Here is a 72,089-nt window from a genome sequence, read left to right as displayed (position 1 = left end):
TAACCAACGGATAGCAGGATGCAGAAGGCGAGGAGGCAAAATAAAAGACCTAACTTGCGTTTATGTAGCAACTTCCACAGCCTGTAGAATAAATCAAACATTAAGCTCGGAGACCTCTTTCAGACCAACACGAAAGATTGCACTGGCACTATTTCGAAGAAGAGTAAGGAGGTTATCCTCAGCACCCACTCCCCAGCCATTATTTCCCCCTCAATCCACATCACAAGGAAAACAAATTATCATATTGCCGTGGGATCTTGCTGTGCATAAATTAAATGCTCTGTTTCCTACGCAACAGTAAGAAGTCTCACAACACCGGGTTAAAGTCCAACAGGATTATTTGGAATCACGAGCTTTCGGAGCGCTACTCCTTCCTCAGTCGATATGCGCGATCTTCTTGGAGATCCTCTCCACTTTGAGCCAGCGGTTTGCGGTGTCGGTGGTAGCCATGATATGGAGATGCCAGCGTTGGACTGGGGTGGGCACAGTAAGAAGTCTCACAACACCAGGTTAAAGTCCAACAGGTTTCTTTGGAATCACGAGCTTTCGGAGCGCTGCTCCTTCATCAGGTGGGTGGGATCTGCTTTGGTACGTTACAAATGGCGCTTTGAAAGTACTTTATTGGATGTAAAGTGCTTTGGGATGTCCTGAGGTAGTGAACAATTGGATAAATGTAAGTCTTTCCTTTTTGTTCTTTATCAGGGAATTCCTGAGTGTTGCACACCCAATTAGGACCTTGGCTGATTCTTCCACTTCCCTCGCAACCTTTCCCAGCACGGACTGTGACGATGCCTTGAGGTTAATCGAAAAGTCCGGTTTGGGCTGACTAATTGAAGACCTAGAGCAGGTCACAAAAATAATCCAGCATTTCCCTTCTCCCACTGTTTACTAATCAATGACTGATCTAATAAAAGTGCAAAACATCAAAAAGAACTCCACCTGCCCAGCCTCTTCCCAAATCATGAATAAAGGGGAGAAGGTGGCGTAGTGACAATGTTATTGCACGAGTAATCCAGACACTCTGTGGATGTGGCACAGTGGTTAGCACTGCTGCCTCACAGTGCCAGGGAGCCGGGTTCAATTCCGGCCTCAGGTCACTGTCTGTGTGGAGTTTGCACATTCTCCCCGTGTCTGCGTGGCTTTCCTCCGGGTGCTCCGGTTTCCTCCCACAGTCCAAAGATGTGCAGGTTATGTTGATTGGCCGTGCTAAATTGACCTTAGTGTCAGGGGGATTAGCAGGGTAAATATGTGGGGTTATGGGAATGGGGCCTGGGTGGGACTGTGGTTGGTACAGGCTTGATGGGCCAAATGGCCTCTTTCTGCACTGTAGGGATTCTATGATTCAACTCCCACTACTGCAGCCCCTGGAATTAAAGATAAGATCTGGAATTGAAAGCTCGTCTCAGGGCTAGTGACCTTGAGGCTATCATCGATTGTCGTAAAACCCCATCTGCTTCACTAGGGAAGGAAATCTACTGTCCTTACCTGGTCTGGTCTACATGTGGCTGCAGATCCACAGCAATGTGGTTGATGCTTCACTGTCCACTGAAATGGCTCAGCTAGCCACTCAAGGAACAGGCAGCAAAATGCCGGCTTTGTCAGTTCTGGCCACATCCCATGAAAGAATAAAAAAATCCAATGATTCCTTTTCCGCCCAAAAATCTTTTCAAAATAGAATCATATTTTCACAACCTTCTGAAGGAGAGAATGCCAAAGGTTCCCAACACTCTGAGTGAACAAAGAACAAAGAACAATACAGCACAGGAACAGGCCCTTCGGCCCTCCAATCCCGCGCCACTCCCTGGTCCAAACTAGACCATTCTTTTGTATCCCTCCATTCCCACTCCGTTCATGTGGCTATCTAGATAAGTCTTAAACGTTCCCAGTGTGTCCGCCTCCACCACCTTACCTGGCAACGCATTCCAAGCCCCCACCACCCTCTGTGTAAAATGTGTCCTTCTGATATCTGTGTTAAACTTCCCCCCCTTCAACTTGAACCTATGACCCCTCGTGAACGTCACCACCGACCCGGGGAAAAGCTTCCCACCGTTCACCCTATCTATGCCTTTCATAATTTTATACACCTCTATTAAGTCTCCCCTCATCCTCCGTCTTTCCAGGGAGAACAACGCCAGTTTACCCAATCTCTCCTCATAACTAAGCCCCTCCATACCAGGCAACATCCTGGTAAACCTCCTCTGTACTCTCTCCAAAGCCTCCACGTCCTTCTGGTAGTGTGGCGACCAGAACTGGATGCGGCCGAACCAACGTTCTATACATCTGCAACATCAGACCCCAACTTTTATACTCTATGCCCCGTCCTATAAAGGCAAGCATGCCATATGCCTTCTTCACCACCTTCTCCACCTGTGACGTCACCTTCAAGGATCTGTGGACTTGCACACCCAGGTCCCTCTGCATATCTACACCCTTTATGGTTCTGCCATTTATCGTATAGCTCCTCCCTACATTATTTCTACCAAAATGCATCACTTCGCATTTATCAGGATTGAACTCCATCTGCCATTTCTTCGCCCAAATTTCCAGCCTATCTATATCCTTCTGTAGCCTCTGACAATGCTCCTCACTATCTGCAAGTCCTGCCAATTTTGTGTCATCCGCAAACTTACTGATCACCCCAGTTACACCTTCTTCCAGATCGTTTATATAAGTGAAGACATTTCTGCTCATTACAGTGTTAAGTGGCTGACTACATATCCTAAGACTGTACTCCCTAGTTCCGGACTCTCCAGCCAGGAGAATCTGGCTGAGGTTCAGTGGAAACTTGGCCTGTTAATGGCAATTGGTTTTTCCGGGCACAAGTTGGGAGAAAGTCTGAATCCTTCCAGTCCTTTCAATAGAGACATCATTGACCTCATCTGAGAGTTTAACTGGCTACGGTAGTGAGGACACGGCCAGTGTCAGCCACATCTAGTCACATCATATACCCATAAAACTGATTGGGAGATGATTAAAGAGCACCATGGAAAATGGGCACTGCACATTCACAAAATGGGCTCCGGAGTGTCAGGTGACTTCTTTCTGTGGGTTTCTGTGCAGATACAGACAGACATGTTTGAACATAGCTCTGCAAAGTTACTTAACATGCAGATGACCTTCCCAGCTGCTAATTGACTGCCCCTCAATGGAAGAGATTTAGAAATTACTCTGGCTGCTGGACTTGCCAGCCCCATGAAGATTGAATTTCAAATAAAGATATTTCAGGAGGCTAATCATAGCTGGAATGTTGATGGGATATCATTAATTCCCTCATTGTGTGTCAATTACATAAGACATCAACCCATCCTGTAGATGATAGAAACATTAATACTGGCATCACATGACTGAAACTGGCTGGAGATAGTCAATACCTTATTAATACACAAGGGTAGCCTGGTAGATTAGTCTGGGATATTAAAAGGAAGTCATGTCTTACCCAGCACAAGATAGGACCCTGGCTCAAAAGCTACCTTAGACAGAGAACTGGTGCCTGGTATGGAGGACATTAGCTCTGAGGAGAGCTTGCAGAAACTTGGTTTGTTCTCACTGGAGCGACGGAGGTTGAGGGGAGACCTGATAGAAGTCTACAAGATTATGAGAGGCATGGACAGAGTGGATAGTCAGAAGCTTTTTCCCAGGGTGGAAGAGTCAATTACTAGGGACATAGGTTTAAGGTGTGAGGGGCAAGGAATAAAGGAGATGTACTAGACAAGTTTTTTTACAGAGTGTGGTGGGTGCCTGGAACTTGCTGCCGTGGGAGGTAGTGGAAGCAGATATGATAGTGAGTTTTAAAGGGCGTCTGTCCACAACAAGATGTATTTCAGAGGAGTGTTCTAACTCCTTTAGTGCTATGACCTTGAAGAACATTCTTTCTTGAAAGTTTAAATCAAAAAGGCAGATAAACATTTATCCCTAACAACAACAAAATGTAAATGCGACAACATTCACTCCTCAGACATACTAGATACACACACACACAAGAAAAAGATTATTCCTAAAGATGTAACATGCACATAAGTTACTTCAAGGGAAAAATATGTCACTTCTAATCAGCCCAAAAAATGGTAGGTAAAAGGTTGCAGGTCTGGAGGATCCCCCTTGATGTTCTGAAGAAAAATGAAAGTTGGAAGTTTCTGGTGATGAATTCTCACTGGTTCACCCCAATCAACAGCAAGCTTGTGGGTTTACAATCAAAGTTGGTCGAGCCCCTTTAAGGGAGAACAATGTTCTGACGGGTAAAATGAGTAAGCACCAGTTCTCAGGGCGGCACGGTAGCACAGTGGTTAGCACTGCTGCTTCACAGCTCCAGCGTCCTGGGTTCGATTCCCAGCTCGGGTCACTGTCTGTGTGGAGTTTGCACATTCTCCTCGTGTCTGCGTGGGTTTCCTCCGGGTGCTCCGGTTTCCTCCCACAGTCCAAAGATGTGCGGGTTAGGTTGATTGGCCAGGTTAAAAATTGCCCCTCAGAGTTCTGAGATGCGTAGGTTAGAGGGATTAGCGGGTAAATATGTGGGGGTAGGGCCTGGGTGGGATTGTGGTCGGTGCAGACTCGATGGGCCGAATGGCCTCCTTCTGCACTGTAGGGTTTCTATGGTTTCTAGGTAGCTTTTGAGCCAGGCTCCTATCTTGTGCTGGGTAAGACATGATTAGCCTCCTGAAATGTCTTTATTTGAAATTCAATCCTGTTAAATCTTCTCTGTACCCTCTTCAAAGCCTCCACATCCTTCTGGTAGTGTGGCGACCAGAATTAAACACTATATTCCAAGTGTGGCCAGGTGGGGAAAAGGGTGAAATATTATCCCACATCTCTCTCTATTCGTAACAAGTTTGTTGATGTTAGGTTTGGTAAGTATCACTGCCTATCCTCTCAAGCAGATGTAAAGGATACCAAGGCCTGCCGCGAGGACAGAAACCCACGTCCAAAGTCGATGGACTTTTTGCTGGTCCGTCAAATTCTCCGTTCCACCCACAACGATCCCAATGGTGGTCGGTACCAGAAATGTCTGCCCAATGAATGGGAAACAAAGCATTTGTGGATGCTGAACATTCTGAGATTCATACAGGAAGGTTTGGCTGGAAAAACCTTAAAACCACCAGAGGTGGGTAACCCCTGGTTGGAATGCACCTTTCAATTTTGATTGATGCGTTCTGCAAACTGTAGCGTTTTAGATTTACCGGTTCTTTGACTATTGATGGGACAAGATCGAGCACTGAGAGTCTGCTCCTAAAAAGAATGTCCTTGGTTCTGGTCACTTTGTGGGCAAAACGAAATGCCAAGAATATACACAACTGGTTGCCAATGTTGGCTGGATTTATTCCAGAAGCACTCCACCTCCTGATCCCATCCTGCTCCCAAGTGCCTCCAATTGGCCACCCAACGTGCCCAACATCTTCTCACACCGAATGGGAAAACAAACAGACGCTTCATTTCCTGACTGGGCAGTTCCTGACTATCGGTCAAATTTCTCCTTCCCCATCATTAAAACTTCAAAAGCTAATCAACGAAAGTGTTTAAATATATTTTCCTGAATACCCCGAGGAATGTGCTCGGGTTCCAACAGTGTCCTGGAGATTCATCTTCCCGGAAAGCTCCGGGACAAACCTGGGGGGGTGGGGGTTGGCAATCCTAACAACAAGGAAGGCTTACCCTCTTGGCAAAGGTGGGCCTCAACTTGCCCCGTGCATCCTCGGTTCTTTTGTTGCGGGAGCGGATTTATTTTGGCAATGTTTTTGTGTTTGGGATTGTTTTGGGATTTTAGAGTGCTGCTCCTGGCTCAAAGCCAGGGTAGCGCAAGTTACTTTTAATGGGAGTGCAGCTCAGGGAACTTGACAGAAAGCTGCATTAATCTTCTGGGAAAATGGAACTTGCATGCGGTACAGATGTTTTGGAAACAGAAAATTCGCTTTTTCCCACATACCCATCATAAAATAGAATTGGAGACTGCTTAAAGAAAAAATGAAATACATAATTCGCATAGACGGCCCTTCCCTGGAGTGTGGAAGGATTAGGGGTGATTGAATCGAGGTATTTAAAATGATTAAAGAAATTGATAAGGTAGGGAGAGAGATTTCCTCCAGTGCGGAAGGGTAGAGCAAGGGGGCATGATATTAAAATGAGAATTAGCCCACTCAAGGGTGCTGTCAGGAAACACTTCATTCTTTACAAAAAGGGTAGTGAAAATCTGGACTTCCCTCCTCCAATGTTAAAGCTCGGGGGGGAGGGGGGGGGGGGGAGCGGGGGTGCTGGGGGTCCATGGTTCTTAGAATGTAACCGGTGGCAACTTTGTATCGGATGTAATGTGACCAACGGTAACAAGCTGTAAGAGTCAGCTGACCTAGTAATCCATGGAACCAATTACAGAATGATGTGATGGTCAGCTGACCAGTTGAGTCACTATAAGTAAGAACCTGTTGGGAATTGTGGGGAGCTTGGATTGCTCCAGGGCGAGGCCCCAAGTTTGGAGTAATGATGTTTCTTTATTAAAACCCTTTCTTTGATTTATAAGTTGGAGTATGTTTTGTTATATTTTTATCGTCTGCATTTGAAGAGTTCCTTCTGGAGAAACATTGGTCAATTGAAAACCTCAAAGGAAATTGGTAGATTTTGATTAGACACCGGTATTAAAATGAAATGTAACCGAGGCAGGTAGATGGACTTAAGATGGAGAAGGTGGTGAAGAAGGCATATGGTATGCTTGCCTTTATAGGACGGGGTATAGAGTATAAAAGCTGGAGTCTGATGATGCAGCTGTATAGAACGCTGGTTAGGCCACATTTGGAGTACTGTGTCCAGTTCTGGTCGCCGCACTACCAGAAGGACATGGAGGCGTTAGAGAGAGTGCAGAGAAGGTTTACCAGGATGTTGCCTGGTATGGAGGGTCTTAGCTATGAGGAGAGATTGGGTAAACTGGGGTTGTTCTCCCTGGAAAGACGGAGAATGAGGGGAGATCTAATAGAGGTGTACAAGATTATGAAGGGTATAGATAGGGTGAACAGTGGGAAGCTTTTTCCCAGGTCGGAGGTGACGATCACGAGGGGTCACGGGCTCAAGGTGAGAGGGGCGAAGTACAACTCAGATATCAGAGGGACGTTTTTTATACAGAGGGTGGTGGAGGCCTGAAATGCGCTGCCAAGTAGGGTGGTGGAGGCAGGCACGCTGACATCGTTTAAGACTTACCTGGATAGTCACATGAGCAGCCTGGGAATGGAGGGATACAAACGATTGGTCTAGTTGGACCAAGGAGCGGCACAGGCTTGGAGGGCCGAAGGGCCTGTTTCCTGTGCTGTACTGTTCTTTATTCTTTGTTCTTTGTAAGACACAGCTCACTTAGGATCTAGTTGAATAGTGGGACAGACTTAGACCATAAGACCGTAAGATATAGGAGCAGAATTGGGCCATTTGGCCCATCGAGTCTGCTCCGCCATTCAATCATGGCTGACATGTTTCTCAACCCCATTGTCCCGTCTTTTCCCTGTAACCTTTGATTCCCCTTACCAATCAAGAACCTATCTGTCTATGTCTTAAATACACTCAATGACTGGGCCTCCGCAGCCTTCTGTGGCAATGAGTTCCACAGATTCACCACCCTCTGGCTGAAGAAATTCCTCCTCATCTCGGTTCTAAAGGGTCGTCCCTTTACTCTGAGGTTGTGCCCTCGGATCCGAGTCTCTCCCACTAATGAAAACAGCTTCCCCACATCCACCCTATCCAGGCCTTTCAGTATTCTGTAAGTTTCAATGAGATCCTCCCTCATCCTTTTAAACCCCATTGAGTACAGACCCAGAGTCCTCAGATGCTCCTCTTACGTCATGCTTTTCATTCCCGGGATTGTTCTCGTGAACGTCCTCTGGATCCTTGATGGGCTGAATTCCCTCCTGTTCCAATGTGATGATGGCATTTGAAACGTGTTACACTTTGGATCATGAAAGACTCCAAATAAATGGAAGCCTTTTGTGGAGATGAGATGATAATTCCTTTATTTTTAATATCCCACAGTAAAATTCCAAGTGTCATGTGCTGATCAAATGGTGATCATAATTCTTCCAGACACGTGCGGGGGGGGAACACTTGACACAAGTGTCAAAGTAGCTGCTGTTGTTTGCTGTCGGTCTCCAGTGATGCTGCAGCTCATTGAACAGCAGATCCAATATTAAAAGAGGAGATGCAATATATGGAGGTCACCTTGACCTCAAATCCTTCCTATTGCCAGGTGATGTGAGGAGTGTGGTCCCCATGGAGGGAATTTTTAAAAAGTCCCTTCTCTTTCTCTCGGAATTAACCCATGGGATGTGGTTGTTTCCTGGGGTAATGTGTTGTATCGGCATTGGTTATTATCTAATTCCTGAACATGTCAGTTCTGAGAGTTGACAAGCTATTCAAATGCAGCAGGTCATGGAATGATACAGGCCAGAAGGAGGCCACTCGGCCCACGGTGCCAATGCTGGCTTTTTAAAAGAGTTATCCAATTAATCCCGCTCACCTTCTCTTTCCCCATAACTCTGCAATTCTTTTCCCTTCAAGCACCTATCTGATTTGCTTTGAGAATTGCGATTGAATTTGCTTCCAACATGTTCCCGGGCAGTGCATTCTGGATCACAACAACCTTGTGTTAAAAAAAAGCCAACTCTAGTTCTCCCGCCAATCATTTTAAATCTTATCAGCACTGGGCCTTTTCCTGTCCCAGTCTAGTGTCCGTGCATGCAAACTTCCACCTGGGTTTTATTGGAAACTACAGGCGGGATATTCCTGCCGTGTATTCTAAGCCCGGAAATGCCCGCCCAAAGTCAACGGACCTTTAAATGGTCTGATGAATTTTCTGTCCCGCCCGCTCTGATTCCCACAGTGGGCAGGCAGGAAAATTCTGCCATACATCTCATCCTGGGGGTGCAACAATCATTTGTCGAATCCCCATGACTACCTGACTGAGATCAACTGTGGCACCATTGATTAGGAATTAAATCTGGAACCATTGAGGTCTAGAAGGTCGAGCTCTACCCGATGAGCTGCTGAGGGAATGACAGAGGGAACCACAGTAAGAAAGTTGGATGCTGTCTCCAAATCTGAGAGTGGCCCTTTGGCCAACACTTTCACTGGCACAGGACACAAGAAAAAATACTTTTCCGTGACAGATAACACTTCCCCAACTTCTTTCGATTCCTCTCTAACAATCTCTCCATTCTTAAGTTTTGATTCGTTCAAGGCATTTTAGTCAAGGCCAACACTTGCTGCCCATCCTTAACTGCCCTTGAGACAGTGGTGGTGAACTGACTCCCTAAACCGCTGCAGTCCATGTGGTGTAGGTACACCCATACTGCTGTTAGGGAAGGACTTCCAGGATTTTGACCTAGCAAGAGTGAAGGAATGGCGATATATTTCCAAGTCAGGATGGTGAGTGACTTGGAGGGGGAACTTGCAGGTGGTGGTGTTCCAGTGCAGATTCTTTTCATACAGTATAATGTGGACCCATGTGAGGTTATCCAATTCGGTAACAATAATAGGAAGGCAGATTATTATTTGAATGGGTGTAAATTGAGAGAGGTGGATACTGAATGAGACCTTGGTGTCCTCGTGCATCAGTCGCTGAAAGTAAGCGTGCAGTTACAGCAGGCAACAAAGAAGGCAAATGGTATGTTGGCCTTCATAGCAAGAGGATTTGAGTATCGGAATAGAGATGTTTTGCTGCAATTGTATAGGGCATTGGTGAGGCCACACCTGGAGTATTGTGTACAGTTTTGGTTTCCCTATCTAAGGAAAGATGTTCTTGCTATAGAGGGAGCGCAGCAAAGGTTTACCAGGCTGATTCCTGGGATGGTAGGACTGTCGTATGAGGAGAATCAGTTAGGGTTATATTCATTGGAGTTTAGAAGAGTGAGAGGGGATCTCACAAAAACTTATAAAATTCTAACAGGATTAGACAGAGAAGATTCAGAAAGAATGTTCCCGATGGTGGGGGAGTCCAGAACTAGTGGTCATTGTTTGAGGATAAGGGGTAAACCTCTTAGAACTGAAGGGAGGAGAAACCCTTTCACTCAGAGAGTGGTGAATGTGTGGAATTCACTACCACAGAATGTAGTTGAGGCCAAAATGTTGTGTGATTTCAAGAAGAAATTAGATAAAGCTCTTGGGGGCTAAAGGGATATGGGGGGAAGAGGGGATCAGAATATTGATTTTGATGATCAGCCGTGATCAAAATGAATGGTGGAGCACATTCAAAGGCCTGAACAGCCTACTCCTGCTTCCTTTTTCTATGTTTCCATGTCTAGTAATCTATCTATTTCTTTCTGAAATACATTCAGTGGCTTACCTCCACATCTTTCTGTGGTAGAGAATTCCACAGGTTCACCACACTCTGAATAAAGAAATTTCTCCTCATCTAGGTCCTAGCCTGCCTCCTGAGACTGTGTCCCCCCTGGTCCTAGCCCGCCTCCTGAGACTGTGTCCCCCCTGGTTCTAGCCCGCCTCCTGAGACTGTGTCCCCCCTGGTTCTAGCCCGCCTCCTGAGACTGTGTCCCCCCTGGTCCTACACCCCCTTGCCAGCCAGGGGAAACAATGTCTCTGCATCCGGTCTGTCCAGCCCTGTCAGAATTTGAAATGCTTCAATGAGATCCCCTCTCATTCTTCTAACATGTCAAACCAACCACATTGATGTGGACCTGGAGTCACGTAGAGCGGACTGGGTAAGGAGAGTGGGCCTCTCTCCTCTCCTGAAATGGGGATCAGTTAACCAATGAACCAGACGGGTTTTTAATGTCAGTCTGGTACCATGGCTACCTGTTGATATTCTAGATTTATTTAGCAAATTGGTCATGTTGGGATTTCAACTATGTCTCTGAATCATCAGCCGTGTGGTAATTATGTTGAATTATGCAGCAATTTTTCAGAAGGTCCTTAGAACTCAGTCTCTTGTTGTATTAGTTTGACGAAGGGACTGGATGTTCAAGAACAGCCACATAAAACCCTTCCTTAATGAAATTCCCTGGAACCCACTTCCTTTCAGCTGCGTCCATAGATCTTTCCTGCCACTTTTCCGAGCAAAATTAAGTAATAACGAATTCTCTTTTCCCTTATTTATTTTCCCCCAGCAATCCACAAAAATGTGATGTGTTACGAGAGAACGACTGCACTTCCATTTTAGAGTCCAGTAGGAAACTAAAGGGAGTGTGGGGGTGGGACGCACAGGGAGAATGAGAGGAAGAATAATTCTGGGGAAGTGTAAATTGAGTCCACCTCTTCCATTATAGGCTTTAAACCCATGGTGTTTTCTCACACAGCACTTAATGAATCTGTTCCCTTTCACACCCGTGATCTATTTCTCTCTCAATTTATCTGGAGGTTAAAAGCCGTCTCTGTTTCGACATTGCTCAAATATTGGGGGCCCCTGAGCTGTGCACGGTGTAATGAACATACATCCCCTTGATAGGGTATCAACTGAAACAATCAGCAATGTTCCCACCAGCTATTCGATTGCTGTTTGGTTATCTTAGCAAAGGGGCTCACCCAATGACCTGGCCAATATTTATCCCTCAGCAAACATTATTAAAAAAATAACCCAGGTCATCATATTTGTGGCAGTCTGCTGTATTCAAATTGCCAGCTGCGTTTCCTACATTACATCGGAACATAGGAATTAGGAGCAGAAGTCGGCAAATTCAGCCCTTCGAGTCTGCTCCGCCATTGAATCAGATCATGGCTGATCTCTCCCTGGTCTCAAATCCACCTCCCCACCTGTTCCCCATATCCCTTTAACCCAACCTTTAAAATCAGAAACCTATCTATCTCCTTCTTGAAACCACTTAATGATTCAGACTCCACTGCGCTATGGGGCAGCGAGTTCCACAAATTCACCACCCTCCGCGAGAAGTAGTTCCTCCTTTTCTCAGCTTTAAATCTACCGCCTCTCAGCCTATACCTGTGACCTCTTGTTCTAGATTGCCCCACAAGGGGAAACATTTGATCTACATTTACTCTATCAATCCCTTTAGTATTTTATATACCTCGATCAGATCCCCCCTCATCCTTCTAAACTCCAGCGAGTTTAAGCCCCAACTGCCCAATCTCTCCTCATATGGCACGGTAGCACAGTGGTTAGCCCTGCTGCGTCACAGGGTCCCGGGTTCGATTCCCGGCTCGGGTCACTGTCTGTGTGGAGTTTGCACATTCTCCTCGTGTCTGCGTGGGTTTTCTCCGGGTGCTCCGGTTTCCTCCCACAGTCCAAAGATGTGCGGGTTAGGTTGATTGGCCAGGTTAAAAATTGCCCCGTAGAGTCCTGAGATGCGTAGGGCAGCGGGGGAAGTCCGGAACTAAGGGTCATAGTTTGAGGATAAGGGGCAAACCATTCAGAACTGTGGTGAGGAGAAATGTCTTCACCCAGAGAGTGGTGAATGTGTGGAATTCACTCCCACAGAAAGTAGTTGAGGCCAAAACGTTGTCTGATTTCAAGAAGAAATTAGATGTCGCTCTTGGGGCTAAAGGGATCAAGGGACATGGGGGAAAGGGGGGAGATCAGGATATTGAATTCGATAATCAGCCATGATTGTGATGAATGGTGGAGCAGGCTCGAAGGGCCGAATGGCTTCCTCCTGCTTCTAGTTTCTCTGTTTCTATGTTATGAGTCTCTGTTGAAGCCAGCCTTCATCGCCCACACTGAGCTGCCCTTGAGGAAGTGCTGGTGAAGAACACAATGCTGTTCTTAAGGAAGGGGATTCGGGAGATGAAGGAGGGGATGATGTGTGACCGGGAGGGAATCTCCGAGACAATGATGTTCCAAGTGGCAGAAATGGGAGCTGGGTATCCAACAGTACTGATAGGATTTGGGAAGAAAGGTGATATATCCACATCGACATTGCAGTGAGCTTGCCATTCCTGGAAAATAAATAAACAGATCAAATATTTCACTCTCGCCCAAGGTTTAAGAAGTTGGCGGAATGGATTGACCTGCTGTCTGTCGAAGCTGCCAGATTAACAGTTAAGTTAAGTTTATTTATTTATTAGTGTCACAAGTAGGCTTACATTAACACTGCAATGAAGTTACTGTGAAAATCCCCTAGTCGCCACACTCCGGCGCCTGTTCGGGTACACTGAGGGAGAATTTAGCACGGCCAATGCACCCTAACCAGCATGTCTTTCGGACTGTGGGAGGAAACGGAGCGCCCGGAGGAAACCCATGCAGACACGGGGAGAACATGCAGACTCCGCACAGACAGCGACCTAAGCCGGTAAATGCTCAACAGGGCTGGCAACATCTGGGTGACAAATTCTGGTTTCCAGCACCCATCAATGGGTTCAAACAAAATCTCTGTTTTTGTTTGAACCCATTGATTTCAGTGGGGCAGCACGGTGGCACAGTGGTTAGCACTGCTGCCTCACAGCACCAGGGATCCACACAGGGACTGTCCTCAATGCCAGGGGGGCAGTGAATCATAGAATCAGAGAATCCCTAAGGTACAGAAGGAGTCTGCACCGCCTCTCTGATAGAGTATCTTACCCAGACCCTCTCCTGCCGCCCTATTCCCGTTACGCCAAACATTTACCATGGCCAATACACCCAACTTGGAACACTAAGGGACAACTTAGCATGGCGAATCCACCTAACCTGCATATCTTTGGACTGTGGGAGGAAACTGGAGCATAGAATCATAGAATTATAGATTCACTATATTGCAGAAGAAGGTCATTGGACCCATCGAGCCTGCAACAACAACAATCCCACCCAGGCCCTATCCCTGTAATCCCATGTATTTGCTCTGCTAATTTCCTTGACACTAAGGACAATTTAAGAACATAAGAACTAGGAGCAGGAGTAGGCCTTCTGGCCCCTCGAGCCTGCTCCGCCATTCAATAAGATCATGGCTGATCTTTTCGTGGACTCAGCTCCACTTACCCGCCCGCTCACCATAACCCTTAATTCCTTTACTGTTCAAAAATTTATCTATCCTTGCCTTAAAAACATTCAATGAGGTAGCCTCAACTGCTTCACTGGGCAGGGAATTCTACAGATGGAATGGCCAGTCAACTTAATCCGCACATCTTTGAAGTGTAAGATGAAACCAGAGCAGCCGGAGGAAACCCACGCAGACACGGGGAGAATGTGCAAACTGCATAGACAGTCACCCAAGCCCAGAATTGAACCCGGGACCCTGGCGCTGTGAGGCAGCAGTGCTAACCTCTAAGCCATCATGCCGCCCCAAAAGGAATTCCAAAAGGAATTGGATATAGACTCTACTTGAAGAAGAAAAATTTGCAGGCTCTGAGGAAAGAGTGGAGGACTGGGAATAATTAGAGAGTTCTTTCAAAGATCAGGAACACTAAGGGACAATTTAGCATGGCGAATCCACCTAACCTGCACATCTTTGGACTGTGGGAGGAAACTGGAGCATAGCATCATAGAATTATAGAAACATTATATTGCACAGGTCTCCTATAGTTCGATGAGTTGAACAACACAGAAAAGGTAAGTGTGCAGCAAACTAAACTGTGACAGGACATCAAGAGGAATACAAACCCCAACCAGGTAAAGATGAATATAAGACACTATCAGAAGAAATACAATCAACAGCAGAGTTGGGAATCCAAGAATAATGTCAGAGACAGTGTAAGGTGTGCTGAGGTCCAGAGCTGTAGGGTTGCTCAGGGAGGATCTTCCTCAATTTCAATGTAGTCACCTTGCATGTTGGTGCTAAAGTTGATGAACTTATTTGATGCCCCGAGAGAGGTGATTAAAACATTTTCATTTTGATCCTGTGCTCCAGGGTGAACATTTCTGAACAATAGACAGGAAAGATCCCACGGCATGAACTAATGACCCCATGACCGTGAACCTTGACTCCTTGAGTCTTCAGGGTCACAAAGAAGAACAGGTCCATGCCAACACATGCAACCACATAAAGAAAAGCCCTAAAGTAAACACAAGGGAGAGAGATATTTAAATCCTTTATTCTCCTTTTGAAGTTTGGCAAAGAGGTTTGGTACAATTGTGCTTTCTACAGTTGTGTGTTCAAATCCTGTTTTCTTTATAAAGAATAAAATAGTATGGAAAATTCCAGAAACTGTGTACATCTTGTAACACTGTGGAGTGTACAATAAAAACAGAGTGCAAGTACAAACTGATGCAGCAGAATATACATTTTTGCTTTATATACAAAATTACTTTTTCTAAAACTAACTATAATGCCAGCTATGTGAGTTATATAAATAGAAAAGAAGAGAGAGAGAGAGGAGGGTAGCAGAGGGGGAGAGACAATGAGAGAGTGGAGGACAGCAGGGAGAGGAAGTGAGATGAGAGAGAGTGGGATAGCAGAGAGAGAGAACAGGAGAGATAGAGGGATAGCAAAGAAAGAGGGGATAGCAGAGAGAGAGAGAGAGAACAGAGAGAGATGGCAATCACAGAGAGAGAGAATACAAGTTGGGGAGGGGATGGAAGAGCGAGAGAGCAGGAGAGATAGAGGGATAACAGAGAGAGAGAGAGAACAGAGAGAGATGGCAACTAAAGAGCGAGAGAACAGGCAAGAGAGAGGGGATAGCAGAGAAAGAACAGGAGAGATAGAGGGATAGCAAAGAGAGTGGGAGAAAACAGAAAGAAGGATATCAACAAGAGGGAGAGAGGAAATAGGAAATGGAGAGGGGAGATAGCAGAGAAAGAACATGGGAGAGAGAGAGGACAGGAAAGAGTGAGGAGGGTAACACTGGGAGAGTCAGAGAATGAGGAATGGAGAGAGGGAATAGTAGAAAAAGAGGGAATGGGAGAGAGAGAGGAGGATATCAGAATGAGTGAGAAATGACAGAGAGAGAAGCTAATGGCAGCATCTGAATCAGACTCAGAAATCTAGGTTGAATGTTCCATTACTTTTGACCATATATTTTAAATAGTTTTTGAGCTTATAATCTATAAAATGATTTGTGGTCATCACATACGACAGAAGATAGGACAATGTCCTTTAATGCAGGTTCTGTGAAGATTGCTGTTAGTGCTTTCAGAGAATGTTGACCCTGGGTTGAAATTGCTCACTCAGCATTTTTATTCCAGTTGCTGTGTTTTTTCCTGGAGTTTGCAGTGTGACAAGTTATGAATATTAATTTCATAAACATTGTTCCTGATGGTGAAAGGGGAAGTAACTCACATTACTGCCCTCCCTCCAGCCCTCAAACAAGTACTCTCACCACCTCCTCTCCCCGTAAGGGGTAGACCAGCCCTCAGATATCACCATGTGTTCCACTTTTCACTGGGTTGTAAGTTTCAGGATTGTATCAGAAATATCCAATGTTTCCAGTCTGCGCTGCAGCCGGAACTTGCTCCCTGGGCAGTGGAACCTCAGTCTACTGTACGTGATGTTCCCGGGTGCTAACTGCTGTCAGTCAGGCTTTTAAAAGTCACCACGGTGTCCATTAGTCTTGTTATGTAGGCCTGAACTTGGTCACATGCACCCATTCTAACCCCCTGCCACTTCTGCCTTTTGGATGAGATGTTAAACCAAGGCCTGTCTACCCCGGTTCTATTTTGAAGGAGAGTTTTTAATAGAATCCCTACAGTGCAGAAGGAGGCCATTTGGCCCATCAAGTCTGCACCGATTCTCTGACAGAGCATTGTACCCAGGCCCTCTCCCCCGCCCTATCCTGCAACCCCATATATTTACCATGGCTAATCCATTCAACCTACACATCTTTGGACACTAAGGGGCAATTTATCATGGCCAATCCACTTAACCTGCACATCTTTGGACTGTGGCCCGGAAGAAATCCATGCAGACACGGGGAGAATGTGCAAACTCCACACAGTCATCCAAGGCTGGAATCGAACCCAGGTCCCTGGAGGCGTGAGGCAGCAGTGCTAACCACTGTGCCACCGTGCCGCCAAGTTTTTTCAACTTCAAGCCCAACCTACTCATGGCTGATCTGATTGTGACTTTGATTCCACTTTCCTTGTCTGGCCCCCAGTCACCCTTGATCCCTTTGTTGATTAGAAATCTTTCTATCTCAGGCTGGAATCGGTTCGATGACCCAGCCTCTCTGAGAAAGGGAATTCCATAGTCTAAGCGCCCTCTGAAAGGAAAAATTCCTCCTCATTCCCAACTTAAATGGGACCAACTCCTAGTGAAAGAAAATAAGGTACACTTTGCCATGCAGAAACATAGGGCCAGGGATGGGGCTGTCCGCACTGTGGGAGTAGAGGGGTTATCCGGGGTGGGGGTGGGGGGGGGGGGAGAGAGGGGGGTCCCGGACTATGGGAGTGGACCATGAGGAGGGAGAGTGCAATGCTTATGCATGTAAATCAAGGCACTCCTGAAACCATGTCATCAGAGGCAGTGTCCGAAGCAATGGTTTGAAAATATGGACTAACAGCACCTCAGCATCGAACAACTTCGGGACACGGGACAACCATCTCAATTATGGGAGGGTCCCACAAAGTACAGGATGGCTGGTCACCCTGAATGGGAGATGCCTGATTGTGAAAGTAGGCTCCCTGGTTCTAGGTGACCTCGCAAGGGGGAAACATCTTCTCATCATCCGCACTGTCAAGCCCCCTCAGAATCTCATGTTCCAATGAAGTCAACTCCCAATCTTTTCAACTTCAAGCCCAACCTTCAACCTTTCTTCATAGGACAAATCCTTCTTCTCAGGAAACATCTGTTTTGCCCGGATCTGGTGGGCTGCAGTTTTAAACAGTCAGGGAAGCCGGGCAGGTAATCTGTTTAATAAAAATGTGTATGGTGTTTATGATCCTCATGGGCCAGGAGTGCCTGTCATTGCACCCTGCTGAAATATTCAATTGTTCTGCCTTTGATTAAGTCAGTCTGGTAACTGATCCATGCTCACTGTGCTCGATTAGTTAAGGCTGGGTGTGGACTTGGAGCAAAGTAAGCAGAAGCTCGGAGAAGCTGAGCTGTGAGCATGGTGCAGAGATATTTTAAAACTATGGCACACTTAGAAGCTCGAGTCATCCCTGTGTTGTTGTGAGATATTTAAAATACACAATATCCTGAGAAAACCTTCCGCCTCTCCTGCCTCAGACCTCTCTCACTCCCCACTTAGGCAAACCCTCCCCCCCCCTCTCCCCCCCCCCCCCACCCCTCCCCGATACACTTATTTTATGCCAGGGACAATTTCCTTGCATCCCCTGAAGCAACTGAGTGGGTAAAGGGGCTATGAGGGATATCAGGTTGCAATTAGGAGAGTTGCTATTAGAGACTGCTGTCGTGGACAGGGAAGACATTAGGGGGCAGATATTGCTGAGTCACGGACAGCCAGTGTGAGGTAAGCAGGGGATGAGGCCAACAAGTGGTTGGGACGCCACTTGTCTCGCCGGAATCATCAGCATCCTGACAACAACTTGCATTTATATCGTCCCCTTCAATCCAGTAAAACATCCGAAGGTGCTTCACAGGGGCAAAGTTGGACTGAAAATTGACACTGAACCAAAGGAGGAGACATTTGGACAGATGACCAAACACTTGGTCCCAGAGGTAGGTTTTCAGGAGCATTTGAAGGGAGAGGTAGAGAGGTGGCAGTGAGGTTTAGCGAGGGAAATTCCAGAGCTTCGGGCAGAGATGACTGAAGGCACGGCTATAAAGTGGGTGAGGAATGCACAAGAGGCGAGAAGCAGGGGAGTGCAGAGATCTCAGAGGGTTATCATCATAGAATCCCTACAGTGCAGAAGGAGGCCATTCAGCCCATTGAGTCTGCACCAACCACAATCCCACCCAGGCCCTATCCCTATAGGTCCACGTATATTTACCCCAGCTAGTCCTCCTGACACTAAGGGGCAATTTTTAGCATGGCCAATCAACCTAACCCACACATCTTTGGACTGTGGGAGGAAACCGGAGCACCCGGAGGAAACCCACGCAGACACGGGGAGAATGTGCAAACTCCACACAGACAGTGACCCAAGCCGGGAATCGAACCCAGGGTCCCTGGTGCTGTGAGGCAGCAGTGCTAACCACTGTGCCACTGTGCCGCCCTGTGTTCCAGGGTTAGGGAGAGGTGGGATCCCGGCGGGATTTGAACATAAGGATCAGGATTTTAACAATGAGGCATTGATGGACCAGGATGAGGTCAGAGAGTACGAGTTATATCTTTTGTAACTCAACCACAACACGTGACACACTGAATCTAATCAAATCTGTACTTATAAAAATAATGTTGGAAATGAAGTTTAAAGTAAAAATCATTGCAGATCTCCCAGAACTGGTTTTGCAGTGAGATCGAGAAGCCAATGGTACGAACAGTTAAAATACTGGCAATTCCCACTAGAGGGCAGAGTAACTCTAAAAGCCAGGTAGGTTTCTGATGCAGCAGAGTTCCTGTGGAATAAGGAAGTGATTCTCACAAACCAGCTTTCCAGCGCAGGGTGAGCTACTCTGGGACAGGTAGCCAGGCATCAGGGAACTAACATCAACCTGTCCCAATTGCTAACCAGCAAGTAGGACCTGCACTCAGCTGTGATGCCCCCTCAGGTCAAATAGTTTACCTCGATTCACTGCACCGGGGGGAGGGGTCAAGGTGTGAAGGATGGACACTTGGATGAGATTCTGTTTTACAATGTGACTGTTCTATTCCAGTCAGCAAATTCAGGAAGTGTTTAAGGTGATTAATTGAATAGAGGGGTATACAGAGAGAAACTATTTGCTCTCATTGGAGCGGGGAGTACAGAGCGAGGGAGTTTAACCCGGTAATTAGAGGTTGCTTGTTGAGGTGTGATGTCAGGATCCACCTGTTCACACAATGGGCAGTGGCAATGTGAAACTCTCTGCCCTCATCCACCACCCCCCCCCCCACCCCCAACCCTCCGCGCCCCCAAAACCTGACGTTGATCGATTTTGGGTGGGATTTTCCAGCCGATCATGCCCCCAAGACTGGAAATTTCCATCCAAGGTCAATGGACCTCCTTTGCACGGTCCGCCGAAGTTTCCGTCCCGCCCGTTACGATTCCCAGAACGGGACGGGAAAATTCCACCCTTTGTTTTGACAAGGAACCAAGGAAGGTAGGTGGAGTTAAGATACAATCAGTCCTGATCGAAGTGGATGGTGGGACAGGTTTGAGGGGTTGAATGTCCACCTCCCGATCCTACGAGGGGAGAAAATTGGAGGGAGGCGGAGAGAACAATGATTATATAGTTCACACCCATCAAATTAGCCCAGGGGAGATTAGTGAGAGGCTCAACAGAGTGAAACAGATACTGAGAACCAGATTACCAAATGTCCTGGTGAAGAAAGAGTAAATGATCATGTATCCTCCCCCCGCCCCCCCCTCCCCTCCCTCCCCACCGCCCCGCAAAATCTCCCGTGGGCGTAAGATGAGGCAAAGAGCACAACAGCAGCCTGACACAGACCTTGTGACCAAAGGAAGACTACTTTAATGCTTTGTCCGCAGATGCTTGCTCCACCCCCTGCGAGGTCCCTGATTTCCATTGTTAAGTAACACTGCAGTCAATCCCTGCATTCTCTTGTTAAAGATATAATAAACTAGACGAGGGAGGAAAGCCATGCATCATCGAATTATTGCTGGAATACAGCATAGTGCCTTATTTACAATATCGACATTCACTCAATTCTCCAAACTGTCTTTTCTCAAGTGACCCATGCACTGCAACAAGTACAACAAAATAGTTTAAAACCCTTAACCGTGCTTAAAAAAAGAATAGTTCAGAGCTGTCAGGAATTCAGCACAAACTCCCAGCCCTCTCAGTGATGTTCGCGCCTCATAAATATGTGACATGAATAAATAAATAATTAAATACATAAATAGTTAAATACATAAATAGTTAAATACATAAATAGCTGCGTAAACTTAAAAAAAAACATTTTTTTTCTTCAAAGTGGCAAGCGCTTTGGCAACACAAGGGTTAACAATCCATGGCTCATAGGTGATTGGCTCAATAAATTGAAAGGGGCACCATTTCATGGCAAGAAGACTTGGTTGGCACATTCGCAGTGCAGTGTGGGTGACGTTAAAACACACACACAATCAATCATTTCGGTCTGACTTCAGCACGGAAATTATATAAGGGTTTACACCTTCAGAAATATTGTTCCATGGAAAAAAAAAGTACCCCTTTAGTATTAACAATAATAATAAATAATCATAACAATACTTTACAATGCTCAAATACAGTAGAATCCAGTTATAGTGATTGATTCGGCCAACGGAGAATGAACTCGCGTTTCTATAGCACCTTTCACACTCCCCTCCCGCCACCCCTCGCCCCCCCCCTCCCACCCGCTCCCCCATTACGCCCCAACCCCCCAGGACATCCCAAAATGTTTCACAGCCAATGACTTACTTTCAAAGTGTGGTCAATGTTGGCAAGGCAGTGCAGATGACCGTCAGTCTGCAATGCCAAAGTTATCCCCAGTTGGTCACTTTGTCTGTGGTCGAGCATAGAGTCAGTTCCGTGTGGTTACTGTAAACTCAGCTGCTCCACCAAAGAGGGGGGTCTAAAATTCGGAACGCAGCTGCACAAGTTATATTCATCTTGACGGTAAGAATTGTACAAGTAATTCAAGAAAGCCGATCCAATTACCAGCTGCGTGACAGGAAAGCTGAATCAAAAGGGCAGCACGGTGGCACAGTGGTTAGCACTGACACCTCACGGCGCCAGGGACCCGGGTTCAATTCTGGCCTCGGGTCACTGTCTGTGCGGAGTTTGCACGTTCTCCCGGTGTCTGTGCGGGTTTCCTCCTGCAGTCCGAAGATGTGCAGGTTGGGCGGATTGGCCGTGATAAATTGCCCCTTAGTGTCAGGGGGACTAGAAGGGTAAATACGTGGGGTTACGGGAATAGGGCCAGGTTGAGATAGAGCCTGTGGTCGGTGCAGACTTGATGGGCTGAATGGCCTTCTTCTGCACTGTAGGGATTCTATGATTCTAAAATACCAGAAAACGTAGGATACATGTTCAAATAATGAAGGAAATTAGATAGATTAGTGGGGGGTTCTGCATTTTGGTAAGAGGAATAAGACCACAAACTCCTTATATCAAAGTCTACACGGGGTCATGGGATTTAGAGGTTACTGAACACATTACTGAAAGTAGGGATACAAGTTCAGAAGGCCATAAATACTTCAAACAAAGCACTGGAGTTCATTTGTAAAGGAATAGAATTAAAAAGCAGGGATAGTTTGTTAAATTTGCATAGAACCCTTGGGTAGACTAGATTTGACGCACTGTGCGCAGCTCTGATCTCCAGGTTATGAAAAGTTTAAAGTTTATTTATTGGTGTCACAAGCAGGCTTACATTAACCCTGCAATGAAGTTACTGTGAAAATCCCCCAGTCGCCACACTCCGGTGCCTGTTCGGGTTACACTGAGGGAGAATTTTAACACGGCCTCGAAAGATGAATCAATAAGAGTAATACTGATGTGGTTTGATAAATTATGATTAGAGAAGGCTGGTATGGATATAAACGCTGCTTACACCAGCTGGGCTAAATGGCTTTCTTCTGTAACCCAAAAGAGAAAACGCTGGAAAATCTCAGCAGGTCTGGGCAGCATCTGTAAGGAGAGAAAAGAGCTGACGTTTCGAGTCCAGATGACCCTTTGTCAAAACTTTCTTCAAGGCTTTCTTCTGTGTTGCAAATTCTATGTTGAGATGAATATAACTTGCAGCAATAATGTCTTTACTTCTATTCCATACCTGTTGCTGACTAATCAACCGCTTAAGTTGCTAGTTAGCTTTGGGTAGCACAGGATTCCAGCACCAACTGCTAAGGTTGTATGCGTGTAGGAGACTCCATTCACTTTTGGCAGCCAATCTACATGGTCACTGTAGATAGATTCTACTGTAGATCAATTCAATGAAATGGCACGAAGTGTTACTTTATCTGTTGAGAAAAAAAATGGTCAGCCTTAACACTCACTGCTGGCTGACGGGCCCAGTCCTGGGAACACACTTGGAAATGTTGCATTGTCTTCGGATCAATGAAAAAAAAGTTTACCCTTTTGAAAAAGTCGAGTACAATTCAGTCGCCGTGGAAGATGCAATAAATATATCCCGTCCAGTAGCAAAGAGCAGCATAAAAAATACAGAGGTCATCTTTGCGTGTTTGTGCCTGTGTGTGTGTATGTGTGTGCATGCATCCGTAAGCACGTGTTGTTGGCATGTTCTGGAAGAGTGACTATACCTGTGCGTGCATATGTATCCATGTCTGTATGTGCGGTTGTATGTGTGGGTGCATACATGCCTTATTTGTAAATGTGCATGTATCTGCATGCGCATGCATATGTCTGCATGTTCATGCTCAGGTGCATGGTCGCACTTGTTGTTGGCGTGTTCTGGGAGACTGACCATACCTGCGTGTGGCATACATGTCCCTGTGCACGCACATGCCTTTTTGTACAGGACTATGTACAGAGGGGTGCGCCACAGTCAGCAATGATCCCAGTGCTTTTGTTTCAATTCTTCTTTCTTCCATTGTTGGTTGAAGTATAGAAAGAGCAATCCAAAAAAAAATTTGTTCCTGGTGCATGACAAAAATATAATCTTCATGTCATGTCAACAGTTCTGAAGTGGTTGCAGTTTTCTCTTTTCTTTTCCAAAAAAAGAGCAAATCCAGCATATATTTATTTTTATTAAAAAAAACAAGTTTTTAAGTAATCTCAAGAAGTATTGCTTTGAGGTGGAGAGAAGTTTTTTTTTCTCCCCCTCCCTTTAGGAGGTTTGCATTCGTCTGTCTCTCTTTTATCTCTCAGGACTCCCCCTCCTGGGGGCCCTTGAAGCAGGCAGACTCATAGTGCTTGTTCAGGTAGGACTTCAGGGCGAAAGTCTTGTTGCACCGCTTGCATCGGAAATGCTTGAAGGCAGAGTGTGTCTGCATGTGTGCTCGTAGGTTGGAGCGGTCAGCGAAGGCCTTCCCGCAGTGGGCGCAGCCAAAGGGCTTCTCTCCTGTGTGCGAGCGCAGGTGACCCTGCAGCAGCCAGGGGCGGCTGAAAGCCTTGCCGCAGGTGCCGCACTTGTGCTTGAGGTCGTGGGTGAGGACATGCATGGCGAGGGCTGGCATGGAGACGTAGACCTTGGCGCAGGTCGGGCACTTGCGGGCCAGCTGGCTGTCCAGGCTGCGGTGGGTCTGCTTGTGGCGGCTCAGGTTGGACGAGGTGGCGTACGTCTTGCCGCACTCCCCGCAGCGGTGGCGTTGGGCAGCCTGGCGGCCGCCGCTGCCGCTCCTCCTCGACCGGCCATCCGTGATGAAGAAGGCATCCATGCTGTAGCCCTCGCTGACCGCTGCCTCGCCGCTGAAGTAGCCGCTGGCCAGCCCCGATTGCGGGCTGTCGGGCCCCAGCCCCTCTGGCTCCCCATAGACCTCGCCGACTTTGGTATAGACAGGCTGGGGGGTTGTCAGACTCTCCCCTCCGCTTTCATACACCACGGGGCTGATGTAACTGTGAATGTAACCTAGAGACAGATAGGCAACAATATCGATTAATTCACACAGGAATAATACTGCTGGAAATAACCATGATGTGGAAAAGCTTTCGGAGCGCTGCTCCTTCCTCAGGTGAGTCATTGCCCCTCACCTGATGAAGGGGCAGTGCTCCGAAAGCTCATGCTATCAAATAAACCTGTTGGACTTTAACCTGGTGTTGTGAGACTTCTTACTGTGCTGGAAATAACAACAGGAAATGCTAGAGATACCCAACAAGTCTGACAACACCTGTGGAGAGTGACACAAAGTTAATGGGTGAAACTCTCTGGCCATTCACACCAGCAGGATTCTCCAGTCCCGCTGCAGTGAACAGAGAATGAGTGAATGGAGCGGAACAGTGGTTAGCACTGCTGCCTCACAGCACCAGGGACTTGGGTTCGATTCCCGGGTTGGTCACTGTCTGTGTGGAGTCCGCATGTTCTCCCGTGTCTGCACAGGTTTCATCCGGGTGCTCCGGTTTTCTCCCACAGTCCGAAAGACGTGCTGGTTAGGGTGCACTGGCCATGCTAAATTCTCCCTCAGTGTAACCGAACAGGCGCCGGAGTGTGGCGACGAGGGGATTTTCACAGCATCTTAATTTCAGTGTTAACGTAAGCCTACTTGTGACACTAATAAATAAACTAAACTTTACTTTAGATTTGGCTGAGCACCAAATTTTCCATCCTCTCTGGCAGCGCCAGCAGGAGCGTGAATGGCCAGAGAATTCCATCCATATTTCAGGTCAATGATCTTTCATCATAGACTTCCAACAGTCTCTCCAAAAGGACATCTTACTCAAGCCCTGTCCCGCACCCTATCCCTGTAAGCCCACACATTTACCATGGCTAATCCACCTAACCTACACATCTAGGGGCAATTTAGCACGGCCAATCCACCTAACCTGCACATATTTGGACTGTGGTAGGAAACCGGAGCACCCGGAGGAAACCCACGCAGACACGGGGAGAACGTGCAGACTCCACACAGCCCAAGCTGGAATTGAACCCAGCTGCCTGGCGCTGTGAGGCAGCAGTGCTGACCACTGTGCCACTCAGTACTTCAAAACTGGGAGAAAGTAGAAATGTAAATGCCGGGTATGGAGGGCCTTAGCTATGAGGAGAGATTGGGTAAACTGGGCTTGTTCTCCCTGGAAAGACGGAGAATGAGGGGAGACCTAATCGAGGTGTACAAAATTATGAAGGGTATAGATAGGGCGAACAGTGGGAAGCTTTTCCCCGGGTCGGAGGTGACGATCACGAGGGGTCACGGGCTCAAGGTGAGAGGGGCGAGGTATAACTCAGATATCAGAGGGACGTTTTTTACACAGAGGGTGGTGGGGGTCTGGAATGCGCTGCCAAGTAGGGAGGGGAGGGGGGACAGAGTGAAGGACAAAAGGGAAGATCTTTGATAAAGTGGCGGGTTGGTGAAATTAAATGATAAAAGGGTTCATGATGCGAGGCGATTGGAATTGGCAATGAGGCTAATAAAGAGACAAAAAATGTACCTAGACGAGGTGTGAATGGCCACCTCCCATTGGCCATTCTGTCATTCACGCCTCCTTGAGACACATTCATCTCAGTTTTGGTGAAAGGTCACGAAAATATAAACTCGGCAGATACTGCCTGAGCTGCGGAACATTAGCTTATTTTTAATATTTCACTCATTCACACTGAAACAGACTTAATGACTTGCATTTCTATAGCTGCACAGGACCTCCCAGTGGGCCTCGAAACCAATGAAACATTTCTCAACTGTTGTAATGTAGGAAAGTCAGCAGCCATTTTTGGGCACAGCAATCTCCCACCACAGCAATGTGCTAATCACTAGATAGTTCTTTTGTGGCGTGATTGAGGGATAAACATGGGCTCCCCCTGCTCTCCTCCAAAGTAATGCCCTGGGATCTTATACATCGAGTAAAAGTTTTAACAACACCAGGTTAAAGTCCAACAGGTTTATTTGGTAGCAAATGCCATTAGCTTTCGGAGCGCTGCCCCTTCGTCAGATGGAGTGGATATCATCTTATACATCCCCCAGAGAAGGCATACTGCACTCCTTCAGAACTGCACTGGAAAAGTCCGCTTAGATTAAGTGTTGGAAGTTTTGGAGCATGCAGTGATTGTTCCTTTAAGAGCAACAAAGCAGATTAAGGGTCACCTGGCCAGGGGAACCAATAGGGAACTCCCCCAGGGGGTGGATCCCTCTGAGGCAAGAAACATAGAACATAGAAAAACGACAGCACAAAACAGGCCCTTCGGCCCACAAGTTGTGCCGAACACATCCCTACCTTCTCGACCTACCTATAACCCTCCATCCTATTAAGTTCCATGTACTCATCCAGGAGTCTCTTAAAAGACCCTATTGAGTTTGCCTCCACCACCACTGACGGCAGCCGATTCCACTCGCCCACCACCCTCTGTGTGAAAAACTTACCCCTAACATCTCCCCTGTACCTACCCCCCAGCACCCTAAACCTGTGTCCTCTTGTAGCAGACATTTCCACCCTGGGAAAAAGCCTCTGAGAGTCCACCCGATCTATGCCTCTCAACATCTTATACACCTCTATTAGGTCTCCTCTCATCCTTCGTCTCTCCAAGGAGAAAAGACCAATCTCCCTCAGCCTATCCTCATAAGGCATGCCACTCAATCCAGGCAACATCCTTGTAAATCTCCTCTGCACCCTTTCAATCTTTTCCACATCCTTCCTGTAGTGAGGCGACCAGAACTGAGCACAGTACTCCAAGTGGGGTCTAACGAGGGTCTGATGTAGCTGCATCATTATACCCGGACTCCTAAACTCAATCCCTCGATTGATAAAGGCCAGCACACCATACGCCTTCTTAACCACCTCCTCCACCTGCGGGGCCAATTTCAGAGTCCTATGTAGGGAACAAGCTGCAGCCAGAAGGTTGCTGTACAATTCTTAATTAATAAATCCTTCCTGTGTTCGTTAATTGAGTCTCTGAAAGTGCATCTTTACAGAGTGGGACTTGAACCCAAAACCTTTAATCTGCATATAGATTGGACAAATCAAATTAGTTGCAATACCATAGAGGAGGAATTCCTGGAGTGCACATGGGATGTTTTTCTGGACCAATAGGTTAAGGAACCAACTAGAGAACAGGCCATCCTAGACTGGGTACTGTGTAATGAGAAAGCAATAATTGGCAATCTAGTTGTGAGAGACCCCTTGGGGACGAGCGACCATAACATGATAGAATTCTTCATCAAGGTGGAGAGTGACATCGTTGATTCTGAGACTAGCTTAGTTTTTTATGTATTAGTGTCACAAGTAGGCTTACGTTAACACTGTAATGAGGTTACTGTGAAAATCCCCTAGTCGCCACACTCCGGCGCCTGTTTGGGTTCACTGAGGGAGAATTTAGCATGGCTAATGCACCCTAACCAGCACGTCTTTCGGACTGTGGGAGGAAACCGGAGCACCAGGAGGAAACCCACGCAGACACGGGGGGAATGTGCAGACTCCGCACAGACAGTGACCCAAGCTGGGAATTGAACCTGGGTCGCTGGCGCTGTGAGGCAGGAGTGCTAACCACTGTGCCACCGTGCCACCTTTAAGGAAACAATGATGGTATGAGGTGCGAGTTTGCTATGGTGGATTGGGAAATATTATTTAAAGGAATGATGGTGGATAGACAATGGCAAAGGTTCAAACAGTGCATAGGTGAACGGCAGCATTCGTTTATTCCTGTTAGGTGCAAAGGTAAAATGGGAATGGTGGTCAAACCAGGGCTCACAAGGGAAATTAGTGATAGTGTTAGATCCAAGGAAGAAGCAGACAAATTGACCAGAGAAAAACAACCGACTTGAGAACTGGGAGCAGTTTAGAATTCAGCAAAGGAGGACCAAGGGGTTGATTAAGATGAGGAAAATAGAGTACGAGAGTAATCTTGCAGGGAACATAAAAACTGACCGTAAAAGTTTCTCTCAGTATTTGAGGAGAAAAAGATTGTAAAGTAAAGTTTATTTATTAATGTCACGAGTAGGCTTACATTAACACTGCAATGAAGTTACTGTGAAAATCCCCTAGTCGCCACACTCTGGCGCCTGTTTGAATACACTGAGGGGAAATTTAGCGTGGCCAATTCACCTAACCAGCACGTCTTTGGACTGTGGGAGGAAACGGAAGCACCCAGAGGAAACCCACGCAGACACGAGGAGAACATGCACACAGACAGTGACCCAAGCCGGGAATCGAACCCGGTTCTCTGGCGCAGTGAGGCAGCAGTGCTAACCAGTGCTAGCCATCGGTTGGCATTGGCATTGGCACCAGTTGCAGTAATTCCTCACTGATGTGTGAGTTTGCTGATACAGCCAGTTAAAGAATATAGTGAATGTTATTCAGCAGTTTGGTACAGAAATGCATTGTGAAAAGTCACCGGAGCCAACGAGGTTTGTTGCAGTGACAGTACAGCTGTCTTAACGCATCAGTTTAAATAACTCCCACTGTCACCGTCATCAACAACTGAGTATAATACAACATCAAATGCTCTCTCCACACAATACAACTATTGATGGGTGGGATCAATAAATTGTCATCCATCACCTCATCAAAGGGCAAATCGATCCATCTGGTGCTGATAGAAACCTGGTTTTACCGGAAATAACTATTATTTCCTCACAACCGCCTTCTTACTTCCTGACACATTCCGACATCGCCGTGTACAAACCACTACCCCAGTGACATTGCTCTAATTACCAAGTGCTTTCCTGCACCAACTCCCTCCTACTCCAAAAGCATCTTCATTTGCACATCCCACCCTCTTCTGACCCTTCCACTCTCCCATTTGACCCACATCACCAAAACTGATTCTCTGGACGTTTACAACTGTGTCCACTTAATTAGCTCTAATTTGCTATTGTGTGTCCTCATAGAAATCATAGAAACCCTACAGTGCAGAAAGAGGCCATTGGGCCCATCGAGTCTGCACCGACCACAATCCCACCCAGGCCCTACCCCCACATATTTACCCGCTAATCCCTCTAACCTATGCATCTCAGGATTCTAAGGGGCAATTTTTAACCTGGCCAATCGACCTAACCCGCACATCTTTGGACTGTGGGAGGAAACCGGAGCACCCGGAGGAAACCCACGCAGACACGAGAAGAATGTGTGCAAACTCCACACAGACAGTGACCCAAGCCGGGAATCGAACCCAGGTGCCTGGAGCTGTGAAAAAGCAGTGCTAACCACTGTGCTACCTGAGGGCATGAAAGGTGCTATATAAATGCAATACTTTCTTTGGTTCATTTTTTAGTTAAAATCATTATCATGGATTCCCTCGCAAGTTTTTTTTTAACCGATATTCCCTCCCTCAGTTTCTCCACTGAATGACTTTGTATCCTTGATGACTTCAACTTATTATCTTCTGACCTACAACCTTTCTGTCATAAAATCATAGAATCGCTACAGTACAGAAGGAGGCCATTTGGCCCATCGAGTCTGTACCGACCACAATCCCACCCAGGCCCTATTCCCGTAATCCCACACATTTACCCTGCTGATCCCCCTCACACTAGGGTCAATTTAGCCAATCAACCTAACCTGCACATCTTTGGAGTGTGGGAGGAAACTGGAGCACCCGAAGGAAACCCACGCAGGCACGGGGAGAATGTGCAAACCACCCAGACAGTCACCCGAGGCTGGAATTGAACCTGGAGCCCTGATGCTGTGAGGCAGCAATGCTAACCACTGTGCTATTGTGCTACCCTCACCATGTCCTTTTACTGAACTTTACTCTTTCCATAACTTCTACCACTCTATACCTATGCACACCCTCACAACCTCACTAACTTGCTGAACTTCTAACTTGCAAGGTCACAATCAAACATGGCTACCTCTGTCCAACTCATCGTTGCCTTACCAACCAGATTATCCTTCATTCTGCCTCCCAACTCCACCAATGCTCACAATCTGCCCAGGGGGAGAAAACATCAATTGCCCAGTTCCCCTGGAAAAACACTTCCAAATTTGCAGCTCCCTCTCTCCATCCTTACCTCTGGTACCATTACCCTGTTGAATGATCTCTGCTTTGGGAATTCTAGTTCCTGCTGATTGTCCACTGTCTCCCAACCCTGCAACTCACTTCCTACATTCCCCATTTTCACTCTCTTAATCCTGAGGCTTGGCTCAGTCATACATGATCTGACTTGACTTAAAACTGAGAGATTTGCACCTTTCATGACCTCAGGACCTCCATAAACCTGAGCCAATCCAAAACTCTGCTGCCCCTCTAGTACAGTAAGAAGTCTCACAACACCAGGTTAAAGTCCAACAGGTTTATTTGGTAGCAAATACCATAAGCTTTCGGAGCAATGCCCCTTCGTCAGATGGAGTCTCCATCTGACGAAGGAGCATTGCTCCGAAAGCTTATGGTATTTGCTACCAAATAAACCTGTTGGACTTTAACCTGGTGTTGTGAGACTTCTTACTGTGCTTACCCCAGTCCAACGCCGGCATCTCCACATCATGACTGCCCCTCTAGTAACCAGTGGACTGCACGGTGGCACAGTGGTTAGCACGGCTGCCTCACAGCGCCAGGGTCCTGGGTTCAATTCCAGCCTTGGGTGACTGTGTGGAGTTTGCACGTTCTCCCCGTGTCTGTGTGGGTTTCCTCCGGGCGCTCCGGTTTCCTCCCACACTCCAAAGATGTGCAGGTAAGGTGGATTGGTCGTGATAAATTACCTGTTAGTGTCCCAAGATGTGTAGGTTAGATAGATTAGCAGGGTTGTGGCACAGTGGTTAGCACTGTTGCCTCACAGCGCCAGGGACCCGGGTTCGATTCCCGACTTGGGTCACTGTCTGTGTGGAGTTTGCACATTCTCCCCGTGTCTGCATGGGTTTCCTCTGGGCGCTCCGGTTTCCTCCCACAGTCCGAAAGACGTGCTGGTTAGGGTGCTTTGGCCGTGCTAAATTCTCCCTCAGTGTACCCGAACAGGCGACGGAGTGTGGCGACTAGGGGATTTTCACAGTAACTTCATTGCAGTGTTAATGTAAGCCTGCTTGTGACTAATAAAAAAACTTTTAACACGTGAGGTTACAGAGATGGGGCCTGGGTGGGATGCTTGGTGTTGGTGCAGACTTGATGGACCGAATGGCCTCCTTTTGCACTGTAGGGATTCTAACTTGTACTAAATCCTGCTCAACTATCATGTCTGCTCACTGACCTTCATTGGCTCCCAGTCTGCTAATGCCTCAGTTTTAACAATTACACCTTTGTTTTCAAACTCCCCCATTGTCTCATTCCTGCCTTATTCTGTAATCTCCTCCGATCCTACAGCCCTCTGAGATATCGGCATTCCTCCAGTCCTGGCCTCTTGAGCATTCCCGATTTTAACCCCACAATTTCTGGTGGCCGTGCCTTCAGCAGCTGAGGCGCCAAGCTCTGGAATTCCATTCACAAAATCCTTTCTGCCTCTCCATCACATTCTCCTCCATAAAGAGGTGGTTAAGACCTACCTCTTTGATCAGTCTTCTTGTTATCTGCCCCAATAACCCCTTATGTGGCTCAGTGTCAAATTTTGTTTGGTCCTGTTTCTGTCGTGTGAAAGGTCATGGGGTCTTTTACTGCAATAAATGGAATGTGGAATTGCTGTTATTGTATCAAACACTTTACAGTCGATGGATAATCTGGGTAACACATTGTCTGACTGGATATGATGAAGGTGGTTGAGGGGAGGCTTATGTGGAGCATAAGCATGGACCAGTTGGGCCGAATGGCCTGTTTCTGTGCTGCAAATACGATATAATTCTATATAATACTGCCCTCTCCTTCTCCCAATCATTGCTGTTTATGTAATTCCCTGTTATCAATATGACAGTTTAAAGTTTATTTATCAGTGTCACAAGTAGGCTTACATTAACACTGCAGTGAAGTTACTGTGAAAGTCCCCTAGCCGTCACACTCTGGCGCCTGTTCGGGTACACTGAGGGAGAATTTAGCACGGCCGATGCACCCTAACCAGCATGTCTTTCGGACTGTGGGAGGAAACCGGAGCACCTGGAGGAAACCCACGCAGGTACGGGGAGAATGTGCAGACTCCGCACAGACAGTGACCCAAGCTGGAAATTGAACCCGGGTCCCTGGCGCTGTGAGGCAGCAGTGTTAACCACTGTGCCACTGTGCTTCTCTTCATCTTGTCCTCCAGAGATTCAATACAGAAAATTGTCTGTGGTTTCCACAGAGTAAATAACGTGAAATCGTTCACAGTGGCAGAACAATCAGAAAGCAGGGAACACAGAGATCGGCACTGTGGGGGGTTGGGGGAGTCGGCACTGCGGGCGGTTGGGAGGGTCGGCACTGTGGGGGGATTGGGGGGAATCGGCACTGTGGGGGGTTGGGGGAGTCAGCACTGTGGGGGGTTGGGGGAATCGGTCATGCGGGGGGGTTCAGGGAATCGGCACTGCGGGGGATTGGGGGAGTCGGTACTGTGGGGGGTTGGGGGGGTCGGCACTGTGGGGGGTTGGGGGAATCGGTACTGCGGGGGGTTCAGGGAATCGGCACTGCGGGGGATTGGGGGAGTCGGCACTGTGGGGGGTTGGGGGGGTCGGCACTGTGGGGGGATGGGGGAATCGGCACTGTGGGGGGTTGGGGGAATCGGCACTGCGGAGGGTTGGGGGAATCGGCACTGCGGGGGGTTGGGGGTCGGCACTGTGGGGGATTGGGGGAGTCGGCACTGTGGGAGGTTGGGGGAATCGGCACTGCGGGGGGTTGGGGGGTCGGTACTGTGCGGGGTTGGGGGAATCGGCACTGTGGGGGGTTGGGGGGTCGGTACTGTGCGGGGTTGGGGGAATCGGCACTGCGGGGGGTTGGGGGTCGGCACTGTGGGGGATTGGGGGAGTCGGCACTGGTTGGGGTTGGGGGGGTCGGCACTGCAGGGGATTGGGGGAATCGGCACTGTGGGGGGTTGGGGGAATCGGCACTGTGGGGGGTTGGGGGAATCGGCACTGTGGGGGGTTGGGGGAATCGGCACTGTGGGGGGTTGGGGGGGTCGGCACTGTGGGGGGTTGGGGGGGTCGGCACTGTGGGGGGTTGGGGGAATCGGCACTGTGGGGGGTTGGGGGAATCGGCACTGTGGGGGGTTGGGGGAATCGGCACTGTGGGGGATTGGGGGAATCGGCACTATGGGGGGTTGGGGGAATTGGCACTGTGGGGGGTTGGGGGAATCGGCACTGCGGGGGGTTGGGGGGGTCGGCACTGTGGGGGGTTGGGGGGGTCGGCACTGTGGGGGGTTGGGGGAATCGGCACTGCGGGGGGTTGGGGGGGTCGGCACTGTGGGGGGTTGGGGGGGTCGGCACTGTGGGGGGTTGGGGGAATCGGCACTGTGGGGGGTTGGGGGGGTCGGCACTGTGGGGGGTTGGGGGAATCGGCACTGTGGGGGGTTGGGGGAGTCGGCACTGCGGGGGGTTGGGGGAGTTGGCACTGTGGGGGGTTGGGGGAATCGGCACTGTGGGGGGTTGGGGGAGTCGGCACTGTGGGGGGTTGGGGGAGTCGGCACTGCGGGGGGTTGGGGGAGTCGGCACTGTGGGGGGTTGGGGGAATCGGCACTGTGGGGGGTTGGGGGAGTCGGCACTGTGGGGGGTTGGGGGGGTCGGCACTGCGGGGCGTTGGGGGAATCGGCACTGTGGGGGGTTGGGGGAATCGGCACTGTGGGGGGTTGGGGGAATCGGCACTGTGGGGGGTTGGGGGATACAGCACTGCGGGGGGTTGGGGGAGTCGGCACTGCGGGGGGTTGGGGGATACGGCACTGCGGGGGGTTGGGGGAATCGGCACTGTGGGGGGTTGGGGGAATCGGCACTGTGGGGGCTTGGGGGGGTCGGCACTGTGGGGGGTTGGGGCAATCGGCACTGTGGGGGGTTGGGGGGGTCGGCACTGCGGAGGGTTGGGGGAATCGGCACTGTGGGGGGTTGGGGGAATCGGCACTGTGGAGGGCTGGGGGAATCGGCACTGTGGGGGGTTGGGGGAATCGGCACTGCGGGGGGTTGGGGGAATCGGCACTGTGGGGGGTTGGGGGAATCGGCACTGTGGGGGGTTGGGGGAATCGGCACTGTGGGGGGTTGGGGGAATCGGCACTGTGGGGGGTTGGGGGGAATCGGCACTGCGGGGGGTTGGGGAAGTCGGCACTGCGGGGGGTTGGGGGAATCGGCACTGTGGGGGGTTGGGGGAGTCGGCACTGTGGGGGGTTGGGGGAGTCGGCACTGCGGGGGGTTGGGGGAGTCGGCACTGTGGGGGGTTGGGGGAATCGGCACTGTGGGGGGTTGGGGGAGTCGGCACTGTGGGGGGTTGGGGGGGTCGGCACTGCGGGGCGTTGGGGGAATCGGCACTGTGGGGGGTTGGGGGAATCGGCACTGTGGGGGGTTGGGGGAATCGGCACTGTGGGGGGTTGGGGGATACAGCACTGCGGGGGGTTGGGGGAGTCGGCACTGCGGGGGGTTGGTGGATACGGCACTGCGGGGGGTTGGGGGAATCGGCACTGTGGGGGGTTGGGGGAATCGGCACTGTGGGGGCTTGGGGGGGTCGGCACTGTGGGGGGTTGGGGGAATCGGCACTGTGGGGGGTTGGGGGAATCGGCACTGCGGGGGGTTGGGGGAATCGGCACTGCGGGGGGTTGGGGGAATCGGCACTGCGAGGGGTTGGGGGAATCGGCACTGGGTGGGGTTGGGGGTGTCGGCACTGCGGGGGGTTGGGGAATCGGCACTGTGGGGGGTTGGGGGAATCGGAACTGTGGGGGGTTGGGGGAGTTGGCACTGTGGGGGGTTGGGGGAATCGGCACTGTGGGGGGTTGGGGGAATCGGCACTGTGGGGGGTTGGGGGAATCGGCACTGTGGGGGGTTGGGGGAATCGGCAATGTGGGGGGTTGGGGGAATCGGCACTGCGGGGGGTTGGGGGAATCGGCACTGGGTGGGGTTGGGGGTGTCGGCACTGCGGGGGGTTGGGGAATCGGCACTGTGGGGGGTTGGGGGAATCGGAACTGTGGGGGGTTGGGGGAGTTGGCACTGTGGGGGGTTGGGGGAATCGGCACTGCGGGGGGTTGGGGGAGTCGGCACTGTGGGGGGTTGGGGGAATCGGCACCGCGGGGGGTTGGGGGAATCGGCACTGCGGGGGGTTGGGGGAATCGGCACTGCGGGGGGTTGGGGGAATCGGCACTGGGTGGGGTTGGGGGGGTCGGCACTGTGGGGGGTTGGGGGAGTCGGCACTGCGGGGGGTTGGGGGAATCGGCACTGGGTGGGGTTGGGGGAGTCGGCACTGCGGGGGGTTGGGGAATCGGCACTGTGGGGGGTTGGGGGAATCGGAACTGTGGGGGGTTCGGGGAGTTGGCACTGTGGGGGGTTGGGGGAATCGGCACTGCGGGGGGTTGGGGAATCGGCACTGTGGGGAGTTGGGGGAATCGGCACTGTGGGGGGTTGGCGGAGTTGGTACTGTGGGGGGTTGGGGGAGTCGGCACTGTGGGGTGTTGGGGGAATCGGCACTGTGGGGCGTTGGGGGGGTCGGCACTGTGGGGGATTGGGGGAATCGGCACTGTGGGGGGTTGGGGGAGTTGGTACTGTGGGGGGTTGGGGGAATCGGCACTGTGGGGGGTTGGGGGGATCGGCACTGTGGGGGGTTGGGGGAATCGGCACTGTGGGGGGTTGGGGGGGTCGGCACTGTGGGGGGTTGGGGGGGTCGGCACTGTGGGGGGTTGGGGGAATCGGCACTGTGGGGGGTTGAGGGGGTCGGCACTGTGGGGGGTTGGGGGAATCGGCACTGTGGGGGGTTGGGGGGGTCGGCACTGTGGGGGGTTGGGGGAATCGGCACTGTGGGGGGTTGGGGGAATCGGCACTGTGGGGGGTTGGGGGGGTCGGCACTGTGGGGGGTTGGGGGAGTCGGCACTGTGGGGGGTTGGGGGAATCGGCACTGTGGGGGCTTGGGGGGGTCGGCACTGTGGGGGGTTGGGGGGGTCGGCACTGTGGGGGGTTGGGGGAGTCGGCACTGTGGGGGGTTGGGGGAGTCGGCACTGTGGGGGGTTGGGGGAATCGGCACTGTGGGGGGTTGGGGGGGTCGGCACTGTGGGGGGTTGGGGGAGTCGGCACTGTGGGGGGTTGGGGGAATCGGCACTGTGGGGGGTTGGGGGAGTCGGCACTGTGGGGGGTTGGGGGAATCGGCACTGTGGGGGGTTGGGGGGGTCGGCACTGTGGGGGGTTGGGGAGTCGGCACTGTGGGGGGTTGGGGGAGTCGGCACTGCGGGGGGTTGGGGGAGTCGGCACTGTGGGGGGTTGGGGAGTCGGCACTGCGGGGGGTTGGGGGAATCGGCACTGCGGGGGGTTGGGGGAGTCGGCACTGTGGGGGGTTGGGGGAGTCGTCACTGTGGGGGGTTGGGGGAGTCGGCACTGTGGGGGGTTGGGGGGGTCGGCACTGTGGGGGGTTGGGGGGGTCGGCACTGCGGGGGGTTGGGGGGGTCGGCACTGTGGGGGGTTGGGGGAGTCGGTACTGCGGGGGGTTGGGGGGGTCGGCACTGCGGGGGGTTGGGGGGGTCGGCACTGTGGGGGGTTGGGGGAGTCGGCACTGCGGGCGGTTGGGGGGGTCGGCACTGTGGGATGGGGTTAACTGTCGGGGGGGAAATCGGGGGAGTACTGGATATCGGGGCGGGCCGGGAATGGTCGGGGGCCAGTGATCAGGCCATGGGGGGGCCAGAGGGCCGGAGTTGGGGGAGTTGCGGGCCTGGCCAGTGATCAAGCTTGCCAGTAATCGGGAGGCCAGCAGTGCGGGTCCACTGCGCATGCGCAGATCTCGGTACTGACAGATCAGCGCATGCGTAGTGGCTCGCTCAGCACTATGCTGCCGGCCTCTCCATCGGGAATAGGTCCCGCCCACTGACTTATAATGATATACACGCCAGTGACCTCTGCAGTGCACAGAGTGTGGGAGACTCGAGTCTGAACACCCACTGAAAAACCAATGTGAATTACTCCAGTTTTCACTAGAATTCGGCCGTGGTGTAGACATAATTTGTTGAGGTCATCCTTCTCCGATCAACAGTACAGCCTCATATCCACAACCATTGTTACCAGGAACTGTTCACAAAAGAGCAAAAGGCTTCATCTGTGCAGGACAAGTGTTGTTGGGTATAAGTTATCCTAGCACGGCTGCACTTATTACCCACATGCACCCGCTCTTGATTTTATTAGTGAGCCCACTCAGAAGTACAAAAAGTAAACCAAACCAAGCAGCGTGATGCCAGTGTCAAAGACAGGTCGGACCAGGTGAGGGGGTGTGTCAGGTTGCTCCCCCCCCACCCACTCTCCCCCCCTCCCCCCCTTCCCCAAGGCCATGAGTTAACCTGTCGGATTTTTATTATACTGTGATAATGTTTTTGTTAATGTTCCTGCCACTTGCTCACAGTTGGCCACTAGCTGCTATGGCGGGATTTGAACCTGTGATCATCTGGATTGTTAACCTCGAGCAAGAGAATTGGTTCCTGCTTGGACCACAAGATGTGCTGATTGCATCTTGGTAGCAGTATTTTATCCCGTGTCTGGTTGTCCTTTTTCTGGCAGTCAGTGTAACGCAGAGTAAAGCCAGGGAACAATCTGCTTTTGGCTTGTTTCATGGTACCTGGGGAGCAGTTTCACCCCTTCTCTGAGATACAGTTCCATAGAATCCCTACAATGCAAAAGGTGGCCATTCAGCCCATTGACTCTCCACTGATTTTTTTTTAATACTTTTCCAATTCAATCAAATCAAATCCAATTCAGAGTCTCAACAAGTTGAGACATTTCAGATCCAGGCTGACAAGACAGGACGGGAGACCAAAACCACCCTGTCCTGGGCCTGATCTACATGAGTCAAGCTGATTGGAGAAGGGGGAGGATCCTCCTCCAAGACTTGAGCTCATTTGCACCTTAGCCAAAAGGCCGAGATGCCGCTTTTAAAAATTGCTTCATATGAAACATATGAAGCCTCAGTGTAACCTAATGACCTCGACCAAGTGCAGGCGATCCATACTACACTTGATCTTAGCCAAAAGGCCGAGAAGCGAAAGATTATCTTACCCAAGTCGACCTCTTCACCCTATCCCAGTAACCCGTGCATTTACCATGGCTAACCTACACATCTTTGTGACACTAAGGCTGGAATTTTACCAGCACGTCCGCTCCGATTCCGGGGGCAGGCAAGGCTCAGAGAACGGCATTCTCCATTGGCCTCGGGTGGGATTATACGAACCTCGGGCGGACGTGCCGGTAAAATTCCGGCCTAAGAGTCAAGTTACCATGGCAAGTCCATCTAACCAGCACATCTTTGGACTGTGGGAGGAAACCGGAGCACCCGGAGGAAACCCACGCAGACACGGGGAGAATGTGGAGACTCCACACAGACAGTGACCCAAGGCTGGAATCAAACCAGGTGCTGCGAGGCAGCAGTGCTAACCACTGTGCCACCGTGCCGCCCCCCCCCTGTGCTACCATGCCACCTCCACCTTGAACATTCCTAATTGGTTGAATATTTGGCATGGTGGTTAGCACTGCTGCTTCACAGCGCCAGGGACTGGGGTTCGATTCCCGGCTTGGGTCACTGTCTGTGTGGAGTTTGCACATTCTCCCCGTGTCTGCGTGGGTTTCCTCCGGGTGCTCTGGGTTCCTCCTACAGTCCGAAAGACGTGCTGGTTAGCATTGGCCTTGCTAAATTCTCCCTCCGTGTGCCCGAACAGGCGCCGGAGTGTGGAGACTAGGGCATTTTCACAGTAACTTCACTGCAGTGTTAATGTAAGCCTGCTTGTGACTAATAAATAAAATAAATATTCCTCATTTAGTTTCAGCATACAGCCACATTGTGCAGTGTATCTTCATGCTTCAATATTTCTAAAAGACGTTAACCCGTTTCATAAAAGGAGAGGCTTTCATTTATATAACACATTATCACATCTTTCAAAGCACTTGATATGCAGTGAATTGCTTTCAACTGCAATGAGTGCTGTTGCGCAGGATTGTGTTATTCACCTGTGAAAGCAACAGCCAAATGAATATAAATGTACTGGTTACTAATATCACACAGTGTGATTTAAGCCCCTAAGACTGTATTTAGCAAACTATCAATGTGGAACCCGCTGCAGCTCCAGCATCATGATTGATTAGTTTTATTTTTAGCCCTCATGACGCACGCTGTGTCAAGCTGCAGGTTCCCTCCAGTTCTCTGCGGAAGCATTGTCTTGCAGTTATCCACTTCAGAGTGGGGCAGTCTACTGCTTGTGATACCAGAGAGCGTGGATTCGAATCCCAGCCCGGCACTTTGAGAATCTCAATTCAGCCTAAAATAAGACGGTGTCGGTAAAGGTCCACCGTGAGTAATGTTGGATTGTCGTTAATAAACCTAACTGCTTCACTGATGTCCTATAGGGAGGGGAACCTGCCGTTCCCACCTGGTCTGGGTCTATATGTAACTGCGGTTTCATACCAGCGTGATTGACTCTTTATTGCCTCTGACGTGGCCAAGTAAGTCACTCAGTTCTGAGCCGTCAAGGGATGAACAATAAATGTTGGCCTTACCGGCGAGGTCCTCAGAGTTAATTTGTTTTTAATTGTACTGCAGTAGATAGACATGCAGGAACAACAAAACAACTTGAATTCATATAGCACCTTCAATGTGGAAAAACATCCTTAGGCATCTTACAAGTGCATTATCAGACATTCGACACTAAGCCACATAAGGAGATATTAGAAAAAAACCCCAGAAAATGCTGGAAAAACTTAGCCAAATTTGGCAGCATTTTTGGAGAGAGAAACACGCATCCCGGACATACTGGGGGGGGGGGGGGATTTTTCCAGTCCCATCCGCCATGGGAATCATAACAGGCTGTTGGCGGGGGTAGTGGTGGGGGGGGGGGGGGGGGGGTGGGGGGTGCAGGCAGTGGGGGGAGGGGGGGTTGCAGGCGGGAGGGGTGGGGGTGGAGGGAGGGTGGGGACATGTAAAGGTCTGTTGACCTCAGGCAAGATTGTCCGGTTTTGGGGCGAGCGCGGCGGGAAAATCCCACCCGCTCTCTTCCACCTTCTTCCACCGGGAAAAAGATGCAAAAGTCTGAGAACATGAACCAACAGATTCAAGAACAGCTTCTTCCCTGCTGTCATCAGACTTTTCAATGGTCCCATCAGACATTAAGCTGACCTTTCTCTTCACCTTATCTGTAACTGCAACACTATATTCTGCAGCCTATCCTTTTTCTTTTCCCCTATGTACTCTATGAACAGTATGCGTTATCTGTGTAGCGCGTAAGAAACAATACTTATCACTGGATCCAAATGCATGTGACAATAATAAATCAAATCAAGAGTTGACATTTCAAGTCCAATGTGACTTCTTTGGACCTGCCCAATATGTCATGTGACTTGGTGTTAAATTTTGTTGGATAACACTCCTGTGAAGTACCTTGGGATGTTTCTTAATGTTAAACCTGCTATCTCCATACAAATAGTTGTTGTTGACGAATTCCATGTTCCTGAAGGAATGTGGACAAGAGGAGATATTAAAGTTGGCTTGCCTATAAACACATGAATTAGGGGCAGGAGTCGGCCACTCAGCCCCTCAAGCTTGCTCTGCCATTTGATAAGATCACGGCTGATCTAATTTGGCCTCAACCCCACGTTCCTGCCTGCCCACCAATGCCCTTCGATCCCTTCATCAGTCAACAATCTATCAAACTCAGCCTCCACTGTTCTCTGGGAGAGAGTCGCACAGACACTAGAATGTGGTGCAGACTTGTTCAGGGAAAGAGCTGCAAGTTCTTTGACTTCCCCAGAAATTAACAATACCTGGGGTGGATGCTTCCATCCTCTAAATCTTTCCTCATTTTGTTTTGTACGTATAGAATCACTGGGTGTATCTGTGATCTCTTTCATTCCGTTTGCCCCATGTTGTTCAGTTTGCAAACCTTGTGAGCTCTGCCAAGGTCACTCAGGTAGTGCGACTAAAGAAAAACCGCAATTATCCAGCACTTTTCAATGTCCTCAGGACATCGCAAAGGACTTCACAGCCAATGAAGCATCTTTGAATTGTAGTCATTGTTGTAATGAAGGAAACACAGCAGCTAAATTGCGTGGTCACCTCCCTCAGAGATGAGCTACAGACCAGATAATTGATTTCTTAGTGTTGCTGCTTGAGGGATCAATGCAGTCCCAGGACACCTGGGGAAAAGACCCCTGCTTTTCGAAATCGTGCCATGGGATCTTTTATGCCATGATGTGGAGATGCCGGCGTTGGACTGAGGTAAACACAGTAAGAAGTTTAACAACACCAGGTTAAAGTCCAACAGGTCCCTGTTGGACTTTAACCTGGTGTTGTTAAACTTCTTACTATCTTTTATGCCCACATGAATGGTCTCATTTGAATGTCTCAGCTGAGAGATGGCACATCTGACAGTGCGGCACTCCCCCAGTACTGCACAGGGGATTATAAGCTTGGGTTATGTGCTCAAGTTCCTGGGATTGTTGGAGAGGACAAATGGCAGTAAGGTGGTGGCACTTTGGATTAAAGTTTATTTATTAGCCACAAGTAGGCTTACATTAACACTGCAATGAAGTTACTGTGAAAATCCTGTAGTCGCCACACTCCGGCACCTGTTCAGGTACACGGAGGGAGAATTTAGCATGGCCAATCCACCGAGCCAGCACATCTTTGGACAGTAGGAGGAAACCAGAGCACCCGGAGGAAACCCTCGCAGACACGGGGAGAATGTGCAAACTCCACACAGACAGTGACTCAAGCCAGGAATTGAACCCAGGTCCCTTGCTCTGTAAGGCAGCAGTGCTAACCACTGTGCCAGCTTGCCGCCCGATCTTCAGTCAGTGAACCCAATTCTTAACTGAGAACCAATCCACACGGGAAGAACGACGGCCTACTGGTGTTATTGCTAGACTATCAATCCAGAAACTCAGCTAATGTTCTGGCGATCTGGGTTCGAATCCTGCCACGGCAGGTGGTGGAATTTGAATTCAATTAAAAATATCTGGAATTAAGAATCTACTGATGACCATGAAACCATTGTCGGAAAAACCCATGCGGTTCACTAATGTCCTTTAGGGAAGGGAAATCTGCCGTCCTTACCCCGGTCTGGCCTACATGTGACTCCAGAGCCACAGCAATGTGATTGGTACTCAACTGCCCTCCAAGGGCAACTACAGATGGGCAATAAATGCTCACCGGCCAGTGAGGCCCCTGTCTCATGAATGAATAAATAAATTTACATCTCTTAGAAAAGCCCTTTAAAGAACTGCTTCATCTTTCACAATAAGAACTTTGGAGGCTGAAATGGGTGGGCAGGAATAACTCAAAATGGGAGAGATCATTAGGTTCACTTTAACCTTTGTATAATACTACACAAGTCCAATTTATGTAAATCACCTCTTAAAATTGTAGCAAGAAATTCATTGCAATAATTCCAAGAGGACACGGTTTTGTGGCAGGTAGGTCGTGCCTTACTAACCTTATTGAGTTTTTTGAGAAAGTGACCAAGGAGGTGGATGGGGGCAAGGCAGTGGACGTGGTATATATGGATTTTAGTAAGGCGTTTGATAAGGTTCACCATGGTAGGCTTCTGCAGAAAATGCAGATGTATGGGATTGGGGGTGATCTAGGAAATTGGATCAGGAATTGGCTAGCGGATAGGAAACAGAGGGTGGTGGTTGATAGTAAATATTCATCATGGAGTGCGGTTACAAGTGGTGTACCTCAGGGATCTGTTTTGGGGCCACTGCTGTTTGTAATATTTATTAATGATCTGGATGAGGGTATAGTTGGGTGGATTAGCAAATTTGCTGATGACACCAAAGTCGGTGGTGTGGTAGACAGTGAGGAAGGGTGTCGTAGTTTGCAGGAAGACTTAGACAGGTTGCAAAGTTGGGCCGAGAGGTGGCGGATGGAGTTTAATGCGGAGAAGTGTGAGGTAATTCACTTTGGTAGGAATAACAGATGTGTTGAGTATAGGGCTAACGGGAGGACTTTGAATAGTGTGGAGGAGCAGAGGGATCTAGGTGTATGTGTGCATAGATCCCTGAAAGTTGGGAATCAAGTAGATAAGGTTGTTAAGAAGGCATATGGTGTCTTGGCGTTTATTGGTAGGGGGATTGAATTTAGGAGTCGTAGCGTTATGTTGCAACTGTACACAACTCTGGTGCGGCCGCACTTGGAGTACTGTGTGCAGTTCTGGTCCCCACATTACAGGAAGGATGTGGAGGCTTTGGAGAGGGTGCAGAGGAGGTTTACCAGGATGTTGCCTGGTATGGAGGGGAGATCCTATGAGGAGAGGCTGAGGGATTTGGGATTGTTTTCGCTGGAAAGGCGGCGGCTAAGAGGGGATCTTATTGAAACATATAAGATGATTAGAGGTTTAGATAGGGTGGATAGTGATAGCCTTTTTCCTCTGATGGAGAAATCCAGCACGAGGGGGCATGGCTTTAAATTGAGGGGGGGTAGTTATAGAACCGATGTCAGGGGTAGGTTCTTTACCCAGAGGGTGGTGAGGGATTGGAATGCCCTGCCAGCATCAGTAGTAAATGCGCCTAGTTTGGGGGCGTTTAAGAGATCCGTAGATAGGTTCATGGACGAAAAGAAATTGGTTTAGGTTGGAGGGTCACAGTTTTTTTTTTTACTGGTCGGTGCAACATCGTGGGCCGAAGGGCCTGTTCTGCGCTGTAATGTTCTATGTTCTATGTTCTATGACACGGTTACTGCTGCCAAGTGGAATATCCCTAAATTGGTCACTGATTTTTTATTTGATCTTGCAAGACCTTGTTAAGTGACAAATCCTCATTGCTGAAATATCAGCGGTGTTTTACAGCCAGGGACTTTCAGAGTTTATTTAAAACAGTAACGTTCTGCAGTGTGATGAAGCGGTGAGTGAGTTCACAAAAAGAGTTACAGGCATTACAAATGCTGGTCTGTCAGAATACTCAACCTGCTGGGTTAGCACTGGACGTGGATTTAAATGATGTAATTGCAGACAAATGAGAGAATCTGCATTTATATAGCACCTATCACAACCCCCCCCGGACATCCTGAAGCGTTTTGCAGTCGGTTAAATATATTTTGGAGTCTGGTCGAGATTGCAATGGAATGTAGTTAAAAGCTGCACAGTGATTTTTTTTTCAATAAGGTTTAATCTGGATCCCAGAGTCTGCACGCTGATTGCTATGTCAAGCATCACAATCCCGGGCCGTGATCTGATTTCTCTCTCTCACCCGTCATCATCTGAATCCATGTGCTTACATTATTTTTTTAATATCCTTGTTAAGTGACAAGCACTAACTGCTAAAATGTCGCAGATGTTGTGCAGTCTGGGATCTGCAGTGTATGTTTAACACTGTGATGTACCGCAGTCTGGTGCAGCACTACATGGAATCATAGAATCCCTACAGTGCAGAAGGAGGCCCTTTGGTCCATCGAGTCTGCACCAACAACAATCCCACCTAGGCTCTATCCCCATAACCCCACGCAATTACCCCACTAGTCCCCCCGACACTAAGAGTAATTTAGCATGGCCAATCAACCTTACCTGCAAATCTTTGGAATGTGGGAGGAAACCGGAGCAACCGGAGGAAGTCCACACAGAGAACTCCACACAGACAGTCACCCAAAGCCGGAATTGAACCCAGGTCCTTGGCACTGTGCTAACCATTGTGCCACCATGCTGCCGCACCTAAGAAGGTTATTGTCACTAAAGTGGTGAGGCAGTCGGGTTAATTCACCTGCGAACTTGAGTTCAGAATCTGTTTCCGCAAATGTTTTCTTAGGGAGGGATTTACGGAGAAACCCGCCGCATGTTTTACGGTGGCGGGATGTTCTGGTCTCGCCCTTGTCAACAGGATTTCACATTGAATGCACCCCTAGCTGCTGGGAATCTCCTGTGCCATCGGCGGTACAGGAAGATCCCGTCAACTTGAATGGCCGGAATTCTTTCTCTCTGTCTTTTCCCATTCTTTTCCTGAATCCCGGCTGTAATGATACCCCAGAGCTGGCATAATGTCCAGGAATATGTGGAGCGGAGCTCCAAGAGAGAGGGAAAAGAGAAAGGGACAGACAGAGGGAGAGAGAGAGAGAAGTGGAATCTGTACCATATTTAGTCTATTACTGTACTAAGGATAGGATATTGGAACAAGAGGAGAATTGAGAGACACCTAGAAGCACAATGACATCCTTTGTGCCTTTATTGCTTTAATTGAAGAACAGTTGGACATTTTTACATTGAATTACATAGAAATTACAGCACAGCAACAGGCTATTTGGTCTATATTGTATTTTATGTCCCACATGAGCCTTCTTCCATCCCTCTTCATCCAACCTCATCAGCTATTCCTTTCCCATCTCTATATTTCTAGTTCTCCTTACATATATTTATTGTATTCACCTCAACTATTCCCTATGTCGACAAGTTCCACATTTCAATGACTTCCTGTGTGAAGAGGTTTCTTCTGAATTCCCTGGATTTACGGTGGCACAGTGGCTAGCGCTGCCACCTCCCAGCGCCAGGGACCCGGGTATAATTCCTGGTTTGGGTCACTGTCTGTGTGGAGTTTGCACATTCTCCCCGTGTCTGTGTGGGTTTCCTCCGGGTGCTCCAGTTTCCTCCCACAGTCCGAAAGACGTGCTGGTTAGATTCATTGGCCGTGCTAAATTCTCCCTCAGTGTACCCGAACAGGCACTGGACTGTGGCGACTAGTTGATTTTCATAGTAACTTCATTGCAGTGTTAATGTAAGCCTACTTGTGACACTAATAAATAAACTTAATACTGGCCTTACATGCAGATGGAAATTATAAAATCCTACAGTGCAGAAAGAGGCCATTCGGCCCACCAAATCTGCATCAATAACAATCCTACCCAGGCTCTATCCCCATAACCCTGCATATTTACCCCACTAATCTACACATCCTGGGTCACTAAGGGGCAATTTAGCATGGCCAATGCACCTAACCCGTACATCTTTGGACTGTGGGAGGAAACCGGAGCACCCGGAGGAAACCCACGCAGAGAACGTCCAAACTCCACATGGACAGTGACCCAAGCCGGGAATCGAACCCAGGCCCCGGGTGCTGTGAGGCAACAGTGCTAACCACTGTGCCACAGTGCCGCCCATAGTGGTCATAGTTTGAGGATAAGGGGTATCTTTTAGAACTGAAGTGAGGAGAAATTTCTTCCCACAGAGGGTGGCGAATGTGTAGAATTCACTCCCACAGAAAGTAGTTGAGGTCAAAACATTGTCTGATTTCAAAGAACAAAGAACAAAGAAAATGACAGCACAGGAACAGGCCCTTCAGCCCTCCAAGCCTGCACCGACCATGCTGCCCGACTTAACTAAAACCCCCTACCCTTCTGGGGACCATATCCCTCTATTCCCATCCTATTCATGAACTTGTCAAGATGTCCCTTAAAGGTCACTACCGTATCCGCTTCCACTACCTCCCCCGGCAATGAGTTCCAGGCACCCACTACTCCCTGTGTAAAACATCTGCCTTGTACATCTCCTTTAAACCTTGCCCCTCACACCTTAAACCTGTGCCCCCCAGTAATTGGCACTTCCTTCCTGGGAAAAAGCTTCTGACTATCCACACTGTCCATGCCCCTCATAATCTTGTAGACTTCTATCAGGTCTCCCCTCAACCTCCGCCACTCCAGTGAGAACAAACAAAGTTTCTCCAACCTCTCCTCATAGCTAATGCCCTCCATACCAGGCAACATCCTGGTAAATCTTTTCTGTACCCTCTCCAAAGCCTCCACATCCTTCTGGTAGTGTGGCGACCAGAATTGAACACCATATTCCAAGTGCGGCCTAACCAAGGTTCTATAAAGCTGTAACATGACTTGCCAATTTTTAAACTCAATACCCCGGCCGATAAAGGCAAGCATGGCGTATGCCTTCTTGACCTGCATTTCCACTTTGTGACCTGTGTACCTGTACACCCAGATCCCTTTGCCTATCAATACTCTTAAGGGTTCTGCCATTTACTGTATACTTCCTATCTGTATTCGACCTTCCAAAATGCATTACTTCACATTTGTCCGGATTAAACTCCATCTGCCATCGTTCCGCCCAAGTCTCCAGCTGATCTATATCCTGCTGTATCCTCTGATAGTCCTCATCGCTATCCGCAAATCCACCAACCTTTGTGTCGTCCGCAAACTTACTAATCAATTCAGTTACATTTTCCTCCAAATCATTTATATATATTACAAGCAGCAAAGGTCCCAGCACTGATCCCTGAGGAACACCACTTGTCACAGCCCTCCATTCAGAAATGCACCCTTCCACTGCTACCCTCTGTCTTCTTTGACCGAACCAGTTTAGTATCCACCTTGCCAGCTCACCTCTAATCCCATGTGAATTTCAAGAAGAAATTAGATGTAGCTTTTGGGGCTAAAGGGATTAAGGGATATGGAGGGATGGGGGATCAGGGTATTTAATTTGATGATCAACCATGATCAAAATCAATGGCGGAGCAGGCTCGAAGGGCCAAATGGCCTCTTCCTGCTTCTAGTTTCAGTGATTCTATGTTTCTAAATAGAGATGGGCAATAAATGTTGGCCTAACCAGCAGCACTTACATCCAATTAAATGGTAGCATAGTGGTAATGTCACTGGACTAGTAATCCAGAGGCCCAGGCTGATGTTCTGTGGGGATGGGTTCAAATCCCACCATGGCAGCTGGTGGAATTTAAACTCAATTAATAAAATTTTGAATTGAAAGCTAGTCACCGAATAACAGAATAGTTACAGTGCAGCAAAAAACAATGTTCCCATCATATCTGCATTTGTTCTCCTGATGAGCATCACTGCTTGGTGCCATTCCAAAACGAAGGAGATTGTCATCGACTTCAGGAAGTGTAAAGGAGAACATGCCCCTGTCTACATCAACAGGGACGAAGTAGAAAGGGTCGAGAGCTTCAGGTTTTTAGGTGTCCAGATCACCAACAACCTGTCCTGGGCCCCCATGCTGGCATTATAGTTAAGAAAGCCCACCAACGCCTCTATTTCTCAGAAGACAAAGGAAATTAGACATGTCAGCTATGACTCTCACCAACTTTTACAAATGCACCATAGAAAGCATTCTTTCCGGTTGTATCACAGCTTGGTATGGGCTCCTGCTCTGCCCAAGACCACAAGGAACTACAAAAGGTCGTGAATGTAGCCCAATCCATCACGCAAACCAGCCTCCCATCCATTGACTCTGTCTACACTTCCTGCTGCCTCGGCAAAGCAGTCAGCATAATTAAGGACCCCACGCACCCCGGACATTCTCTCTTCCACCTTCTCCCGTCAGGAAAAAGATACAAAAGTCTGAGGTCACGTACCAACCAACTCAAGAACAGCTTCTTCCCTGCTGCTGGACTTACCTTGCATTAAGTTGATCTTTCTCTACACCCTAGCTATGACTGTAACACTACATTCTGCACCCTCTCGTTTCCTTCTCTATGAACGGTATGCTTTGTCTGTATAGCGCGCAAGAATACTTTTCACTGTATACTAATACATGTGACAATAATAAATCAAATCACATCCCCTGTCTTTTCCCCGTACCCCTACACATTGTTTTCTACTTAAGCAATCATCTAATGCCCTCTTGAATGGTTGGATTGAATCTGCCCCCACCACACTTCCAGACAGTGCATTCCAGACCCGAATCACTCACTGTGTGAAAATGTTTTTCCATACATCACATTTGCTTCTTTTGCAAATCACTTGAAATCTGTATCCTCTCATTCTTGATCCTTTTACGAGCAGGAGCAACCTCTCCCTATCGACTCTGTCCAAACCCGCCAAGATTTTGAACATCTCTAACAAATCTCCTCTTAGCCTTCTTCTCTCCAAGGAGAACAGTCCCAACCTCTCCAAAGTATCCTCACAACCGAACATTCTCATCCATGGAACCATTTTTGTAAACCTCTTCTGCACTCTCTCCAATGTGTTCACATCCTTCCTATAGTGCGGCGCCCAGAACTGTACACAATATTCCAGTAACCTCAGTAATGGTGGCCATGACAATTACCATTAAATGTCATAAAAACCCATTTAATTCACTAATGTCCTTTAGGGAAGGAAATCTGCCACCCTTAGCTGGTCTGGCCTATATGTGACTCCAGACTCACAGCAATGTGGTTGACCCTTAAAATGCTCTGAAATGAACCAGCAAACCAGTCAGCTCAAGGGCAATTAGGAATGGGCAACAATTACTGGCCTTGCCAGCGATGCCCATATCCCATGAAAGAGTAAAGAAAAAAAGAGTTTCCAAAAGCCTACTCCAAAGTTAAAGTAAAAGTTAGAGTAAAGTTTTTTTTATTAGTCACAAGTAAGGCTTACATTAACACTGCAATGAAGTTACTGTGAAATTCCCCTCGACGCCACACTCCGGCGCCTGTTCGGGTCAATGCACCTAACCAGCACGTCTTTCAGACTGTGGGAGGAAACCGGAGCACCCGGAGGAAACCCACGCAGACAGGGGGAGAATGTGCAGACTCCACACAGACAGTGACCCAAGCTGGGAATCGAACCCGGGTCCCTGGCGCTGCGAGGCAGCAGAGCTAACCACTGTGCCTCCGTGCTGCCCACTGTGCCGCTCCAAATGCTAATACGAAAGGCTTCAACTGTTCTTGTGCAAAAAGACTCAGCTTTTTTAAAAAATCCTTCCTTCCAATAAGGCCAGCATATCTGAAAAGCTATCCGATTGAAAAGTAGCAAATATAAGCCCTCTGCTCAAGAAGGAAAAGAGGTAGAAAATCGGAAACTGTAGGCTAGTTAGCTTGACATCTGTCGTGGGGAAGTTGTTAGAATCGATTATTAAACAGATTATAGCTGGGTTCCCAGACAAGCTCAAGATAATCGGGAAGAGTCAGCATGGTTTTATAAAAGGAAAATCATGTTTGACTAATTTACCAGCGTCCTTTGAAGAAATAACATGTGCTGTGAATAAAGGGGAACCCAGAGATGTACTGTACTTGGATTTCCAGAAGGCATTTGATAAGGTGCCACATCAAAGGTCATGGCACAAAAATAGAAGCTCATGGTGTAGGGAGCAACATGTTAACCTGGATTGAAGATTGGCTGGCTCGAGTATGCATAAATGGGTCTTTGTCTGATTGGCAGGATGTGACAAATGGAGTTCTGCAGGGGCAACAACATTTTACAACATCAATGACTTAGATGAGGGGAGCGAAGGTATGTTAGCTACATTTGCAGATGACACAAAGATAAATAGGAAAGCATGCTGTGAAGGAGAAAACACAGAGTTTGCAGGTGTGTGACGTGGCAAAGTGTGGAGTTGTTCACTTTGGCAGGAAGCAGAGTATAACTGCTGGAGAAATGGAGAATGACTGCAGAATGCCGAGGTGCAGAGGGATCTGGGTGTTCCAGTGCATGAGTCACAAAAAGGTTAGTAGGCAGGCACAGCAAGTAATCAAGAAAACTAATGGAATGCTATCCTTTATTACAGGAGGAATTGAACAGAAAAGTTAGGATGTTATGCTTCAGTTATACAGAGTAAGAAGTTTAACAACACCAGGTTAAAGTCCAACAGGTTTATTTGGTAGCAAAAGCCACACAAGCTTTTGGAGCTCCAAGCCCCTTCTTCAGGTGAGTGGGAATTCTGTTCACAAACAGGGCATATAAAGACGCAGACTCAATTTACATGAATAATGGTTGGAATGCGAATACTTACAACTAATCAAGTCTTTAAGATACAAACAATGTGAGTGGAGAGAGCATCAAGACAGGCTAAAAAGATGTGTATTGTCTCCAGACAAGACAGCCAGTGAAGCTCTGCAGGTTCAGACAACTGTGGGGGTTACAGATAGTGTGACATGAACCCAATATCCCGGTTGAGGCCGTCCTCGTGTGTGCGGAACTTGGCTATCAGTTTCTGCTCAGCGACTCTGCGCCGTCGTGTGTCGCGAAGGCCGCCTTGGAGAACGCTTACCCGAATATCAGAGGCCGAATGCCCGTGACCGCTGAAGTGCTCCCCAACAGGAAGAGAACAGTCTTGCCTGGTATACAGGACATTGGTGATCGCGAATACTGTGTGCGGTTTTGGTCTCCTCATTTATGTAATGATGTAAGTGTGTTGAAGATAGTTCAGAGAATGTTTACTAGATTTATGCCTGGAATGAGTTGGTTGTCTATGACGATAGGTTGAGGGGTGACTTGACTGAAGGATATAATATCCTGAACGGTATGGACTAGGTGGATGTCGAAAGGATGTTTCCTCTTGTGGGTGAGTCCAGAACTAGGGGGCACAGTTTTAAAATTAGGGGTTGCACTTGTAGGACAGAAATGAGGAGAAATTCTTTCTCTCAGAGGGTTGTACAGCTTTGGAGTTCTCTACCTCGGAAAGCACTGGGAGCCGGGTCATTGAAAATTGTTAAGGTGGAGGTAGATACATTCTTGTTGGGCGAGGAAATCAAATCTTGTTGGGCAAGGAAATCAAAGGTAGATGGGGAAAGTGGAACTCAACACAAACTGATCAACCATGGGCTTATTGAATAGTGGAACAGAATCGAGGGGCTGAATGGCCTACTTCTGCTCCTATTTTGTATGTTAGTATTTTTTGTCCATCCCTAGAAGGCTGGGGTGATCTGCCTTGTCAGAGCTCACTAGGTTTGCAAACTGATCAGAAAAAGACAAAAGCAGTGGGAAAGATCACAGCTGCACCCGTGATTATATACATAGAAAGTAAGGTAAACATCTAAAAAATGATATAACTCGCGAAGAATCCTCCCCAAGTATTAGTAATTTCTGGGGCGGTGGTATAACTTACAGTCCTGACACTGAAAATATTCGTCCAGCTATATCACTTTCCAGTGTCTGCAGAACTCTGTTCCCCAGGGAACAGTGGAGGGAAAATGATAAAAATATCATTGAATATTTCAAAGGCTGTGTTTTATAGATTCCTAACTGACCAGGTAGTCAATGAGTATCAAGGGATAGGAAGGAAAGCAGAGTTAAAGGTGTACGTTTTTTATTTAAACTTCATAATGTGAGCCGGTGTCCTGGCTGATTTACTTTTCCTCACTACTTCAGGACCAACCTCGTAAACTATCACTCACTGAGACCATAACTGGAGGCAGTGGTCCCCTGCAAAATATTCGATTGTTAACTTGGCCATTGCACAGAGGATGAAGAGCCACAACAGGTCGACATGAATCAGATGCAACAAGAAAGCTAAGGATGAGAACAGGCAGAGATAAGTGAATTGCCCAAGGGTGAGTGGGAAGTCCAGTCTGTCCTTGAATGACCCTGAACACCTTCCTAACAGGAGATCCTTTTACATCTACTTGAAGATCTGTCCAAACTGAAATGCCTCACCACACTGGTGGATATTTCTACAATAGTATATCGGGTGGCACGGTAGCGCAGTGGTTAGCACTGCTGCTTCATAGCTCTAGGGTCCCGGGTTCGATTCCCGGCTCGGGTCACTGTCTGTGTGGAGTTTGCACATTCTCCTCGTGTCTGCGTGGGTTTCCTCTGGGTGCTCTAGTTTCCTCCCACAGTCCAAAGATGTGCGGGTTAGGTTGATTGGCCAGGTTAAAAATTGCCCCCTAGAATCCTGAGATGCATAGGTTAGAGGGCTTAGCGGGTAAATATGTGGGGGTAGGGCCTGGGTGGGATTGTGGTCGGTGCAGACTCGATGGGCTAAATGGCCTCCTTCTGCACTGTAGGGTTTCTATGATTCTATGAGAACTGTATCTAAGGGCAGGAGGGTCAGTAACCAGAGTACAGAATGTTGCTGTGCTCCATGATATGCTTTCTGAAAGGACTGTGGAATCATAGAATCCCTACAGTGCAGAAGGAGGCCATTCAGCCCAATGAATTTGTATCAACTCTCCGAACAGCATTTTACCCAAGCATACCCATACACTTATCATAGTTAATCCACCTAGCCAACATACCTTTGGACATCAAGGGACAATATAGCATGGCCAGCCCACCTAACCTGCACATCTTTGGGCTGTGGGAGGAAACTGGAGCCCCCGGAGGAAACCCACGCAGACACAGGGAGAACGTGCAAACTCCACGGGGAGAACGTGCAGACTCCACACAGACATTGACCTGAGCCGGGAATCGAACCCAGCTCCCTGGCGCTGTGAGGCAGGAGTGCGAACCATCAGTGCTAGTCAGCTGCAACATTAACTTTCAAAAGGAAACTGGAGAAATATTTTAATGGAGAATGTTGCCGGGCTATGGGGAAAGAGCAGGAGGGGTGCGACTGACTGGATAACTCCTTCAAAGAGCTGGCACAAGCACAATGGACTGATAGGCCTCCTATTGTGCTATCAGCTCGATGGAGCTACACAATATCTGCACAGCCAGTTCAATGCAGGGGGAGGTAATCTGGTCTAATCCAGGAAGAAATGGCTGAATGAATTTCACTGATGCACCACCCGACTGCCATCCCTTCCTCCAGCCTATAAAGTCCAGCACCTCCTTGTGGCCAGATCAAAAACAGCACTGCCAGTGCCTCAATCAGAGCTAGCTTCTTGGCTGATGGAAACACTTTTTCTTGAAGAGTGGTTTCCATTAATTTTTGAAGTTATTTTTTGTTAAGTTACTGAGGCCTGTTCTGAATTGTCCTAGTTTCACTATTGAAGACTATGCAATGTCCCCAGATTAGGTTAATAAGAAGTCAGGGAGTACAGGACATACTGGTTTAGTGAAAGGCGCTATAAAAATGGAAGCCTTCCTTTATTTCTAATGAAACATTTACCCTATGCTTTCTTTGGTATTAAAAGTAGTTTTTAAATTAAGCCCTATTTCCAGAAAGAAGGCAGCTCTTTACATAAATTTGAAACACTCAGCTGTTCAGCCACGGCCTAGTGCGTGGGCCATGACCAAGGGGGCAAAGAGGGGATGGGAAAGTGAAGTCAATCAACAGAAAGAGGTTAGAAACATAGGAACTTCTTGACAAAAGTACATCTAATTTGTCTTCTATCATCCTGGAAGTCACAAGATGCAATAATGATGAAGTTGTTGACTAATCATGGCAATTGCTCTCTATTAGTTAGTCTATCAGTGGCGGAGAATCTTAGGAACCGCAGGTTAAATCATAGAATCCCTACTGTGCTGAAGGAGGCCATTCAGTCCATCGAGTCTACACCAGCAACAATCCCACCTAGGCCCTATCCCTGCAACCCCACATATTTACCCAGTTAATCCCTCTAACGTACACACCCCCGGGACACTAAGGGGCAATTTAGCATGGTCAATGCATCTAGCCCGCACATCTTTGGACTGTGGGAGGAAACTGGAGCAGACTCCCTACATCTGCGTGGGAGGAAACCCATGCAGACGCGGAGAGAACGTGCAATCTCCACGCAGACAGTGACCCAAACCACGAATCGAACTCAGGTCCCAAGAGCTGGGAGGCAGCAGTGCTAACCACTGTGCCACCATGCTGCCCAAGACAACCATTCCTCCTGAGTACACAACACTCATTGTTATTTATTTGTTCTTGGGGTGTGAGCGAGGCCAGCATGGATCACCCATACTTAATTACCCTTGAGCAGGTAGTGGCAATGAGCCACACACAACGGAGAGATCACTTAAGAGAGTCAACCACACAGCTGAGGGTCCAGAGTCAGACATAGGCCGGACCAGGCAACGGCAGCAGATTTCCTTTCCTAAAGGACATTCGTGAACCAGATAGGTTTTTAAACAAGAACATTGCAGTTTCATGATTATTGATTATTACTTGTATGGGTGTAAATTGAGAGAGGTGGATACTCAACGAGCCCTTAGACCATAAGACCATAAGACATAGGAGCAGAATTAGGCCACTCAGCCCATCGAGTCTGCTCTGTCATTCAATCATGGTTGATATTTTTCTCATCCCCATTCTCCTGCCTTTTCCCCATTACCCCTGATCCCCTTATTAATCAAGAACCTATCTATCTCTGTCTTAAAGACACTCAATGACCTAGCCTCCATAGCCTTCTGCGGCAAAGAGTTCCACAGACTCACCACTCTCTGGCTGAAGAAATTCCTCCTCATCTCTGTTTTAAAGGATCATCCCTTTAGCTTGAGGTTGTGCCCTCTGGTTCTAGTTTTTCCTACTAGTGGAAACATCCTCTCCATGTCCACTCTATCCAGGCCTTGGGAGTCCTTGTGCATCAGTCGCTGAAAGTACAGCAGGCAGTAAAGAAGGCAAATGGTATGTTGGCTTTCATTGTGAGAGTATTTGAGTATAGCGATAGCGATGTTTTGCTGCAATTGTATAGAGCGTTGGTAAGGCCACACCTGGAGTATTGTGTGCAGTTTTGGTGTCCTTATCTGAGGAAGGGTGACCTTGCTATAGAGGGAGTACAGCGAAGGTTCACCAGGCTGATTCCTGGGATGGCAGGTCTGTCATATGAGGAGAGAATAAGTGGGTTAGGATTATATTCACTGGAGTTTAGGAGAGTGAAAGAGGATCGCATGGAAATGTATAAAATTCTAACAGCGTTGGAAAGGGTAGATTCAGAAAGAATGTTCCCAATGGTGGGGGAGTTCAGAACTAAGGGTCATAGTTTGAGGATAAGGGATAAACCTTTTAGAACTGAGGTGAGGAGAAATTTCTTCACCCAGAGGATGGTGAATGTGTAGAATTCACTCCCACAGAATGTAGTTGAGGCCACAACGTTGTGTGATTTCAAGAAGAAATTAGATATAGCTCTTGGGGCTAAAGGAATCAAGGGATTTGGGCGTGTGGCGGGTGTGGGGAGGGAGGGGGTGGAGGCGGGGATTAGGATATTGAATTCGATGATCAGCCATGATCAAGATGAATGGCGGTGCAGGCTCAAAGGGCCGAATGGCCTCCTCCTGCTTCTAGTTTCTATGTTTCTATGATAACAAGACACTCTAGCTCCAATGGTAGAATTTCAGCTCATGTCTACAGAGCACTATTCCAGGCTTGTGATCTATTACTGCACGAACTTTGCCACAAAGCTTCACGGAGCCTGTCTGATGTTACATATCTGCCACATTCCACCATATTATTTTCTGATAGAAATCTCATTTGCACGAAGCAACACTCTTTTCTTCCTGAGGGAACCTGTTCCATGCATTGTCCACTTACTCCACTGAATTCAGGTGAGTTGATTGCCAAGGATTTGAATGTTCTTTTTTTCAGTTTAGGAGGAAGAAAGGACTGCTAGGAGTGAACTGCTCCTTATATATTAGAAGTGAGCTCAGTGAACCTTGTCTTGTGGGTGGAGAGAGTCAGGAGGAACTGCCCCCTTCAAAGGCAGAAAGAGGAGAGTTTTCCAGCAGTCTCATGTCACACGGCAGAAAAAAAAAGGAAACAATCTTCTTGTGTCAAAGACAACTGGCAAGTCCAGTGAAAAAATAATTAATTAAACATTGACTATTTGTTAATGCTGCTTCGTAGCGGAATGATCAATAAAGCACGCGGGCACCACATGTCGGGTATGGTTGACAACCATGGCTGCATGTGTCTGGACACTGTTAACTGAACGCGGTTTACATTTGCAGTAAGTTGGATGTAACTGCGTTAATGCTGCACCTTGCTGAGTGGGAGAACAGTACCACAATACTTTGTGTATAGGACTTGACCTGGCCTCATTTCTAACTCCACAAGAATGTGACTTCTAACACCAGATTTTATGGTAATCCATTTCAAGTGCAGCCAAGTCAATAAATGAAGCTGGCAGGGAGTTACTCAGGGGTTAACCAAATTGGGCAGGAATCACCGGGACGCAGCTGGGCAGTTTGTGATACGCTCGAGCCTTGAATCTCAATGCTCACTGTCACATACTTGTTTTTATATTATGTATCTTCTAGTTCATTTTAAAGCAATACTCCCTATTCTGTCTTGCCATTAGGAAGCAGAGCATGCTGAGAGTACGAGAGGCTGGCTAATATAAGGTAAAGGATTATTTTGAAGATCTTCGATAGCGACACTGAATTCCCTCCGTAATCTCAAGATGTCCCCAAAGCATCTTACAGCTGCAAAAGTATTTTTGAAGTGTGGTCGCTGTTGTAATGCAGGAACCAGGGCAGTTACTGTGAACACAGCAAACAGCAGTGTTGGCTGGATGGCTGGTTTGTGATGCAGAGCAACGACGCGGGTTCAATTCTCATAGCAGCTGAGGTTATCCATGAAGGCCCTGCCTTCTCAACCTTGCCCCTCACCTAAGGTGTGATGACCCGCAGGTTAAATTGAGGTGAGTTGATGCCCAGGATTTTAATGGGGTTTTTTTCAGTTCAGGAGAAAGAAAGAACTGCAAGGAGTGAACTGCTCCTTACGTATTAGAAGTGAGCTCAATGAACCTTGTCTTGTGGGTGGAGAGAGTCAGGAGGAACCGCCTCCTTCAAAGGCAGAAAGAGGAGAGTTTTCTAGCAGTGGGAGGCGATGGCTTAGTGGTATTATCGCTAGGCTATTAATCCAGAAACTCAGCTAATGTTCTGGGGTCCTGGGTTTGAATCCCACCATGGTAGATGCTGGAATTTGAATTAAATAAAAAAATACACATATATTTGGAATTAAGAATCTACTGATGACCATGAAACCATTGTCGGGAAAAACCCATCGGGTTCACTAATGTCCTTTAGGGAAGGAAATCTGCCGTCCTTACAAGGTCTGGCCTACATGTGACTCCAGAGCCGCAGCAATGTCATAGAGGTCACAGAATCCTACAGTGCAGAAGGAGGCCATTCGGCCCATCTGCACCAACCACAATCCCACCCATAACCCCGTGCTTTTTATGCTGCTAAACTCCCTGACACTAAGGAGCAATTTATCATGGCCAATCCACCTAACGCACAAATCTTTGGACTGTGAAAAGAAACTGGAGCACCTAGGGGAAACCCACGCAGACACAGGGAGAATGTGCAAACTCCGCACAGACAGTGTCCCAAGCCGGGAATCGAACCCAGGTTCCTAGTGCTGTGAGGCAGCAGTGCTAACCACTGTGCCACCGTGCCACCCCAATGTGGTTGACTCTTAACTTCCCTCTGAACAAGTCCAACTAGGGATGGGCAATAAATGCTGGCCCAACCAGCGATGCCCATGTCCCATGAATGAATAAAAAAAAAATCCACATCAGTCAGCTCTCTCCCTGAAAAAGGGAGTGAGCAGCCTATGGTCCTCTAGGACTTTGCAATATTCAGTGAGCAGATAGTTACATTTTTTTTCATGTTGATTGAGGGATAAATATGGACCAGCCAGAACACCAGGGTTAACCCCGCTCCTGAACAGTGTGAAAAGATCTTTTATCCATCTGAAGGGGCCTTCTTCTGACTTCTCATCCAACAACAAGAATGGGATTATAATAGTTCAAAGGTAATCGGGGGTGGGCAGGAAAGTAGAATTGAAACCACAATCAAATCATCCATGATCTTACTGAATGGCGGAAGTGCTCGAAGGGCTGAGTGGCCTACTCCTGCTCTTAATTCATATGTACGTTCCTATAAAGCAGCAGTATCGAATTGGCAACCTTTACTTACACAATGCTTTTAATGTAGTGAACATTCCCAAGTCATTCTTCAAAAAGTGGAATTGGGCACCAGGCATGAGGTTTGAGGAACTGATCCAAGTCACATTTGAAAATATATGTTTTGAGGTGTTTGTCTTTTATGTATCATTACACACACACTGCAAGTGTTGTGTAATAACTGCTGACCTTTGAAGGCATAGCTCACAGTGATTTAGAGGATGCGTTGTTTCAATATAATAGTGTTATCATTACAATGTGACAGGGTATGTATGATGGGAAAGTGGTGACAGGAGGTAAATGTGATGTTTACAGCAACCTTTACCACAGTATCAGATGATATCACATAGTAATCGTGGGAGAGGGGGGATTTTCACAGTAACTTCATTGTAGTGTTAATGTAGGCTTACTTGCGAAATAAACTTTACTAGTATAATTTTGACGTTGTAAACTGTGATAGAATCTTGCACCCTCCAAATGTTGTGGCCTGTCAATGCTCAATCATCCCTGTTATTCCATCACACAAGATCAAAGAAACCAGGGGCTTGAAGGTTTGGACTCTTCATTGGTCCCCTTATTTGTGAAAGGATATATTGGCCTTGGAGGGAGTGCAGAGAAGGTTCACCAGGTTGATACCGGAGATGAGGGGTGTAGCTTATGAGGAGAGATTGAACAGATTGGGTCTGTACTCGTTGGAGTTTAGAAGGCTGAGGAGTGATCTTATAGAGACATATAAGATAATGAAGGGGCTGGATAGGGTAGAGGTAGAGAGATTCTTTCCACTTAGAAGGGAAACCAGAACTAGAGGGCACAGCCTCAAAATAAGTGGGGGCCGGTTCAGAACAGAGTTGAGGGGGAATTTCTTCTCTCAGAGGGTAGTGAATCTCTGGAATTCTCTGCCCACTGAAGTGGTGGAGGCTACCTCGTTGAATATGTTTAAATCACGGGTAGATAGATTTCTGATCGATATGGGAATTAAGGGATGTGGGGAGCAGGCGGGTAAGTGGAACTGATTCGCTTCAGATCAGCCATGATCTTGTTGAATGGCGGGGTAGGCTCGAGGGGCTAGATGGCCTACTCCTGCTCCTATTTCTTATGTTCTTATGTTCACATATTATATAATATATAGTCATTGTTGAAAAAGCTCAATCTATTACTGGTCATACTTTCTATATATTGAATATTATCGAATGTTCTAAAGCATGTCATGTTCTATGCACTGAAGGCCATGTTCTGCATTGGTGATTGGTCACCATACCATAACATCCCAGAGGGCACATCCTGGTTTTCTGATATGTGCTGACATTGGGGCCGGATTTCCTCTCGGCTGCTCCTTTTCCTTAATCTACATGTGTACAAATAATAAAGAGCTTCCTTTCCCCTAACAGTAGGATGAGGGATTCACCTTTGCTACACTCTGAGAGAAGCAAATCCCTTCCGAGGAATTCACCTGTTTTTTAGGAAAGCACATCAGATTATGAATATAGGACGTGCAGGACATACAAGAACATGTTGGATTGTCGTATATCAAATAACAGCTTGGTAGATCAAAGCAACACATTGCAGATTACTGTTTAAGAGGCTCAAGCAGGGGAAGGGGCCATTACAGGTGGTTCATTGTGGGGGAGGGAGCGAGTGTTTAATACCACTCTCCTTATGTACGTTTAACAAAACCTCAGGGCACACTGGTTGTCCTTGGATTATTATTCAGCTAGAAGCCTGGACCAATGACACGGTGGTGAGATTTCACATCCCCCCCTTGACAGCTGGGAATTTATTTATTTATTGTTATTGTCACAAGTAGGCTTACATTAACACTGCAATGAAGATACTGTGAAAATCCCCCAGTTGCCACACTGGGGCACCTGTTCAGAAACACTAAGGGAGAATTTAGCGTGGGCAATGCATCTACCTAACCAGCACGTCTTTCAGACTGTGGGAGGAAACCGGAGCACCCGGAGGAAACCCACGCAGACACAGGTAGAACGTGCAGACTCCGTGCAGACAGTGACCCAAGCCAGGAATTGAACCTGAGTCCCTGGCGCTGTGAGGCAGCAGTGCTAACCACTGCGCCACCGTGCCACCCTTAAATGCCAACGATAAAATAGCTGGAATTTTTAAAATTGTGAGACCGTTGAATTGACTTGAAAGGCCAACTGATTCCCTCATGTCCTTTTTGAAAGGAGATCTACCTTCCTTACCCTAGTCTGGTTTCCACGTGACTCCAGACCCATAGTCATGTGACTGATTCTTGACTAACTTCTGAAATGGCCCAGCAACTCACTCAATTGTATCCAAAGAGGCGGCCCATCCACATGCAACAGGGGGCGGGGTAATAAGCGATGACCTTCCCAGTAATGCCCACACCCTGTGAATGAATTAGAAGCAGAATGGGACTGCTCCACGAACTGAGCTGAACACACAGCGAGAAGGGTTTGGAGGGAGGAAGGGGTGAGTTTTAAAAATTCTGACAGCTTAATGGGGAGGGGGGGGATTCCTTACTGAGCAGTACATGTGTAGGTAGAACATTGAATAATATGAGAGGTCAAAGAGTGGACCAGGTATAAGAAAACACTAGCTAAAACTGGGAGACACTGCTGTTTCACAAATTCTATATTCCAGAGGGGAAACCAACATCCTCCCTCTCTCTTACAGTGTAATTATATATTATTATCTAACACAACTATCTATAGTATACTCTTTTGTCACTATTCTTAGTTTCTCCTGGGCTAGAGGTTACCTCAAGCAGTCTGTAAAAGGTTGATTTTTTTTCAAATCAGCAGGAATTATTCAGAAATTGAAAACTCAGTACTTTTCTTCCCCTCCCTCCCTCCCTCTTTGTTCTCTCCTGGAGACACTGATTTATATTTCCTGGGATATGGTTCCACAGGTTCAGAGAACACTCTGACACACCACCCCACATATAAAATGAGGAGTGAAATTGGTCTTTGTCAGTTGCCGATAATGGACTCATAGCCAATGGCCAGCCCCGTTACAACCCATTTTCTGTTCCACTTAGGGTGGCACGGTGGCACAGTGGTTAGCACTGCTGCCTCACAGCGCCAGGGACCCAGGTTCAATTCCGGTCTCGGGTCACCGTCTGTGTGGAGTTTGCACATTCTCCCCGTGTCTGCGTGGGTTTCCTCTGGGTGCTCTGGTTTCCTCCCACAGTCCAAAGATGTGTGGGTTAGGTTAATTGGCCATGCTAAAATTGACCCTAGTGTCGGACAGATTAGCAGGGTAAATGTGTGGGGTTACGGGAATAGGGCTTGGGTGGGATTGTGGGTGGTACAGACTCAATGGGCTGAATGGCCTCCTTCTGTACAAATCACTTAACAGTCCAGGTGAATGTATTCCTCGCCCAGTTTCTCCACACACACACTCAATCAGGGCTCACCAGACAGTGATCAGCAGCAGGAACCCTGATTGTTATTCTTCCACCTCTATTACAAGGGGATGAACTGAAGCCAACTGTTGCAGCTGTAGTGTGTGTCCAGCAGAGATCAGCGAGCTCGGCAGACTGGGGCTTTAATTAACCCTTGGACCCACTTGCCTCAATCAGGACTTGCATTATAGAGTCATCCCGAAGCAGCCCACCCGAACAATTATCAAACAAAATTTGACACTGAGCCACAAAGGGAGATCCTAGGTCAGACTGGTCCACGCAGCAGGTTTTAAGTAGCATCCTAAAGCAGAAGACAGGGTGGCACGATTGCTAAGTTTGCCTGGGAAACAGAGGGCTATCTGCTCCACAGTTGCCATTCCAGACTCCACCCACTCCAATACTTTGCTTTTCAAAGTAACAGGCTATACACATGGTTTCTCCAATCTCACCCACTGTCCAGGGAAGCAAGCTATCAGAGAATAAGATAGTATTGCTTCCCTGGGGAATGGGGAAGGATTGATGTGGGGTTGGGAGGGGGATGGGGGAGGATAAAGTTAGAGAAAAATCCAAAGATAGGTCAAATGTACAGCCAAGTGAGAGACTTTCACATCAGCCGGTGATAACAGTGGGGTCCTGGGGATAGATGCCTTCCAGTAACACTGGTTAAGGAATGGAAGTGACCTTATAGCTTAGCATGGGGGGAGGAGGGTACCAAGGGGTTGAGAGCAAATCGTACAAAATAAATTAAATAATAAATCAATCCATGGAAAGGGCTATTTGATCTGTTTAAACCAGGGGGCTTGTTCTCAAAATCACATTCAGGAAATCAAGTGCGGGCTCCAATCCAAAGGCAAATCCATGCATGTCATAAACAGAGACAGGATCCCGGTTTGAAAGTAAGTTGACTGTCAGTTTTCCAACATAAGAGTTTTCACTGAGAAAACTGGGAAAGGACAAATTGAATGTCCCTACATTTCAAATATAATATTGAAAATTATTGCTCAGCGAGACATTAGCAAGTTCGAAATGTATACATGAAACATTCTGAGGATAGATGGATAGATAGATAGATAGAGATAGAAAGAAAGTTCAAAATGTATACATTAAACATTCTGAGAATAGACAGACAAATAGATAGATAGATAGATAGATATAGATAGATGATAGATAGATAGTTCGAAATGTATACATTAAACATTCTGAGAATAGATAGATAGATAGGTAGAGAGATAGATAGAAAGTTCAAAATGTAGACGTGAAACATTCTGAAAATATATAGATAGATACATAGAAAGTTCGAAATGTATACATTAAACACTCTGAGAATAGATAGATAGATAGATAGATAGATAGATAGATAGATAGATAGATAGATAGATAGATAGATAGATAGATAGATAGATAGATAGATATTTCTGGGATGTCAATTCAACACTGTCTCCTCAAAATATACATTTTCCTTTTTAAAGGAAATACTATTATATTGTATCCCAATATGCAGAGTCAGCAAGTTCGACGCTCTGTTTGTTAGGGATATCCTCGGCTAATTTTAAAGGAAACATTGCTCCTTTGTCTAACAGGCGGAACGGGGCAACTCCTGGCGTTTAGTATGGGTCATTGTGGAAAATCTCACACTGACAGATCAACAAGTTTTTTAACTGATAAATCTCAATAAAACTCGGCCCTCCCCCACAACCTTACCCTGTGACTACAAAGCAAAACAAAAAATAAATAAACCCAGCACCACACCCCCCCCCCCCCCCAACCCCACTCCCCACCCCACACACACCCTCGCCTTTCTCCCACCATCAACAATCCGTTGCTCCAGAAGTTTCACTGTAACAGATTTTCTGGGGGGGGGGGTTGGACAAGAGAAGATTATTCTCTGTGTGAGCTCTGATCTCTATAGGCGTACAGATTGGCATTATGTAAGGTGTAGAGCGAGAGAGGACTAGTGCACACGAATGCATAAAGAGAATCTCTCTGCCCCCAGCCCCCTCCACACACACACACACATACATAAATACATACATACATACATACAGTACATATATGAAATCAGCACAATACAATGAAGGAAGCACATTTTTTTTCTTTACACATTTAGGCTAGGCTATTTAATATAGATTACAGATAAGGAAGCTGATCTGTGAACTCACCGTTCTCACTGACCCGGACTCCTAAACTCCCCACAGTGTCTGTGACAGACCTGCTTATTGCGTACGAGTTATCAAGGTGCTGCTCAGAAGCTGACACTGCAGTCGAGGGAGAGTGAAAACCATCCAATTTCACCTTCTTGACGAGAAACGATCGAGGCATGTTTTTTTAAAAAAGAAAGCAAAGCAGAAAAAAAAAAGCACCAAACGATAATACTTAGAAAAAAAAAGCCCCCCTCCCCACACACACACACACACACACTCTGTGTGATTCCTGTATCGTTTTATTGTTCTGAATTTTCAGTACCAGGACAGCTCCAGAATGGTGTTGCACAAACCCTTGTGTGGAGGGGAGGGGAGGGGAGGGAGGGAGGAGGGATTGCCAAGAGAAGCTGAGGTCAGCAGACAAACAGCATTTATATGGAGCGCAGCCTCTGATATCAGGTGGTGCGTGCAAACGGGAGCTGCTTAAGTTTAATCCATCAAATGTCTCGGGAGACACACATCAAACTGCAACTGAACAGTCTGTGCATACGCGAGGCGCACACAATGCAAGTGCGCCCGAGAGAGGAAAAAAAATAGTCCTTGCGAAGAGAACACACGGCCACTGGGAAAATCCCATGTCCCAACATTGCAAAATGTACACGGCCAATGTTGTGAATAGGAAAGTCACCCCCACCAACGCACACACAGCACCACCCCCCCCACCCCCACCACATGTGTAATAAACACTACACCTAGCAGACTTTCACTTTTCTCTCTCTCTCCAAAGACTTAAAATAGGACGCGTGGGTTTCTCCAATATTGTTTGAAACTGGCAGCTTAAAATAAAAACGCCGCTATCAAGAAATCTCAATGTGCATTTGGAAAGCTGTAACCCTAATTAATAATCACAATTAATTATTAATGTGTTGTCTGATATTGTAACAACAATCTCCCCCCAACTCCACCCCTTAGGATTTTAAACTGTCCTTGTAGGATGATATTAGATGCTGAAATATACAGAGGGGAATAGGATATATCCGGATCTCTTAAGATTCAGGATATATCCTGTAAGATTTGAAGCTCGCTGGCTCTTGAGTTTTAAAACAAAAATCATCTGTATCTTCCGGGAGAAAGGTTCCAGATTTGTCTTTTCTAAGTTAGATTCCGACTGGGACAGCTGGGGTTCTGACAATTGCTCCCAGCGCCTGCAGATCAAACAAGGGGGGGATGGGAGGGGGGAGGAAATTAGCTCCTGCTCCCCTCTTCTGATTGTTAGACATTGACCCCTGCTGGAAGTCTGGGTCAATGGATGTTTGATGAGGATAGGTTTGGGGTCAGTTATGACGTCCTCTACAGTCACACAGCCTGCCAGCGTCCATTGTGCAGACTGACAGATCAATGAATAATCGCCTCCTGGGTTAGATATAGGGAGAATGCCAAGCCGCCTGTAGTACTGCACTCCAGTGAGGGAATCGAACCTTTCCTGGGAGCCGCTGACAAAAGAAAATGGGAACTGTCCCCAGCAGATCCTATTAGGTCATACATGATTCACCGGTTTAAAAAGATCACTTGTCTCGCTGTCCAGAGAACGACACTCCAAACAATTAGTCTCGAATCTGTATCAATAGGACCACCTGTTTACAAAGGCCGGTCCTGGTCACCCCCAGAGGGTTTTTAAGAAACCCATCCCCGCCACCCCAGGGTTGTGACTCGGTTATCCTGACCCGAATGGGAGGTGGACAGTGAGGAGGCGAATTTTCAGCCTGCTGTTTAGTCAAACTGTTCTTGGACACCAAACTGTGGAACATACTATACAGCCAGGTTTGATAAAGGTTACACGAAAACTGAGAGTACAGCTGAATCTACATAGCTCACACCGACAGACACTGAGCAACAGATCACTGACATACAGCAGTAGCCATGATGTGGAGTTGCCGGCGTTGTGCTGTGAGGCACAAGCTTTTGGAGCACTGCCCCTTCATCAGGTGAGTGAAGGAGCAGCGCTCTGAAAGCTCGTGATACCAAATAAACCTGTTGGACTTTAACCTGGTGTTGTGAGACTGTATAGTATGCTCCACAGTTTGGTGTCCAAGAACATGGAGTCTGCACTGACCACAATCCCACCCAGGCCCTATCCCCGTAACCCCACATATTTACCCTGCTAACCCCCCTGACACTAAGGGGCAATTTAGCATGGCCAATCAATCTAATCCGCACGTCTTTGGACTGTGGGTGGGAACTGGAGTACCCGGAGGAAACCCATGCAGACACGGGGAGAATGTGCAAACTCCACACAGACAGTGACCCAAGGTCGGAATCAAACCCGGGTCCCTGGCGTTGTGAAGCAGCAGTGCTAACCACCATGCCACCGTGCTGCCCATGGGGTGATGGAAATGGGGCATGAACAAAAGGCCAAGAATTTGAAGAACGCAAAATTCTTGGGAGGGTTGCAGGGCTCCGTTAGTGAATGGGACATGATAACATAACACAGCAGTTGTCATTCTTGTCTTGCTCAGCCTGAAGTGCCTTAATGATAAAAGGATTGAATCACAATGTAGTAGATTTTCTTTCAATTTGCTGAGTAGAGTTGCTACGACAATAAAGAGCATTTCTGAAACTTGCCAGTGTTTAATGTCTGGAGCGTCATTAATCACGGAACACTGGTGACACTATTACTTCAAAGTTTGCTTAATTCCTGTTTCACAGGAACACAGATTTTCAGCTCAGTCCAGTTGCGATGTCAGTGGACTCAGTTTCACATTAGCTGCCCCAAGAAAAAGTCATATTGTAGAAGTAGCCTCAGTAACTTGCAGATGATGGAGGAATATGCTCAAGGGGTGTAGTAGAGACAAAATGACTACATTGCAGGTTGATTCAAATACATTAGGTGATTGATGGCGGCATTGGCGGTGGCACAGTGGTTAGCACTGCTGCCTCAGAGATCTAGGGTCCCGGGTTCGATTCCAGCCTCGGGTGACTGTTTGTGTGGAGTTTGCACATTCTCCCCGTGCCTGCATGGGTTTCCTCCGGGTGCTCCGGTTTCCTCCCACAGTCCAAAGATGTGCAGGTTGGCTATGCTAAATTGCCCCTTAGTATCCCAAGGTGTATAGGTTAGATGGATTAGCCATGAAAAATGTGCGGGGTTACAGGGAAAGGGCGGGAGGGAGGACCTGGTAAGATACTCTGTCAGAAAGTCAGTGCAAACATGATGGGCCAAATGGCCTCCTCTGCACTGTAGGGATTCTATGATTCAATGATTGAGTCCAGATGTTATTAATAATAAGGATAATTGTTGCATCATGAGATCAGCCCTGGACATATTTATACTTTACATCGTGAAGCACGGTGGGCTGAGTTCGTAGCTGAACTCTATTTGAAGGGGACACAAATGGGTATGGGGGTTTTAAGTCCACTGCTCGGATCACTGAGTATGAATGGAAGAATGCTGTTCTTAAGCTATGTCAGACTTTGGCACATAAGCACTTGGAAAATTGTGTCAAATCCTGATCTGCACAGATGGCGAATGATGACAAAGGCTCTGGAGAGAATATTGGTAATAGCAACCAAGATAATAACAATGCCTGTTATTATCTCTTAATTATTAGCTCTGAATTGAGAGGGTAATCGCCGAAAGTTGGGGCTATTTACGTTGGAGAAGCTCAAATGAGAGGTGAAAAGATTGAGGATTTGAAAATGATGAAGGGATTAGATGCAGTTTGGTTGGATAGGTTATTTGTAATAAAGAAGGATGGTGAAGGTTAGAGGTCATGCCTGTAAAACCTGTCAGTGAAACTCTAGATAAAAATACAAAGGGAAAGGCTTGCATTTATCTAGCACCCCCTGGCCACAGAACATCCCAAAGCAGCATTTTTAAAAATTCATTTACAGGATGTGGATGTCGCTGGCTAGGCAGCATTTCTTGTCCATCCCTAATTGCCCTTCAGAACGTGGTGGTGAGCTGCCTCCTGGAGCTGCTGCAGTCCCTGGGGCGTAGGTACACTCACAGTGCTGTTAGGGAGGGAGGTGGAAGCAGGCAGTATTAATGATGGTCAAAAGCTCAGCTCAACATTGTGAAAGGATTAGCTCAGTTAGTGGTCAGTTGCCAAGGGTGGTTTGAGTTAGTAGACATGGAATGGAGTTTGGAACACAGTGGCTTCCATTAAAGGAAATTTCAGCACATCCAGTGCCTGGTGTCAGATAAGCAGCCTGATTGTTTAGTTACAGGAGAGGAGTTGGGAGATGTGGTTGTGAGGTGGAGCTGGGAGCCACTGGTGCATAAATGAAAACTAACGTTACATTTAAGGGGCGTCTTGACAAATACATGAATAGGACGGGAATAGAGGGATATGGTCCCCGGAAGGGTAGGGGGTTTTCGTTCAGTCGGGCAGCATTGTCGGTGCAGGCTTGGAGGGCCGAAGGGCCTGTTCTTGTGTTGTAATTTTCTTTGTTCTTTGTTTTCAGATCATGTTGCCCGAGGGGCAGCGGGCAGATGAGAAATGGGACAGGCCAAGGGGACCAGAAGTAATGGTGCAGGAGTGGAAAGAGAAGCCATTGCAAGCTGGCTACGGTTAAAGTTAAAAGTTTATTTATTAGTCACATGGTTTACATTCACACTGCCATGAAGTTACTGTGAAAATCCCCTAGTCACCACATTCCGACGTCTGTTCGGGTACACTGAGGGAGAATTTAGCATGGCCAATTCACCTAACCCGCACATCCTTGGACTGTGGGAGGAAACCTGAGCACCCAGAGGAAACCCACGGAGACACGGGGAGAACGTGCAAACTCCGCACAAACAGTGATCCAAGCCGGGTATCAGACCCAGGTCCCTGGCGCTGTGAGGCAGTAGTGCTAACCGCAGTGCCACCGTGCCGCCCCATTGGATTAGATGGAGAAGAATGGAACCAGACAACTGCAGCTGGACAATGGTGGACAAGCTTTGGAGGAGCATGGTGTGGTCACCAGGGTCAAAGGCTGCAAACAGGCTGTGAAAGACAAGGAGGTAAAGATTACCTTTGTCACAGTCACATAGGATGTCACTTGTGATTTTGATAAGAGCTGTTTGAGAGGTGAAAGTCAAACAACAAGATATTAAATTGCTGCAAGCTAATAATTAATAAAGCCAACTGTACAGATAATGGGAAGGAAACAACAAGGCGCTGAGAAGAGCTTAATTTCTATCTGAACTTGTGAAAGGATTCAATTGACCTGCTGATGGATTCATGATGTTTCAATTACAAAATACATATTGGATATTTTGCTCCCAACTGTCTGGTTTGAAAACTCAGTGACTGCATTTATTGTATCTTACTGGACTTGTTTCATTTTTTTTGTTTAGTTTATTATGTCGGTACATTTATACGATTTTAAATGGAATTCCACTGAAGCGGTTAGCGCTGCTGCCTCACAGCGTCAGGGACCCGAATTCAATTCCAGCCTCAGGTCACTGTCTGTGTGGAGTCTGCACATTCTCCCCGTGTCTGCGTGGGTTTCCTCCGGGTGCTCTGGTTTCCTCCCACACTCAAAAGATACGCAGGTTAAGTTTATTTATTAGTGTCACAAGTAAGCTTACATTAACACTGCAATGAAGTTACTGTGAAAATCCCCTAAGTCGCCACACTCCAGCAGCTGTTCGGGTACACTGAGGGCGAATTTAGCATGACCAATGCACCTAACCAGACTGTGGGAGGAAACCAGAGCACCCGGAGGAAATCCACGCAGACACGGGGAGAACGTGCAGACGCCACACAGATAGTGACCCAAGCTGGGAATCGAACCTGGGCCCCTGGCGCTGTGAGGCAGTGCTAAGCACTGTGCTACCTTGCCACCCCTAGATGGATAGGCCATGATAAATTGACCATTAGTTTCAGGGGGATTAGCAGAGTAAATACGTGGGGTTATGGGGATAAGGTCTGGGTGGGATTGTTGTCAGTGGAGGCTCGATGGGCCGAATGGCCTCCTCCTGCACTGAGGCATTCTATGAGTACTTAAGAATTCCTTTTGAGCAATGTGTGTGTGAGTGTGTGTGTGTGTGCATGCGTGTGTGCGTGTGCATGCATGCATGTGTGTGTGTGCATGCATGCGTGTGTGTGTGCGTGTGTGTGCGTGTATGCGTGTGTGTGTGTATGTGCATGTGTGTGTGTGTGCATGCATGCGTGTGTGCGTGTGTGTGACAATGTATTACTGGTGAGCTTCTCAAAAGCAAACAAAAGGTGTCACATTCAACATGATCAGCTTCTCAATGCACTGTGATTGTGAGATTCCACCCCCCCCCCCCCCCCAACCAGCCCCCGACCCCCCTCCAACCCGCCACCTTTTTTCAACAGTTGCTATTGTTACTCTACTGAATGTTATCGTGGGCCAGGGAGCAAAAACTGTGTTAACACCACATCAAATAAAGTTTTAATGATGTAGTACTTCACTGCCACGTGTTTTCTGATGCACCACGGGTGTCTGGCAAGGTAGGGAGGAACATGGATACAGGGAGTGGGGTGGGGGGGTGGGGGGGGGGGAGTAGGGTGGTGGCCACATGAGTGGGTTTAGGGAGAGCCCTTGATCATACAGGGCTCTTGTCATCTGTCACAACAGCTTCCATCATATATTCATGTGGCCATGCATTATTCAACCTTCATAAATCAAAAACTCACCCAGCTCAGCAGAGTGGTTGGAGACCGGATTTATTCTGATAGTTGGGAATTCAAATTTACTCGTCATCCCAATTCAACAGTAGAAATCTTGCAGAAAAAGTGCCGCATATTTATTTGTCAATCTATTTATTTCCCAATAGGGTGCAATATGCTATCAGCAGAAACTGATGGGACAATATTATATACAACGAGCACCGTAGCAAGGTGAAATGTCACCCCTGCACCCTGAACTAACATGCCAGTATTTCCATAATGTCCATCCTGTAATTCTGCCTCTGTGTCTCTGCCCCTGACTCTACCTCTGCCCCCATCAGCATCCCCGCCTTCCCGTATCCCTATCCTTGCCTGTCTCTCCCTTCCACCTAGATCCTGCTCCCCTGCCACCCTGTCCCTGCCTCCTTGTTGCTCTACCCCAGAATGTGTCTCTACCCACTGCATCCCTGTCCCTGTCTCCCTGTCCCTCTATCCCAGTATGTGTCTCTACCCTCTGTATCCCTGTCTCCCTGTCCCTCTATCCCAGTATGTATCTCTACCCTCTGTATCCCTGTCCCTGTCCCTCCCTGTCCCTCTATCCCAGTATGTATCCCTACCCTCTGTATCCCTGTCCCTCCCTGTCCCTCTATCCCAGTATGTGTCTCTATCCCCTGCATCCCTGTCCATTCCTATCCCTCTATCCCAGTATGTGTCTCTACCCCCTGTATCCCTGTCTCTCCCTGTCCCTCTATCCCAGTATGTGTCTCTACCCCCTGTATCCCTGTCTCTCCCTGTCCCTCTATCCCAGTATGTGTCTCTATCCCCTGCATCCCTGTCCATTCCTATCCCTCTATCCCAGTATGTGTCTCTACCCCCTGTATCCCTGTCTCTCCCTGTCCCTCTATCCCAGTATGTGTCTCTACCCCCTGTATCCCTGTCTCTCCCTGTCCCTCTATCCCAGTATGTGTCTCTATCCCCTGCATCCCTGTCCATTCCTATCCCTCTATCCCAGTATGTGTCTCTACCCCCTGTATCCCTGTCTCTCCCTGTCCCTCTATCCCAGTATGTGTCTCTACCCCCTGTATCCCTGTCTCTCCCT

General features: G+C 47.9%; 1 protein-coding gene across 1 annotated transcript; it reads right to left on the bottom strand.

The window, feature by feature from the left end:
- Positions 1-23,677: 23,677 nt before the first annotated feature.
- On the bottom strand, positions 23,678-64,548 carry LOC144508716 (transcriptional repressor scratch 1-like). Its single transcript, XM_078237025.1, has 2 exons — positions 64,389-64,548; positions 23,678-24,381 (listed from the first exon to the last, which is right to left on the bottom strand). The coding sequence occupies exons 1-2, from the start codon at positions 64,546-64,548 to the stop codon at positions 23,678-23,680; spliced, it is 864 nt and encodes a 287-aa protein (XP_078093151.1).
- Between the last annotated feature and the right edge of the window lie 7,541 nt (positions 64,549-72,089).

This window comes from Mustelus asterias, chromosome 20 (assembly GCF_964213995.1).
Source record: "Mustelus asterias chromosome 20, sMusAst1.hap1.1, whole genome shotgun sequence".
Lineage (NCBI taxonomy): Eukaryota > Metazoa > Chordata > Chondrichthyes > Carcharhiniformes > Triakidae > Mustelus > Mustelus asterias.
The sequence above is the reverse complement of the archived record's forward strand: the minus strand, read 5'-3'. Positions and strand labels throughout refer to the sequence as shown.

What these genes read in the sequence shown, in the direction of transcription:
- LOC144508716 (XM_078237025.1), bottom strand. Translation starts at nt 64,548, where the DNA reads ATGCCTCGATCGTTTCTCGTCAAGAAGGTGAAATTGGATGGTTTTCAC. An exon ending in AGTCCGGGTCAGTGAGAACG is followed by an intron (nt 24,382 to 64,388) that starts GTGAGTTCACAG and finishes ATCTGTCTCTAG; the next exon opens with GTTACATTCACAGTTACATC.